General features: G+C 47.8%; 1 protein-coding gene and 1 long non-coding RNA gene across 3 annotated transcripts; one reads left to right on the top strand and one right to left on the bottom strand.

Annotated features, from left to right (window-relative positions):
- Positions 1 to 24,713: 24,713 nt before the first annotated feature.
- LOC148005776 (uncharacterized) lies at positions 24,714 to 27,599 on the top strand. Its single transcript, XR_015620204.1, has 2 exons — positions 24,714 to 25,752; positions 25,816 to 27,599. It is a non-coding gene; the product is annotated as an uncharacterized LOC148005776 (long non-coding RNA).
- Positions 27,600 to 30,015: 2,416 nt separating this feature from the next.
- On the bottom strand, positions 30,016 to 58,940 carry Galnt12 (polypeptide N-acetylgalactosaminyltransferase 12). Of its 2 annotated transcripts, XM_087548934.1 has the most exons (11): positions 58,557 to 58,940; positions 48,851 to 49,020; positions 45,845 to 45,974; positions 45,168 to 45,357; positions 41,699 to 41,884; positions 40,899 to 41,016; positions 39,445 to 39,621; positions 35,356 to 35,487; positions 33,586 to 33,699; positions 32,718 to 32,864; positions 30,019 to 30,644 (listed from the first exon to the last, which is right to left on the bottom strand). In XM_087548934.1, exons 3-11 carry the CDS (start codon positions 45,930 to 45,932, stop codon positions 30,504 to 30,506), a joined length of 1,293 nt encoding a protein of 430 aa, XP_087405060.1. In that variant the 5' UTR covers positions 45,933 to 45,974; positions 48,851 to 49,020; positions 58,557 to 58,940; the 3' UTR covers positions 30,019 to 30,503.
- Positions 58,941 to 71,568: the final 12,628 nt, after the last annotated feature.

Genomic DNA, 71,568 nt, shown 5'->3' with positions numbered 1-71,568 from the left:
GCCATCCTCTATTACATATGTGGCTGGAGTCATGGATCCATCCATGTTACTCAGTGGTTAGTGGTTTAGTCCCTGGGAACTCTGGGGTGTCTGGTTGTTGTTCTTCCTGTGGGGTTGAAAACCCCTTCAGCTCCTTCAGTCCTTTCTCTAACTCCTCCATTGGGGTCCCCATCCTCAGTTCAATGGTTGGTTACAAGCACCTCAGGAGACAGCTATATTAGGCTCCTGTCAGCATGCACTTCTTGGCATCCACAATACTATCTGGGTTTGGTGACACTACATGGGATGGATCCCCAGGTAGGGCCGTCTCTGGATGACCTTTCCCTCAGTCTCTACTCCACACTTTGTCTTTGTATTTCCTCCTATGAAAATTTTGTTCTCCCTTCTAAGAAGGACAGAAGCATCCACTCTTTGGTCTTCCAACTTCTTGAGCTTCATGTGGTCTGTGGATTGTATTTTGGGTATTCTGAGCTTTTGGGCTAATATCCACTTATCAGTGAGTGCAGACCATGTGTGTTCTTTTGTGATTATGTTACCTCACTCATATTTTCTACTTCCATCCATTTGCCTAAGAATTTCATAAAGCCGTTGTTTTTGATAGCTGAGTAATATTCCATTGTGTAGATGTACCACATTTTCTGTATCCATTCCTCTGTTGAAGGGCATCTGGGTTCTTTCCAGCTTCTGGCTATTATAAATAAGGCTGTGATGAACATAGTGGAACATGTGTCCTTGGTATATGTTGGAGCACCTTTTGGGTATATGCCCAAGAGAGGTATAGCTGGGTCCTCAGGTAGTTCAATGTCCAATTTTCTGAGGAACCTCCAGACTGATTTCCAGAATGGTTGTACCAGTCTGCAATCCCACCAACAATGGAGGAGTGTTCCTCTTTCTCCACATCCTCGCCAGCATCTGTTGTCCCCTGAGTTTTTGATCTTAGCCATTCTCACTGGTGTGAGGTGAAATCTCAGGGTTGTTTTCATTTGCATTTCCTAATGACTAAGGATATTGGACATTTCTTTAGGTACCTCTTGGCCATTCAATATTCTTTAGTTGAGAATTCTTTGTTTAGCTCTGTAGCCCATTTTTTATTAGGGTTATTTGATTCTCTGGAATCTAACTTGAGTTCCTTGAATATATTAGATATTAATCCTCTATCAGATGTAGAATTGGTAAAAGTCTTTTCCCAATCTGTTGGTTGCCATTTTGTCCTATTGACAATGTCCTTTGCCTTACAGAAACTTTGCAATTTTATGAGGTCCCATGTATTAATTCTTGATCTTAGAGCATATGCCATTGCTGTTCTGTTCAGAAACTTTTTCCCTGTGCCCATGTGTTCAAGGCTCACTCTCTCTTCTACTAGTTTCAATGTATCTGGTTTTATGTGGAGGTCCTTGATCTACTTGGACTTGAGCTTTGTACAAGGGGATAACAATGGATTGATCTGCATTCTTCTACATTCTGACTGCCAGTTGAACCAGCACCACTTGTTGAAAATGCTGTCTTTTTTCCATTGGATGGTTTTAGCTCCTTTGCCAAAGATCAAATGACCATAGGTGTGTGGGTTCATTTCTGGGTCTTCAATTCTATTCCTTTGATCTATCTGCCTGTCTCTGTATCAATACCATATAGTTTTGTTTTGTTTTGTTTTGTTTTATCACTACTGCTCTGTAATATAGCTTGATGTAGGGGATTGTGATTCCCCCAGCAGCTCTTTTATTGTTGAGAATAGTTTAGCTATCCTGGATTTTTTGTTATTCCAAATGAATTTGCAAATTACTCTTTCCAACTTTATAAAGAATTGAGTTGGAATTTTGATAGAGATCGCATTGAATCTGTAGATTGCTTTAGGCAAAGTGGCCATTTTTACTATATTAATCCTGCCAATCCATGAGCATGGGAGATCTTTCTGTCATCTGATATCGTCTTCTATTTCTTTCTTCAGAGACTTGAAATTCTTGTCATACAAATCTTTCACTTGCTTGGTTAGGGAAGACTAAGGTATTTTATGTTATTTGTGACTATTGTGAAGGGTGCCATTTCTTTAATTTCCTTCTCAGCCTGTTTATCCTTTGAGTAGAGGAAGGCTACTGATTTGTTTGAGTTAAGTTTATACCCAGCCACTTTGCTGAAGTTGTTTATCAACTGTGTGAGTTCTCTGGTGTAATTTTTGGGGTCACTTAAGTATACTATCATAGCATCTGCAAATAGTGATATTTTGGCTTCTCCCTTTCCAATTTGTATCGCTTTGACCTCTTTTTGTAATCTAAGTGTTCTGGCTAGGACTTTGAGTACTATATTAAATAGGTAGGGAGAGAGTGGGCAGCCTTGTCTAGTCCCTGATTTTAGTGGGATTGCTTCAAGTTTCTCTCCATTTAGTTTTATGTTGGCTACTGGTTTGCTGTATATTGCTTTTAAACTATGTTCAGGTATGGACCTTGGATTCCTGATCTTTCCAGGACTTTTATCATAAAGTGGTGTTGAACTTTGTCAAATGTTTTCTCAGCATCTAATAAGATGATCATGTGGGTTTTTTTTTCCTTTGAGTTTGTTTAGATAGCGGATTATGTTGATGGATTTCCGTATATTGAACCATCCCTGCATCCCTGGGATGAAGCCTACTTGATCATGATGGATGATCGTTTTGATGTATTCTTGGATTCAGTTTATGAGAATTTATTGAGTATTTTTGCATCAATATTCATAAGGGAGATTGGTCTGAAGTTCTTTTTCTTTGTTGGATCTTTGTGTGGTTTAGGTATAAGCGTAATTGTGGCTTCATAGAACGAATTGGATAATGTTCCTTCAGTTTCTATTTTGTTGAATAGAATGGTCTTAAAGAAGCATTTCTGTCTTTTTTTTTTTTTTTTGGTTCTTTTTTTCGGAGCTGGGGACCGAACCCAGGGCTTTGCGCTTCCTAGGTAAGCGCTCTACCACTGAGCTAAATCCCCAGCCCCGCATTTCTGTCTTAATAGCTAAGCATACCCTTGGGAATTGGGATCACTAGAGAAAAAAGGTTGTGAAACCCTGATGTTCCTGTTGCCTCCCTCCTCCTGTTTAAGAAGTGTCCACTGACCAACACAGGGCACTGGGTTCCAGGGCCCTAGAACCTGCCATTCTGCCTGAGGGAACCATGTTCTATTGTGGGCACCAGCGTGGGTACCAGCTTGTCCTTGCACTAGGCCTGGGTGAGAGTGCTTGTCTCCCTACCTCCTTTTTGACCCCCTGACCTTATTTGAGGGCATCTCTTTGGTTTTGGTCTTGTTTTCATTTTTTCAATGAGATAGGGTCTCACGTAGCCTCAACGTCACTGTGGAACATGGTCAAACTTGACCTCCCAGTTCAAAACACTCCCCAGTTCTTTCTGTCTCTCCCTCACAGGTGCCTGGATCACTGCTGTGTGCCACCACACCCTGCTGACAATGATATTTTTATAAAAAATAAATCTCAGCAACTCAATCATTTTTTTAAAATATCCTTTCACTGTTGTTTTAATTTGCTGTTCACTGATACCCTTTCCCAAGGGTTAGGAATTCTGCCCCTCTGTCTCTGTCTCTGTCTCTCTGTCTCTCTGTCTCTGTCTCTGTCTCTCTGTCTCTCTGTCTCTGTCTCTCTCTGTCTCTGTCTCTCTCTGTCTCTGTCTCTCTGTCTCTGTCTCTGTCTCTCTCTGTCTCTCTGTCTCTGTCTCTGTCTCTCTCTGTCTCTGTCTCTCTGTCTCTCTCTGTCTCTGTCTCTCTGTCTCTCTCTGTCTCTGTCTCTGTCTCTCTGTCTCTGTCTCTGTCTCTCTGTCTCTGTCTCTGTCTCTCTCTCTCTCTCTCTCATGCGTGTTATGTGTGAGATTTGTCTGCTCCTGTGTTTTTTATTTTGAGACAGGGTCTCCCTATGTAGGTCCGGCTGACCTGTGCTATGTAAACAAGATTGGCCTTAAGTTTACAAAATTCCATGCCACCTCTACCTCCCAAGTGCTGGAATTGAAAGCATGGGCTTTCAATAATTAAAAAATTATTGAGATGTTTACTTATTCTTGTTTGCAAAGGCTTTTTAATGTAGTCTAGATACTAAGTTACCACCTGGTGTATTTTTTAGATTAATTATTTTTATTTTATGGGTACCAGTGTTTTGCCTGTTTGTGTGTGCATCACATGAATGTATTGCTCTTAGAGCTGCCAGGAGATGTCAAATCCCCTGACACTGGAGTTACAGATGGTTGTGAGCTCCCATGTAGGTGCTGGGAACTGAACCCCAGTCCTCTGCAAGAGCATCTGGTGTTCTTAACCACTGAGCCATCCCTCCAGCCCCTCTGCTTGGCATAGTTTACAAACGTTTTCCATTTGTGTTTTTTTTTCGGGGGGGGTCTATGCTGCTTTCTGTCTTAGTTTCATTTTCTGTTGCTGTGATAAAATATCCTGGGGAGAGGAACTTGGGGGAGAAAGTATTTACTCAGTTTCCAGTTCCAGGTTCAGTCTATCATTGTGGAGAAGCCAAGGCAGCCATGGGAACTTGAAGCAGGTAGTCCATCACATCCACAGTCAGGAACAGAGAGGAAAACATTTGATATTGGGTGAATAGCATACCCTGAGATCCCATTAGATATCTTTGAGCATACATATATCCTCTTCCATCAGCCCAGATTTGTTAACGTAGAAACAACATTCCTCCCCCCCAAAAAATGAAGGTATCTCCGGGTTCAGATAAAATAAAATCCCTACTTAGGCTCAGGTTCCCTCCTCCACTCTCACACAGTTCAAAATCCCCCACCTAGAGAATGGGGCTACCCACCGTGGTCAGGTCTTCCTCCTCCAGCTAATGAAACCCAGATACTCCCTTACAGATGAACCCACAGGTCAGCACAATCCAGACAATCCCTCATAGAGACCCTCTTCCTCGGTGATGATTCTCTAAATAATGTCAAGTAGATATTAAAACAAACCATCACAGACATTAACTGTCCCCCCTTTTAGCCATCAGTAGCTTGTATCAGACCTGACAGTGTAGCAGTGAACAGAAACAGACATGATCCCACACAGCATTGTTGGTCACTTAGGAACTCAAGTGAGCAGACATTCCCAAAGGGGTGGTGAAGCCTGGGGAAATGGAAGGTAAAGACGTGGGAAGGTCTCTTTGTAGCTAGAAGTAAATACAGCATGCGTCCTAGGTACAGCTTCTGAGAAATACAAGAAGGGACAAGCCTCCAGGGTTGCAGAAGGAAGAGAAGAAGGTTATACAAGCATGTGGTCTCCTAGAAAGACTGTCCCCAGGGGCAGTTGGGCCCAGATCAAAAAACTGCATAGTTCTGTGTGACCCTGCCTGTCCCTGGGAATCCTTGGCCCAGGTGGTCCATGAGGGCAATGAGAGCAGAGACGATGGATGGGATGTGGGGAGGGGGTTCTGGAAGCCCTGTGAGTGACAACACCAGGACCAGCTCTGGGGAGACAGATCAAGGGTGATTCAAGGCTTATATAATTTGGGAGACAGGGTTTAGAATATACCAGACAGATGGGCAAAGGTCATTGGCTGAAGGCTTAAGGTATGGAAGTGCCTCATTAGCATTTCAGGAATCTCAGGTGCTGGTTGACCCAGTTCTTATCTACAGAGTGGAAAGGAAGTTGAACTTGTAATCTAACTAAGCCTGTGTGACATCCTGCAGGTATATATGGAGGGGTAGGGGTTGAACTCCCCAGATAAAGTCAGCGGAGAAGCCGCCCTTCTCTTATGCACTGAAAGCTTCTGAAGGCTGTCGGGTCAATGATAGAATATGACCTTAATTAACAGTTTTCCCACATCTCCCCCTGGTTTATTTTATAATGGTGAGGTATCATCGGACCCCTATGCTGGGGAAGGCTTGTACTGAACCAGACCTCGATTAGCAGTGATTTTTTGCAATACTGTCTGTCTGTAATTTTAAAAATTGTATGAGGCAGGGTGTCAGGAGGAGCAGGTCTCTCATGGCCAATACAGGGCCAAGAAGTGGGGGAAGCCAAGCCACCAAAGGGTTTGAGTAGCAGGGAGTTGGAATATTAGGTGAATAGCGTGCTTTGAGATCCCTTTGGGTATCTTTGAGCATACATATATCCTGCTCCATCAGTCCAGATTCGTTAACACAGAAACAACATCCCTCCCCCAACAAAATGAAAGTCTCCCCCTGTTCGGCAGCAGTTAAGCCCAGAACCTTCTAGTTCTGGAGCACACTCCCGCTAAGGAGGTTACCTGCCTTTGAAGAGACTTGAGACTGTTGCTGGTGGAGCCCATCACTTGGTCAAGCTTGTCCTGGAAGTTGCTGGCCAGATGGTGTGTTTGGGCCAGGGCTGGACCTGACCCTGTGAGTAGAGGGATGAAGATCTCTCGTTTCCTTGGTCGCTTCCCAGCTGTAAATCAATTTCCTTAGGCTTATAGAGTAAACCTGGGGAACAATTATCAAGGGGGTGCAGCAACCTTGAAAAGGAGGTTTAATGCAGGAACCGGTAATGTTTGCACATCAAAGAAGTGAGGGGTGGCATGGGGGTGGGGTGGGGTGGGTAAGTAGCACATATTGGCTTAGTGACAATGATGTTACAGAAACATGTAGGGTGGGATCTTGACAAGGACCCTTCAAGGCAAAGGGGGAAGGGGAGGTTGAAGAGAGAAATGTTTTTGTAACTTCTGTGTAGGTAATGACCCATGGGGTTCATGAAGAGAGACACTAATGGGAACAGCTGACAATAATGGCTGGGAGAGGGGAGCACAGAAGAAGCATTGGAGGAGTTAGGGTGGGTGGTCAGAGGAAGGAGGAGGGCTGTATATCGCTCATCCAGGGGTCATTGATGAAAAGCTGAGAGTGAATTCTAAGGTTGGCAAACATGGTGCCACCGAGGCTAGTGGATTCAATTCTGCAACTCCGATCTGCAGCCTCCATAGTGGAGGCCTCCTGGAGGCACTCACCTGGGTTTCGGGAAGGAAAGCAGAGGAAAGGACTGGGCTACAGTAGTGATAGATTCGGAGCGTAGGGGAATTTCGATCCTGGTCTGACATCTTCCCAGTGGGCAGTCAAGGGTTCCTATAATTTTGTTGTGTTCTTTGTAGGTCTCCCTAGCAAAGACTCTCTAGAGGTGGGTACTGGGAGAGGCTGAGCAGCAGGAGAGTTAGAATGAAGGATTACAAAGACAGCCATAAGAACAGAGGAAAGAGAAGCCTGTGGGGGGCACACATCCTGGGCAGCTGCCACTGGGTAATGGACATCCTTCCAGGAGATCTTGTTGTTTGGACTGGGGTCCGTCTCTTCTGTGTTTTTCTGTCTTTGATCCATTAGCTAGTGTCGGGTCATCTTCTTGGTTGGTATGGTGTTCGACATTCCTGACAGGGACCCAAATAGGCCCAGGCTGATCCTGTGGAAAAGTACAGGCAAAGCCCCTTCCCATTGTTAGGAGGGGATCAGGCCCATCCAACACCCATCTAGTGGGTTCTTGCACCTGACCAAGATAGGTGGTATATGTGTTAGCCGTCTCCAGTGACAGACAACGGGAGGTTCATCTTGGGTAGCAGAGACATTTGATATACTGAGTGTGAATTATGCCAGATGTAATTGTATATTTGGTGATAGGGAGCCTTGTGCTTGTTTGATTAATTGTTTTTTAAGTGTTCTTTCAATGACGGCTTGACCCTGGGGACTTGGGGAGATACCAATATAGTGGACCATCTTCCAAGTTTCACAGAAACTTTGGCAACTGGTGCAACTTTTGAAAGCTGGTCCATTATCAGTTTTGATTTGGAGAGGGACCCCCATGATGGCGAAAGTGAACAGTTTACAGGCAAATGGGGAGGAGGGAGCAGCTATGAACCCAGCTGAGACAGCCACTGGTTGCAAGATGCTTTTAGAGCTGAGGAGGTCAGGGCTCCCTAATGAGGTGGACTTCCCAATGTGGGGACTGACAGTATCAGCAGCTGACACTGTTGTGACTGGACATGGGGCAAAAGCCAGATAAGGGAACTGTAGAGATGACAGGACACAAGGAGGAGGTGTGTCCTAGGACATGACAAAGGGATGGAAGACAGTGGCAGAGCTGTGCAGGGAGCAGAGGCAGGATGGGTATCTATTCAATAGAGGTTTGTGGGGCTTGGAGATCGGACGAGAGGGGAGCAAGTCCAGGTCTCTCTTGGATGTCACAAACAACTCCCTACAGTGACAAGTCTCCCTGAGCAGCTCAAGTGGCCCTGAGATACCCTGCGGTATAGAAATTAGTCAAAATCTGCTCAGATCCACACTGACCAAGAACTGAGAGGTGAAAAAGAACAGAAATGAGCATCACAGCCAGAGGAGGAGTCAACTCAGGGACAGATGGAGAGCCCTGGAGGTCAGGGGTCCAGGACCGCAGACAAGTGGGTGTGTTGAAGCATACTCAGGGTTTAGGACTCACTGGGTTTAGGACTCACTGGTTTACTGGAAGATTGGCCGTGGAGTAGGAGGAAAATGTAGAAGGACTTGGTCTGAGGTCGGATGGGAGGTCATGGGGAGAACCATGCATGTGGAAATCTGCTATGCTACTCTTTTTCTGTCTTGTTTATTGAGATAGGGTCTCATAGCTCAGGCTAGCCTTGAGTTCATTACACAGTCAAGGAAGACCCTGAACCCCTGATCTACTTCTTCCACCTCCCAAGTGGTGGCACTGCAGAAGTGCCGCTATGGCCAGCTTCCTTCATATTCAAATTAATAAATGACAGCAAACACGGAGCCGGAGAATGGATCCTGAGCTAAGGACGTGGACTCTCCCGTGACTCACAGGTCTGAGATGGTTCCAATGTTATGTGTGCACATAATACATTCTGATAATATCTAATCTACTCTTCCTTCCTCTCTCCTAGCCCCCTCCTTCCTCCTGGAACCTGTCTCACACGCTCTGCTCCTACATTCAGGTCTTTCAATTTAAATACCCTACTGTGTGTAATCAGGGCTGCTTGAGTGGATGAACCTGGGCATGGGTTGTTATTTACTGAATGAACATGGGCCCCTTACCAGTGGCTACACCCTTAAAGGAGAATGACTCCCCGACCCCGTCAGCCATGAAGCCCCTCACCCAGCCATGCTGGACTGCTCACTGGCTTGATGCTGTGCAGGGATCCACAGCCGCTGTGGGTTCAAGAGTGCTACAGGCACACCAGGGCCAGCGGCAGTTTCTCAGCATCTCCCTCTCCCCCATCTTCTAATTCCCTGGCTTTCATCCGACAATTTAAGAACTCTGGTTTCTATCAGTTTATTTTATTAAAATGTCAGTGGTGCGTGGTATTTAGACTAGAACTTACAGCCCCATTTTTTAGGTGAAGAAACTAAGGCACAGCATCAAGCCAGTGAGCATGGCTGGGTGAGGGGCTTCATGGCTGACGGGGTCGGGGAGTCATTCTCCTTTAAGGGTGTAGCCACTGGTAAGGGGCCCATGTTCATTCAGTAAATAACAACCCATGCCCAGGTTCATCCACTCAAGCAGCCCTGATTACACACAGTAGGGTATTTAAAACTGAAATTGAAAGACCTGAATGTAGAAACAGAGGGTGTGAGACAGGTTCCAGGAGGAAGGAGGGGGATGGAGGGTCTAGGAGAGAGGAAGGAAGAGTAGATTAGATATTATCAGAATGTATTATGTGTGCACATAACATTGTCCAATATAGATTATTTATCCTATGAAATGCTTGCATTCTGTCTGAGCCTCTTGTATGGAGAGAGAGAAGACACACACACATACACACACACACACACACACACACACACACACACACAGAGAGAGAGAGAGAGAGAGAGACAGAGACAGAGACAGAGACAGAGACAGAGACAGAGACAGAGAGCGATTGATTATTACCACAAGAATCAAGAAGCATGGGAATGGAATGGGGAAGGCCCCTTAGGCATAGCTTCCCAAGCGACCAGTCAAAGCCAGACAGGAAGGAAACAGACCCAGAGACACAAATTTAGAGGGCGCCTGTGCTGTGAAACTAATTGCCACCCACAGATGCACTTGCAAGGATCCCAACCATACATTTTTCAAGCAGGACATTTATATTTTTGTCATTAATTTGTCTCCATCTTCCCTCTCATCCTTAGTCAGTCGGGACAGTCACCTGGGGCCACTCCACCCCATCAGAGATGGTTTGCAAGAGAAGGGTCCAACAGGGTAGGTGCCCTTGCCTCTCTTCGGCTGAGGTCTCCTGGACAGGTCAGAGCCCAGGGAAGGTGCTCAAAGCAGCAAGCCTGTCACCAAAGAATGAATGCCAAATGGTTCCCCTAACCATCAGACCCAAGAGACAGAGAGCAGAACAGACTGGGGGGGGGGGTGGAGGGACGGAGCAGGGAGCTGCTATCTGGTGAGTTCAAAGCTTCGATCTTACAAGATTACTACGAGTTCTGGAGATGAAAGTCAATGATGTTGGTACAACCTAGGCATGCCTGGATGCTTAGCGCTGCCCAACTGTCCAATTAGAAGTGATTAAGAATGGATTGAACAGGTAGCTTAGTCAGTGAAGTGCTGGCCGTGCAAACACAGGGAGCCAAGTATTCTCCCCAGAACCTATGTAAGGGAACACAGAACAACAGCAACAACAACAACAAGAAGAGGCCGGCACTGGCATGTGCTTGTCTCCCAGGGCTGGGGACACAGCGAGGATCAGATCCATGAGACTCACTGGCCAGCCAGCCTCGCCTATTTCGTGGGCTCCAGGCCAATAAGAGACTATCACATAGAATGCAGATGGCTCCTGAGGAACAATACCTAAGGTTGTCTCTGGCCTCCATAGAGCACACTCATGCAGTGCACCAGCCCACATGAACACGCATACACAGACAAGCACACATGAGCACACACAGAGAGACCAGCACACATGAGCACACACACACACAGAGAAAGTCAAGAAGGCAAATCCTTCATGCGTTTCACGTTAGTAACAATAAAAACTGCAGTCAGTACTAAGGAGGCTCAACTCAGGGGCTTTAACCTGGTGCCTTGGAAATCCCTCATGGACGGCGTCTGCTATGCACATACACACAGACACACACAGAGAGACATACAGACACACACACACAGAGACATACAGACACAGACACACACAGAGACACACACACACCAGCCTTCTCCATCGGTTTCCCAAGCATAACTGAGCCCTGTCATCTGGGCCAATCTGGGGTTTATCCTGGAGCTTTAAATACTCAAAGGCACCTTTGTTTCCTGGCAAAACCGTTTCTCATTCATTTTGCTGTTACATAAGCCACAGCTTTGGTTCTGATATATAAGGAAAAACCCACTACCCATTTTATTCATTGTGAATAAACTAAAAATAAATAAGATGCTTTCCATTTCATGCAGCCAGTAAAGTCTTCAGGAAGAACAAAGGGAAGAATAAAATGGGAAAAGAGCCCTGGGCTGGACACACAGGAGCCTGAGTTCTAGAATGACTGCTTCATTGGCTGTGTGACCTTGGGTGAGTCCCTCCCTTCTGGGGCCTCAGGCACCTCATCCAGTGAAAGAGAGAAGTGTGTCAGAATCCCCTCAGCTCTGACATCCTACTTCCCAGTGACCAGCAAGACAAGGAACTGACAGTCTTATAAATGAATTGGTTTTTATTATTCGGAAACATTTCCAAATTAATCTTGATGTGATCCTGCTCTGGCAGAAACAGCTACCGCCATCTCTCCTCTCAGATGCCTTCAGAAGCACCACTAGACTCACAGGCACCACCTCCTGCACTCCCGTCCACTCCCTTGCAGCATGGTCTCTTCCCCATATCCAGGCCTTTGAAATGGTTCTGTCAAGGTCACCATAACTTCCCGAGACAGAGAGCAACACACACTTCCGTCCTTCTCTTTCTTGGCCTCTCAAACAGTTCTGCCATGGAGTGTGCTCTTTTGAAGACGCTATTCTAGCCTTCGGGGTGTGAGGTGGAACCTAGGGGAAATGCCTTGAGTGTCTGGATGGACCTGGACCCCCACAACACTGGCCAGAGCCTCTGCACCACACATGCCTTGTGGTGACTCCTCTTCCTGTTGTGATCCTTTTGCTTCCAAATTCTAGATTCCCAGGTGAGACATTCATTTAAAGACTCAACAATTATTTGTTGAGAGCCAACAAATTCCCAAGCTTGGTGCCAGACAACAGAAATGTGGCCGGGATGAGCAGGGCTTCTGCACTGCTCCCATTCATAGCTCACTGCCTACGTCGGATGTCCGTGAAATGGGGGGCGTACAAGATGCAGATACAAACCAAGGAGCCGGAAGCTGTCCATTCACAGAGCAGCAGGACCCTGATGCTCACAGAGGCCTGGCTATGAAAGTGAGGAGAGTCAGTGGAGGGCTGGGGGGAACTGCCTCTAGGCAGAACTGCAGGATGGTGGACCTCTCCAAAGGGGCGCCCAGTAACCTAGCACCGTCCTTTCTCTAGAGAGAGAACCTGGGCAATCCAGACTGGAATCCTGCCTATACCTCCCACCCCTCCACATCAGCCCGTCACTCCTGGGGTAGAGGGTGGAGCATATGTGTGGCGGGCTGGCAGAGTTCTACAGTGGTACACACTAGCGGTCACACCAGTCAGTCATCAGCCATGCTCTAGAGGTATTCTGTGACTTCCATAGACTCACCCAGGGTCTGCGCAGGCCCATGTCACAGCAGGTGGTGAGACCTTTGTGCTAACTTAGTTCTTAAATGGATAGATAGATAGATTTAAGGTTGTTTTGTCCCAGAGAAGAAAACGAGCCCCTGGGGAGGACTTGTCTGTATGACTTCAGTGTTCACAGCTCTCCCCTGCAACACCTCAGAGACCCACTGGGGCTGTATTTCAGCAGGTGAAGAGAGGCTCAGAAAGAGGGAGATCCCCAGAGACCCACTCCCTTTATCAGCTCTATGCTATGCCGTTCCCTGAGTCACGGAAGAGAAAGTGACCCCCCATTCCCCCATCCAGAGCAAATAAGTTGGTTGTGCAGCTGCAAACTAATGAGAGTGGGCTGAGACCAGTGTCTCAGGACCGTGTGAGGAAAGCAGCCTCGGCAGGCCAGGGCAGCTGCTGGAATACTAAAGCACTTGCTGACCACGCCCTCTGGAAGAACATGACCCTCAGCAGCACTGCAGAGCTGGGCAGGGCCCACGGGAACAAGCCCTCACTAGCTCCCTCCCCCACCCGCTGCTGGTCTCCCTCCTGGGGAAGCCCTTCTGAACATCTGTATCCTGCCAAGAGCTGGCATGGGGACGCTGCTGTCACCTAGGGTCAATCAGCATAAGTCCACTGATCCTGAGACTGTCACCTCTGACCTCACAGAGACCCTCCTTCTCTGACCCTGGAAATCTGGAGTGAGTTTGGGGGGAATTTAGACGGATGTTGCTCTTGCCAGTTTTCCTGTGGAAATTAAGTGAAGCCAGGCGGGAGACTCATTCAGAAGAGAGGCAAGAGACTCAAGGACAGCAGGGAACATGAAGGCAGGAGGTGTGTGTCTGCAAAGTTGTTGGTCCTGCTTTACTGAGTCCTTTTCGGGAGGAAGAAGACCACTGGCAAGTCTTGTCAAGTAAAGCAAGTCCCTGTCCAGCCAGGCTTCCATTCCTCAGCCCCACCCTGGACTCTCCCAGTGCCCATGGCTCTGAGCCCACAGATCTCCGCACTAGGGACTCTTGCAGGCTTCTGAGCCCAACACAAGCTGCTTCCTCTGCTTGGAAGAGCCTTCCTTGCATCTGTGTTTGGAAAACCTCTACGCGACTCTCAGTGTGTCTCCTCTATCCTTGCTAGCTCTGTAATCACCTCGATATCTACCATTCCAGAAGCTGGGGGAAACAAGAGGCAGGATCTGGGTTGGACATTATCCTGATGCCCAGTATGAAACTGTCAAAGAATTAAAAAAAAAAAAGGCATTCGAAAAGATAAAGGAAGAAATGAAGTCAATAACTGAAAGAAGGGAAGGGAAAAAACAAAGGAAAGAGGAGGTATGGTGTGTCTGAGAACTCGCAGATACTGCTTGTCACTGTCGATGTACCCCCCTCTCTGAATGGAAGCCTACAGATTGAACTGCTACAGAGGTGAACTGAGCAACACATATAATTTCAGTGGAAACACCGGAAGCCATACTGAACTAGGAAAGGTTGCCCCAAGTCAGTCAAGAGGCCACCAGCTCCTTCTGGCGTGTTGCTCTGCCATCCAGCAGGGCTATGTTCATCCTGTGCCCCAGTGCGTCATCCATATTGCTGTGTCTATACTGTAGCCACAGGCAGGCACAGGGGAAGAGAGGGAAAATTGTTCCCCTCATGGATACAACTGGAACTTGGGATCAGATGGCTTTGCCTTGCTGCCTGGCCACAGCTCCTAGACAAAACGCTGACAAGTGTGCCACCCTCGCCTCTTTCCTGTCTTCTTCCCCATGCCTTGATGACAAGGTACCAGCCCCCTCTACAGCTAAAGGGTCCCAGGACCCAGGGCTGAGCACTTTGTAAGATTTGTGACATAAATAAATATGCATGAGCCCCCTCTTCCTCAGGACAGATGTGTGTAGGCAGAGTGAAAAAGAGCAAGGCCTTGTGCACGCATCCTGGATATAGTTGTACTTGAAGCTCTTGACTGGGCCTAAGTATGGAAGTAGTTGAAGATGCAGCCTGTTCCTCATAGGTATGAACTTGAATTTGAGCGCCTTGAAGAAAGCCACCCATGGGCCTTGTCCCCTGCCTCTCGGGTTTGTGGGATTTGAAGCTGAATGCACTTGTCACTGAGTAACACGGTGACAGCTCATCTCAAGTCACACTTGGGATGAGCTAGGACCTAAAGGTCCAAAGAGGGTCCAATGGGATCCTGGGAAATGAGACTGAAGAATAAAGGTAGGATCCCTGTACAACTGATGGGGAGGAAACCTTGGGCAACAGGGTCTCCATGGCAGCTGTGAGGAAAAGGAACTAAAGCAGAGAAGCAACAAAGCCATACAGAGCAAAGGGGTGTGGGAACAGGAGGAAGAAAAGTTTTCAAGGGCTCCAGCCAATGAAAGGCCCATGACCTTGGTGGGAAGGCCGAGTGCAGGGTTGGGGACAGAAGCCAAGCCACACAGTATGATCAAATCCCAGCTTTGTGCAGCTCTCTGAGGGAGGACTGGGACACACATGCTCAGGGAAGGATGACGCAATGCAGAAAGAGCTCTGCAACCAGCTGTGGCCGTGCTCCCTTGCAAGTGCTCCTCCCCACCCCTGGTGAACTTTCAGCTCATCTGGCACAAGGCATGGCCCTGACACAGATGCGGCTTCCTCAGTAGTCCATCCCGTGATTCAGAAGCTCACTGTACGTTACGGCCTATCCACAGGCCTTTCCTGGTAGCCCAGTACATCCTAATCTGTCAAGAGCCAGACCATACCTTCCTCCAGTCTCCTCTTTTAACTATGCCTCGTCACCCAGTGACCCAATGTCATCCTGTGTCTATACTGCAGTCACAGGGCAAGGGAGGGACACCTCTCGCCTCAAGGAAACAACTAGAACTTGGGATCAGATGGCCTTGACTCGCTCCTCAGCCATGGCTCCTAGACAAAATGCTGCCTCGGTGTGCCACCCTCGCCTGGAATTATGGTCTGGAATCATAATTGGCGGGGTCCCCAGGATGGGATCAGTGTTAGCACTTGTGTTCCCATGGGGCAGAGCTCTGGTACATTTAAGAGTGTCAAAAGCTGTGGTGAGTTCCTGGGAGACTGCGCGGACCTCTCTTGGGTTCTGCCAGGCCCTTTCATTCCTCAGAGTTGGCCTCAGATGTTCAGGGAGGAAGCAGAAGGCTGAGCAGCCTGTGGTGCACCATCCCCACCCTGCTTGCTGCAAGGCCTCCCCTGAAGACAGCTGCTCCCTTTCACTCTTTTTTAGAACCAGAAGACACAGTTATGACCAAATTTAGCAAACAGCCGAAAATGAAAATCCAACCCATATTTTAAAGTGTGCTTCTGCAACTCCACCCTCCGGAAGGGAAGTCTCCTCTGAGCCATGTGGGGGAAGAGGCAGAGCCATGCTGTGTCATGATTCTGAGGGCAGTGGGCATGGGAGGGGACTCCTCGCCAACCACAGACAGCTGGCAAGAGAAGGGCCAGATGGGGGTCTGAGGGGCCTATAAGAAGCCATCTCTTGACTATAGCTGGGGAGAAAAGATGCTTCTACACGCCACGTCAGACACGTACCATGGCAGGATGCCCCCTCAGATGGGCTCTACTTTTAGCACACTGTTCTACAGTGCTTACTGAGCAGCACAGGGAAAGCCAGGCACCCGTGTAGCCTGCCTATACTATCCTAGCAGCCAGGCATTAGGGGCTGCACACAACAGGCACAGTAGACAGGAGGATTGAAAACTATTGTTTCCAGGAATTCCAAATGAATCCAGCTGTCTCTGAGAGATTTTTCATAAGGGGAATAGGTGCCTGGAAGCCAGAAGGAGTGGGGCAGGTATGCTGGACACAGGTGCCAAGGCTTGCTCCTCAGAGTACAGCATTCGAGAGCTAGGCCTGACGAGGCTATACCTTGAGAGACACTGTTTCTTCTGGCTAAATTAATAGACCATCATAGATGAGGCTATAATCTCACTGGACTCAGTACCCCTCAGTCCAGGTGGGACCCAATATCACACAGACTCTGTTTCTCCTCCTAAAATTTACAGCTAGAAAAACACCACAGGACCGGCAAGATGGCTCTGTAGGAAAAGGGTGCCAAGCTTGATGGCATGGCTTTCATTCCCAAGACCTGCATGGTAGAAGGAAAGAACTCCTACAAGTTGTCCTATGGCCTATATACATTTTTCTCTCTGTGTTCTTGCCTCTCTCTCTCTCTCTCTCTCTCTCTCTCTCTCTCTCTCTCTCTCTGTGTGTGTGTGTGTGTGTGTGTGTGTGTGTGTCTCAAATTAAATGATGAAAGCAGACATCTATAATGTAAAACACTTCTGTTGTGAGGTTTGTCATGAAAATTCAACAAACTCATGTATGAAAACCAGTCATCCTGGTGTCTCACATGAGTACACACAGTAAACGGTGTTCATCATTCTAACTGTGAGAGCCTCTAGCATGTAGAGCAAAGGTTGACAGCCGAGTGTAGTGACACCCCCTGTAATCACGACCCTCAGGAGGTAGAGGCTAGAGGATCAGGAATTTGTGGCCAGCTGGGGTTACTTGAGACCCTATCTCAAGAACAAAAACCAAAAACAAAGAACAACAACAAAAGCAAAAAAAGTAAAAACCAAGCAAGCAAGCAAGCAAGAGACGGATAAGATCAAAGCAAAGTTGAGGGTTTCTCCCAGGAAGGGGCAGGATGACTTGATGCACATAAACCCAGGATCCTAATTCTGCATCCCGAGGGATGGACTGTTTACTGGGCAGGAGGGTTTTCTTTGTTTTGCTTGATTTGGGTTTGTTTTTTGTTTGTTTGTTTGTTTGTTTGTTTTGAGACTGGGTCTTTCTACATAGTCCTCACTCCTAGAACTCACTATGTAGACCAGGCTGGCCTTGAATTCACAGAAATCTACCTACCTCTGCGTCTGGAGTGCTGGGATCACCCAGACGGGCAGCCAAATGAAAGGAGCTGTGGTCAAGAAAAGACTGGTAGAATCCACTCTGATTTGGCCTCAGCACACTTGGGCACACATACCTGAAAGTCTCCGGTCCTCATCACAGATGCTTGCACATCCATGACTACCGCAGCACCACTGACTGCAGTCAAAGTATGGAACCAGTCTAGATTGCCTGCAACAGATACATGTCTAAAGAAACTGTGGACATATTCAGGATGGCATTTTACTCAGCTGTGAAGAAGAATGGCATTTTCATCTGCAGGAAAATGAGTGAGTTGAAGAGTATCAGGTCAAACAAAATCAATCAGTCAGAAAGACAAATGTTTCTCTCACATAGAATCTAGATTATGTACACAATCTATCCATCCATCCATCTATCTATCTATCTATCTATCTATCTATCTATCTATCTATCTCCTCTATCCATAATCTATTATCTATCATCTATCTATCCATAATCTATTATCTATTTAATCTATCATTTATGTATTATTGTATTATCTATCTATAATCTATCTGTAATCTATCTACCTATTGTCTATCTATAATCTATTTTATCAATCATCTATTATCTATCTATCTATTTATCTATCTATCTATGAATATGACATAAAATTAGAAAGGCAATACTTGAAGGCAAGAAAAAGACCAGTGAGGCATGAGAAGAGAATAAGGGTACTTTTTAAGTTAAGACATTTATTCCCTCTGTCTCTTTTTCCTTTGTGTCTTTGTCTGTCTGTGTGTGTCTCTCTCTGTCTCTCTCTCATCCATGTATACACACGTGCACACACACACACACACACAGACACACACACACACTAAATGGAATGGCTTTAGCTCAATGGCTCCTTCAACAATTAAGCAGAAAATAAAAATAAACAGAAGGCTAGAGGGAAATATTTCAGTGGTGCTGTCTCTGGTCACAGAATGAGTGGTTTCTTGATAATATGTTTTTGTAGTGTCATATTTTTCAGCAACGAGCTTACATTTTTTACTCTTATTATTTTTTATTTTATTGTTTAAAAACTTGGAAATAAAAACATCACACACTAAAATTAACTAAATTCAAAGATTATGCAGCTTAATGAAATTACGTTCTGTTAGAATTGGCTTATTTTTCGTAATAATACGGAGAAAATAAAGTGTTAAAGACAGCTGTACACACCTCAGGAGCCAGCCTTGTATGAGACTCCATCAGGTGTGGTTTTAGTTCCCAAGCTCCCAAGCCAAAATCTATTTCTATCAGAGATTCACCGCAAGTGTTCTGACCCCAGTATCAGAGCTGCCCCCTTTGTCCTTGGAAGAGCAACCAGAAACCCTGAACGAGAACCCGGGAGGACAGTTCCAGGGGAATGGGGTCACTGAGGGCCTAGGAGCTCATGTGGCATGGTGGAGATGGGGTTACTTCACTTAGCTCTAGGGACAGCAAGGCTCCAGGTCAACAGCAGGATGGCTCTTTACAACAGAACTAGCCTTCCCTCATCCCCACCCCCATCTGCAATGGTTAGTGTTTATTACCAACATGACTCAATTTATATCACCCAGGAGCTAAGCCTTGTCTGTGGGGGATGATCTTAAGTTCACTGATGTAGGCACCCATCTTACATGCGGGTGGAGCCACTCCCTGGGCAGGGCCATCTGTATTGTATAAAACAAAGGAAGACAGAGGACTGATAAACATTCACCCCTGTAGTGACAACTTTGGCATTTTGGTTGGTTTCTTTGAAAGAGACAGAAACATTCGAAGAATGTGTTTTCATTTTCAATACCCAGCTGCTTCAGATGGTCCACAGCAGCTGACTATGATTTGCCTCCTGCTCTAGCAGGGGCGTGATTTTTCCAGCAGCAGGTAGCTTCTGTGATTGTGTGACATTTGGAATCCTGGGGACTTTTCAGAGGGCCCCGAAAGATTGGGGGGGGTTGTTGGTTATTTGCCGTTGGTTGGTGGTGGTCAAGGTTTATGCAGTCATGCACAAAGAAAGAATAAACTAGATATCCTGATGGCAAAAATCAATTGCCCAAGAAACTCAACACCCCTGATCAACAGAACTAGTCTAATGGCAGCGTCACCCCCTTTCCCCTCTATCTAGTGTTGGGGGTTGAAAGTGTGGAAACAAAGGGATGGAACAGGGTGGAAGAAAGACCCCACAAAGTCGCCAAAGACTGGCTGCACGCCCCTCTCCGTTTCTTGGCTGTGCATACTGCTTCAGTCTCTTCCCCCTTGACCCCTCCCACAACGGACTGTGCACTAAAATGAACCCTTTCTCCCTTAAGTTGTTTTTGTCAGAGTATTGTTAACACAGCGACAGGATAAGAACCGATGGTGCCATCAGAGTCAAGCCTGCTCTACTTTTAATCAAAGACACAATGGAACTGGGACAGACACTGGGCCGGCATCAGGGAATGAGAGTTCTGGTGCTGCGTGACACTGGCCGGATACTTCCCTCTCTGGGCCTCTGGTTCTCCATCTGTAGCTGGTGGAGTCGGACAGAGTGAGTTCTCACTGGCTTTCCGGCTTGAAGAAAGCGGCTGACACCATAGACCCCTGCCCACCCTGTCTTCATGACCCAATAGCCGGAGGACGCCTTTGGGCCCCATTGTTCTAGGCCTGCCTTTAATGAGGCCACATCTGGAGTGTATCTCCGCTGGGCCCTGTTGTATGCCGTTCCTCACAGCTGGGTCCCCATAAATCAATTTGTTCTATGGACAAGTTCCCAGAACCATCCAGATTCTGACCCAGTTTTATTTCCCTGCAGTTTCTGGCTCCAGGGGCAGTGAAATGAACCCCACTTACATTGGGACAAGCGCTCAGCTCCTCTGAATTCCAGCCCAGAGGATTTCAGAGGAGCCACGTGTCTTTTGGCAGGAAGCGTGAACCAACCCCTTCCGGTTCCTTTGAGGGGCAGGAGTGGCGTCCCAACTTCACAGTGAAAAGACTTGGTAGAAATGACCCCACCAAATGCCTATGCCTCTCAGGTACTTATTCTCCACAGAGATCTTAGTTATGGAGAAGAGGAGTCAAAAACTTCACCTCTGTGGAGGGTGGGATGCCTGTGCCTCTTAGCTCAGCAAGGCAGTCTCCTGGCTGCTCCCGACACTGTTCTGTGCCCAGCTCTCCCTAGGTCTAAGACTTTGAAGTCTGCCTGTGAAGACTCTGCACCCCGCCCGCAGTGCATGCTCCCTGAACACCACCAAACTGGCCTGGGGTTGGGAGGAGCAGCATTTTCCCCTAACTCACATAAAGCTCATGCTCCCTCCTGCCCCGGACCCTACTCTTTCTATACTTGGGGGTGAGTGGTTCATCAGGAAGGTGGTTTGCCCAGAGTCCAAGCAGCCAAACGGAACGTAGCACCAGTCCCAGCCACAGCAACTCCTGACTTTACCTCCTGCTGACCCAAGTCCAACCTTGGTTCTTGGTTGTCTCTCTAGCGATAGGGTTTGGAATCTGACCCCACTTAGAGGTGTTCTTTAAAAAATTGTTTTCTGCCTAGCAAGCGCAACGCCCTGAGTTCGGTCCCCAGCTCTGAAAAAAAAAAGAAAAAAGAAAAAAATTGTTTTCTTTGTTTTGTCTATGTGTACATTTGCTTATGTTATTTGTTATTCTTATGTATTGAACTTACTCTACAGACAAGGCTGGCCTCAAACTCTTGGCATCATGGCAATCCTCCCGCCCCAGCCTCCCAAATGCTTTGATTACAGGTATGCACCGCCACACCTGGCTGAAAGAGTTTTCATCAGCAGGAATCCAAGTGTGAAGGCAAAGAACTCAGGAGGCTTCCGAGAAACGGCAGCCCCCAGTCCGACCACTCCTTGCCCCTGGACTGAAATGACCCCAGACTTCTTGAAACTCTTGGATTCTAGTTTTTTTCCCAGAGAACTAAAGTAATTATGGGTGAGAAAAACTGAAAAATTAAAATCCCTGTGGAGTAGTACAGTTGAGGCTTGGCCAGCTCTGAAGATCTGTGCTTTTGTGTTCTGCCCGTAGTAGACATCACAGGACACTGGTGAAGAGCAACAGGAATTCTCTTCTCTGGCACACCGTCCCTAGCTATCTCTGGGAACAAGCCAGAGCAAGAGTCCCATTGCTTGCTCTATGCTCCCTGCACACACACACACCACACACACCCGCCCCCTGTGAATGCTCCCACTCCAGACTGAGAACCCGCCCTCAGTGCTTTCATACTTCTTCCTGGATTTGTGTCCATATGTCAAATAACATACTGCCCAGCTTTTTCATGATGCTTCAATCTTTATTATTATTATTATTATTATTATTATTATTATTATTATTATTATTATTGACTTCCTGGATCTTTCCACCTTTGTGGGTACAGGTTCTTATATAGCCCAGGCTCCTTTCATCCTCCCATCTCCACCTCCTGAGTGCTGGGATTCCAGGTAGGTTCCACCATGACCAGCAGGCCTTTCCTTCTTGTTCCCTGTCCACTCCACAGCCTCGCAACATCACTTGCATCACTTCTGAGGTATCTGAGGTCAGCCTGGCCTAGTCAGCTGTGGATCAGAAGGGAGCCCAAACCGCCAATTAAAATGTAGATTTAATGCTGGTACTTGCTTCTCTCCTTCCTGCAAACCCATGAAAAAACCACACCCCAGCAGAATGGTGGAGGCACAAGGCTGGCGGGCTATCCTGGGGTTAGAGGACACTCCAGGACATCTGCTCTCTTAAGGACCTTCCAGGGGCTAAGAGCAAACACACTGGGTGGCCTCTGAGGAGATCTAGAGCAAGAATGGAAGCTCCAGGGAGACCCATGTCAGCACCACCAGGATGTGTCATGTGAGGACTCCTGCTCAGAGGCAGGAGATAGACTAAGGCAGGCCACGTGTGCTGGAGACACAGATGAGCGATTTCTGCAAGGCCGGAGAGGCAAGCATTTGACTCCTGTTGTCCCTGTAGGGCCCACAACAGTCACTTGCTTCCTCAGTTCAGTTGTCTGTGAGAATCCAGTGGTGATCTGCAGTCCTTCTTGATTGACTACACCAGAGCTGTACCAACGGGCACACACATCTGGTAAAACTCTTCTCGGGTGCTAAAATCTCTCTTAAGGCTCCCATGAGCAATCTCTCTCACTGACCCCTGCCTTATAAAAAGTTCAAGATGATTCAGACATTTCATGATTCAGCAGTTGGGGCAGAAGCCTCCGTTCCGCAGGGACTGAGTACTGGAAGGTGGTGAAGGGCTAGATGGAGCAATCCCAGCTGATGTGGGCTCTGGCCTCTCCAGCAGGGCAGCAGGGATCTAACGAGGCAAGACTGAGGAAATACCTCCCCAGCCCCTGCCCTGTGAGGGTGGAGGGTGAAGTCACAGATCACAAAGGAGTGGCAGTCTGGCCCCTAAGTGGCTCCACTGTGGGGCACGGTCCCTGGCTTCTTCTTGACTTGCAACTCTCTACGCAAATGTAAATCAGCCACAAATCTCCTGTGCTCTCCAAGGGGACAGACTCATTCATTCAAGCTGTCAGTAGCCATTGTGTAAGTGGGCTAAGAGTTGAACGGATGGCCCTACATCAGGATGTGGGAGCTGTGAGACCCATGGGGACCTGTGAGTCACCTCTCCTCCCCTCTGAGAAGCAAGAGAGCAGCAATCACTGAACTCTGGAGTAAGTCCAGGGTGCGTTATGAACTAAGACCATCTCTGCCCTCTCCAGTGTTTCTATCTAAAACAGGGCCAGCCAGGGTTTGTGTGGGCTAGCACCTTGGCAGGTATTTTGAGAATCCAACGAGCTCACTAGTAGGACGTGCTTAGAGCAGTGCTTTCGTTGAGGTAATTATCACCATCCTGAATAAAAGCTGCACATGGGAAGCCACAGTGCCCCCCTCAGCCAACCTGACAAGATCAGACAGTGTAACCTACGTAGAGAGCAAGTCTCTAGAGCCACTGATAAAGATATTGAGGATATAGCTTGTTCTTTTAATTTTATGCAATGTGTATGAATGTTTTACCTGCATGTATGTCTGTGATGTGTATCTGTGTGTGCTGCATTCATGCCTGGTAGCTGAGGGGTCTAGAAGAAAGAGTTGGAGCTCTTGGAACTGGAGTGAGCTGCCATGTGGGTTCTGGGAGTCAAATTCAGGTCCTCCGGAAAAGCAGTTACTGCTCTTAACCACTGAGCCGTCTCCCCAGCCCACTAGGAAACAGGCCAGTATTCCCAGTCATGCTTACCGAGTAAATACTGCAGCTGTGACATGGAACTTTATAGTCTGATATGGCACAGCCAGTCTGTGAAGGATCAATCTTAAAAAGAGATCCACTGACACTTGCGAGCACTTCAGCCGAGCCAAATTCAGAAGACAGTTATAAAACAGAGTGTGAAGCACCAACGTGAGAATTCAGCTCTGGTTGCTTTGTCTGCAAACACACCCTTTCCTCGACAGTCCCATTTCCCCCAACAACCACACTTGGCACGGGGTGACCTCTGGGTGCCTCCCAGGTATCCACCCATCCCAAGGATCTCAGATTTACATGAGTTTCGAAACCATCGTCTTGTCTACCGCAGAAGCACTGCCCTATTTCCGAGCTGACACCACCACCTAGTGTGTCACTCAGGAAGGCACGCCTGTGGAGGTGGGGGCTGGCTGGAGCCTCCTTCTGCCTCTCTTTCTCTTCATGTAGGATCTCACCGAAGCCCTGCTTCCTTCTTCTTACTCTCACTTGTTAAGGTCGTGCCGTTGGACATGCAGCCCATTCACCACACAGTGGCACATACCTGTAAATCCAGCACCTGGGAGACTGAGGCAGCCTGGACTACAGAGAGGATTCATGGCCAGACTGGGGGACATCATGAGATGAAAGAGAGTGGAGGGGGAGGAGAGGGGGGATTGCTGGTTGTGAGGAAAAGGGGAAGAGATGAGGAAACTGGGAAGAATGAATAAAAAAGAAATGCAAGAAGAAAATAGGTGCTGGAAACTTACACCCCAGAAGTAATGGCGTCCCCTAAGACTTAGGCACACAGACCCTCAGCCCCGCCCTAGAACTGCTAAGCACAAATGCAGCCACTCTCTAAGTGGCAGACGATTCCCTCAGTGCAGGGGAATGTGTGAAGAGCTGTTCTAACAGGAGGGGAGAGGGAAGCTGCTAGGACAGAACACTTCAGCCAAGCAAACTCCTCAGTCCATAAACAATACACAAAATATTATATATAATTATATATAAAATAAAACACAGTAAAATCTTGTAAGTAAAACAAATCTTTCCTGAGCAATATTTGTCATGTGAGGACATTTTATTTCATGGGAATTTTTAAATCAGTCTAAAACAATGGAATCTTCTAGACTGACCCGTAGGAGTAATAGGCAGAGGGTCCCTGGTACTCCAATCTTACTGTACATACAATATCTGTGTTCCTATGGACCGACGAAAACCACTGATGCGTCTCTGATCCTAGTCACTCAATCTGAACTTGGCTCCTAAAGGCCATCTTGGGATCTAGCCACACTACAACATGGCGGCTTGCTTCTTCAAAGCCAGCAGCAGGTTCTCAGCAGTGACCTCCAAGAGCTGAGCTTCGGTCCAACCACTGCAAAGTCTGATTCCTGCTATCAGTGAGCTGGAGTGCACAGCTCATGTCTCAGAGAATGCAGCAGTAGGACACAGCACCCTTCCATTCGAGACCCAGAGCTGAAAGGCAAGTAAAGGTGAGCACACCCTGCCCTTTGACCTACAAGGGACGATGAGGAAGGGGGTGATTGCTAACTTTGCCTGCTAACTTCTTGGCTACAGTAGGAAAACTCAGGGACACCCAGAACAAAGCACGGAGGAAATCCTGAGGAGCCTAATAGAGAACGTCTGTGGTTCCTTAAATAGACCCTCAGCAAGGACAAGTATGCTGGAGCTGCTGGCGGTAAGAGCACAGAAGGGAGGGCTGCAGAGTGGAAACCGGAGAATGCGCCACTTCCTCAGAGCAGAAAGTTCTGCAAAACTGATTGTGAAGTTATGCGGGCCTCAGTCCCGGAATAAACAACCAGACACACCAAGGACGGTCCTATACCCAGCTAAACTACCTCACGAATATGGAAGGAAGGCTTGAAAAATTCCCAAATAAGTGAAACCGGCCTGATGCAAATGAATCCACCCTTCAGAGAAGCACCAACGTCCTTACAATTCAGCAAACACTATGTGGAACCTCAGAGCATAAAGTACAGGAAACTGAAGGACCATGTGAGAGACAGAGACAGAGACAGAGAGAGAGAGAGAGAGAGAGAGAGAGAGAGAGAGAGAGAGAGAGAGAGAGTGTGTGTGAGAGAGAGAGAGAGAGAGAGAGAGAGAGAGAGAGAGAGAGAGAGAGAGAGAGAGAGATCACCAGAAGACATACCTAGGCCATCATCCAGATGGGCAATAGATCCATAATGGATCTCATCATTTCTTGAGAACCATTATCCAAGTTAGGCGATGACTTATGTGCACTGTCAGCCTCCAGTGGCCATAGGGCTCACTTGCTCACAGCAGAGATAGGTGAGGACGTCCTCAGCATCACTTCCAGCTCTCCTCCCCATCTCTAGTTCCTCAGTGTGAATTATACACCCATCTCCTGGTGGCCACTCTCCTACAAGCCTCACTCCACTGATCCCCACACCCAGTGTAGACAGAGGATCTGCCTTGAGGACCACCTGTCTCACTGAGGACCACCTGTCTCACTGAGGACCACCTGTCTCACTGAGGACCACCTGTCTCACTGAGGACTACCTGTCTCACTGTGGACCACCTGTCTCAATGTGGCTTTGCAGGAGAGGCTCAACTCTGAACATACCTGTTCAAACCCTGCAGGGATAGTGCTAAGATAGCACCCTGAGCAAAGGCTTTGGTCACCTGTGCCCCAACACCACCATTCTTTTCTTGGTTGACTGTTCATATCCCAGACAGCTCACTCTTCCTGCTGGTCTCTTGGGGCCTATGGTGGCTGAGAGACCAGATCCACACCATCTTGGCTTCAGATTCTGTCTTAGGAGAACCTGACCTAAGGCTGACCCACCAAGCCTGCACCTAGCACTAGTCTCAGGTCACTCCCTAACCACTGCCAATCAGGAGGAAAGCAGAAGTTAAGAGTTGTACCTAGAGATATTTACCTATCAGAGTTTATGGTATGGCTCCCAGCACCAGCCAATCATTCTAAAGGGCAACAAATTCCATAAATAGCCTCCCATCCAGATGTGTGCCAGGCTGGATACCCCCTTGCTTGTTTGCTTGGCGCTATAAATGCTTGCTTGAAACTGGGCCGGGGGTTCACACTCCCACCCTGCTGTATCAGTGACAATGGTACAGCCCGGGCTCGAGCTTGAATAAAGACCCTAATGCGATTCCATTGAATCAGCTCCTTGGTAGCCTTTTGGGATTTGCAAAATGGGCACAGCAGTGGCTATTCTTAGTTGTCACTTGATGACATCAGGAAGTAACAAGTACCTGGGCATACCTGTGAGAGGGTTTTGCTTAATTTGATAATTTGAAGGTGGAAGACCCACTTTTAATCCAGATCTTTTGTGGAAAGATCCATTCTTACCCTGGGCCATGCTGTTGGCTGATGGTCTAAGGACACGGAAGACATGAGTCTGCTTGCTCTGCCTGCCGGCTCTCACTCTCGCTGGCAGGCCAACCCCTTCACGTGCACTAGAGCCCACTTCCTAAAGATCCCAGTGCATAATGAAACCCAGTGGAGACATCCACCCTCGTGGACTGAGCAGCTGCTGTGTTCTTGGACCTTCCAGTTGTGCACAGCCATTGTTGGACTAGCTGGACCACAGCCTGTAAGCCATTCTTATAGATCCCCTTTCCGTATGTATCTATCTATCTATCTATCTATCTATCTATCTATCTATCTATCTATTTATCTATCTATCTATTTCATTATCCATCCACATATCATAAATCCCTTCTCTCTCTATCCATCTATTATCCGTCATCTATCTACCCATCATTTATTTATCTATCATCTGTCCATCGTCTATTACTTATCTATGTAAGCCATTCTAATATATCCCCCTTCTCTGTCTGTCTGTCTGTCTGTCTTTCTGCCTATCTATCTATCATCTATCCATCATTAATTTATCTATCATCTATCTGCCCATCATCTACCTATCACCTATAATCTATGTAATTCTAATAAATCCCCCTTCTCTATCATCTATCCATCCATCCATCCATCCATCCATCCATCCATCCATCCATCCATCCACACTTATTCACTTATCAGTTCTGTTCCCCTAGAGAACCTGCCTAACATAAGCCCTGTCTCACTCTTCTCTGGATCTGTGATACACTGCTTCTTGCTTTCATGTGATTTTCTTTCCCATGGCGTACTTGCTAACACTCCTAACCCTAACTTGTTTCTTTCCAGGTCAGGGCTCTCCAGAGAATGGTGATCCTGACAGGTTCTATTAGACCTAAGGAACAGCGACAGCCACCTGCCAGTATAAACAAATCCTGTGAGAGGAACACATATCCACAGGTCGGACACTTGGGTCTCAGGCTCTCCAGGATATAGAAGTCAACCACATAAAACATACAATAACATCTACCATCAAACACCCAGGTCTCCTGCGAGGCAGAGTAGGACGGATGCTCTCCTGAGAGCCCCAACAGTAAAGCAGAACGGAACCCTGGGAACCAAACCCATCTGCCTCAGGCACTTTGCACACCAGCACTGCATCCACACCCTGGAGACAGGGGAACACACAGGCCAGACAGCTGGAGGCACCTTCTCACACCCATGCAGCCTTTTTACACCCTTCACCCATCACGGAAGGGAAAGCCGCCTCAAATATAACATCTCCAATACTAAAAGAATATTGTTTTCATGATCGTCCCACACCCTGAAGTTTACTGCGCCTGGCGGAAGAAATCAGTGAAGAGTTCTCGAGCCGAGCCAATTGGCTGCCATGCCTCTGAGGCGCACACACACAGGTGCAGCCTCCCACACTCCGGGTGCAGTCTGGGACATCGACTGCATGTCTGGCCCACCCAGGCTGTTTTCCTCTGTTTGGGGAGGGGCTCACTGCCACACCAGGCCCACCTAACCCTGCAGTACAGAAGGCAGGGGGAAGCAGAACAGCGGTCCTTCCCCTGACCCACAAGTCTCCCCAGCAGGACAAGGGGAAAGGCCAGATCCAGCCTGCCTCAGCAAGAAAGCTGAGTCTGGCAGAAACTGCCCCACCCTCAGTCCCACCTCCTGAAGAGCAGCCTAATTTCAGCGTGAGAGCTGAGCTGTGCAGAAGCCACCACACACTGACCTGAGGAGGGGCTGCCTATTCCACAGAGAGAAATGCATTATTTTGTATTTGCTTCTGGATAAACACCTGCTGACATGCACCGTGCTGTGCACTTTACACAGGGGTTTTATGAGAATGTAAAGGGGTGGGATGGCTCAGTGGATAAGGTGCTTGCCTTCAACGAGTAAGGATCGGAGGATGGGTTCCCAGCACCCATGGAAAACCTGGCAGACGTGGAGGACTGCAGAGAAGGATCAAGGAAGACATCTTAATTAAAACTCTCACCTCAACACACATGTGCTTCAGATATGTAAGCACATATACACACGCTACATACACATAAAAAAAAGGTGGCAGGGGACGACATCAGAGGTAACATCTCATTCCTCACATGCCCCAAACCAGGCTAAGCCCTACCTGCTCCTGCCCTCAAACTCGGTTTCACCGTCTCCATCTCACACATACAAACTAAGTACCAGCCCGTGGATCCAGGCAGAGCAGACCTGTTTCTGAGGAGCTGTTTGCATCACTCCAGAGGGATAGATGCCCTCAGGATACAGTGTCGGAGAGAAGAGCTGGAGAAATGCAGTGACGCTTTTAATCAATCACTTGTGTTTTCACAATTGACCGGGACAAAAGTAAGATCCGCAGTCTACCTTCTGACTGATGTCTTCCCGAGACAGGGTCTCATGTAGCCCAACCTAACCTCAAACTCTCTGTGTAGCCAGTGATAACTCAGTGATTCTCGTGCCTCCACTTCCCCAGTGCAGGCAGGGATTAGGGGTGTGCCGACAAGTTGATTTTTGTAAATGGGGTTCTGGGAACTTAACCAGGGCTCCATGCGTGGTAGGCAGGCACTCTAGCCAGGGACTCATGGCCTCAGTCCACTGTAGCTCTTGGAGCTGATCTGGAGCCACCCAGACATCAGGATTATCCAGCAATGTGCACAGCGGCTGCTTCATCAGAAACTCAATAATCAAACACTATTATAAATAATAATATTAAATCATCAAATACTATTTAAGGAAAAACTTAAAAGTTGAGTTTCATGTAGAACATTCCGTTTCTCCCTGGAACTGTCCTGTGATTAAAAACTAGAAGGGATATAAATGTGTCTTACAGTCACAGTAGTCAAGTCCTCCTAAGTCACCAGACACCCTCCCATTAGACACTGCTGGAAATGCACACTCTCAAGTCTGTAGGACCTTGGCAAACCATATTCTTTCTTTGAGCTTTCAGATTTGGTTAGCCTGTTTGGGTCAGTATGAACATTATGATAGAGTTTTGATGATCGGCACATAAGCAAAAAGCATTCTTTATTGTATAAATCTAGACTATCCCACCCACTCACACCAAATGAAATCAAGACAGGATTTCTAGTGTCCGTCTCACCCCCCTGAGAGAACTCTAACTTGATGACATTGAGGTATTACCAGTCGACATTTGAGGTATTACCAGTTTGTGTAAATTATACTAAACACCCGGGAAGCTTTGTAAGTAACAAAATAAAATATTTACCCTTTCTGCGAATAAGAATAAAAAGCACCATGGGTAAAATGCACATCGTGCATTAAGTTTCCCAAACACCAAAGGCAACATCTTAGGATTGCCCTTAGAAAACGGGACACTGGGAGACATTTTTAAAGTTTTCCAAATCTGTACAAAGATGATTCACATTGCTGTGGAGTCCAACACATTCACAGATGACAACCATGTGCTTTGTCCATCTCACCGGGCACACAGCCCATGGCAGCGGTGGGCTCCTTCCCTGGCGAGGCGGTGTGCTATGACATGCGCTCCTTGAAGAGCCACCTCTGGTTGTCTGAGCTGCTACAATCCCGCAAGTGCGGAGCAAAGGAAGTGTCGAACTCCTTCTCCGTGGCCTCCACACATTTCCCGCTCTGCTTGTGGACTAACGTGCCGTCCTACAAATGACAACAGACACTGTGTGTTCAAGATGATTTCAGTGACTTCTCAGAAAAGCCCAGTTCCCTTCAGGCAGGTTCTGAAGACCCCAGGGAGGGACTGTTAGCATTTCAGAACTGGGAGCTGTGCAAAACAGCGCCACCTGCTGGCTACTCAAGAGGACGGGTCAGAGCCTCTAGCTCTCTGTTCTCTCTAGCCACTCTGTTCTCCTTCAGGGAAGTCACAGCCAAGATCCTTTATTTACCTCCCCCTCATGTCTCTTCATCATCTAACTCCAACCCTATGACTTCCTCCTCCTGAGCAGTTTAACAGAGCCACGTGACCTGGCCATACTCCTAAATGTGGCAGCAGCACACCCAGGTGAGGGACCTGAGTTCCCAGGTCACCTGTTCTCAGCCTGGATGAAAGCCCACTACTGGGGTCTCTGGTTCCAGTCTCAGACCCCAGGGTATGGTAATCTTTAACGGGGCCCGCTTGCTTCCCAACACTTGCTGAGGGCATGGAGAGTCTCTCTTTGCTGTGTATCTTGTCCCTCTCTCCTCTGTTAGCTGTACTTATTCTGAGGAACTTATCAAGGGGCCAGCAGCCAACAGTGAGAATGCATAGCCTCTTGATTCTGAGGGAGAGGCCTTGCAAGCGGCTAGATGTTGTTAACCCTGACCCTTCCATGGCCCTCCAAGTTCCCTCCTGAGGAAGCTAAAAGTGGGTGACTGGTTGCAGTATCTCTCCGCCCAGACTTCTTCTACACATGCTCACTTCTCCAAAGTGATCCCTGAATTTTAAGATAAAATCTGTGTGTGTGTGGGTTCATACACATGTGCGTGTACACATACATGTATGTGTGTGTACACATACGTGTATGTGCGTGCAGAGACCAGAAGATGACACAGTATTCCCTCCACCTTCTTTGCTTGAGACAGGGTCTTTTCCGACTCTCGAGTTTACCGATTTAGCTGGCCAGCTTGTCCCGGGGATCCCTCTCTGTTTGCTAAGCACTGCCTCCCAGGCCCTTGTCAGGTCTTTGTGAGGGTGCTGGAACTACGAGTTCCCTTCCTCCTGCCTATACGCCAACAGCTTCATCCAGAGGCATCCCTCCAGCCCTGCAGAGGAATTCTTAAGGCAGCACATGATCACTCTTGTTTCTACATCATACTAGTGATCTCTGGGGGGGGGGGGTTAGAAGACAAATGCAAAATGGGCAACAGACTGTGGGGTGTGTGGACTACTTTTCCTAAACTATTTTAATTTTAAGACAGGTCTTGCTGCCCTGGAACTCACAATCTTCCTGCCTCAGGCTCCTGAGTATTGGGATTAGAGGCGTGCACTACCATGCCCAGCTCTTACTCTCTTCTCTCAAGCAGGCAACACTCTGGGGCTCAGCTCTTCCAGGGAGCCTGCAAACTCCACTGCTTTTATTATTACACTCTTCTACAGGAAAATATATTTCAACTCTGAATGGGATTTCGGACTAACCCATCTGTGAGCAGTGCAGGAGAATCTCTGCCCATCCGAGATGCTAGCACCGAGTGATGAGTGAAAGAGAACTCATTTTCCTTTGGAGTCACTTCCTCCAGAGATTTATGAAGTCTTGTGACAGGCCTGCTGCAAGTGGGCCAGGGGCCTGTGCCTTCTAGGTGTGCCACGACACCAAATTGTCCATCAAAAGTGACTCTAGAGGGCCTCACGACTTCCATAGGAAGTCCTGGGAATCTCTAAGTCCTTCCTGGAGCAGAACAAGGCTGCTAGTAACAAGCATGTTTCATAGCAAGGGCAAAGTGAGGCTCAGAGAAGCAGAGTGGTTTATGCTTGGGTCTAACCTCATGCTTTGGCACTCGGATAGCCCATCTCACCCCTATACATCAGCAGCAAACTTACTTTCTATTACAACCCACAGCAGCTCATAGTGTAAAGGACTGAGAGAGAAGAAAGCCCCACTGTCACCAGGAGCCACAGACTCTGACCCTATAGTCACCTCCCAGGGTCGAAGTGAAGTTTCCAGTGTCTGAGACTGGGAGCAGGCTAAGAGTAAACCTGGCTTCCGCAGTCGTACAGAAAGCTGCAGATTCACTGACCTCCTGTAGGACGAACTCCTGATTCTCCGGAACGGTATCTTTGCAGAGATCCATGATAAGGACGTCCTTCCCTTCCTCCACTGCTATGCAGGCCTCGGGCTGGCGGGTGTTATATCGTATTTCTTGCCGGGATGTATACTCGAAAAACTAACAAGAGCGTGACCAACATGTGTCAGATTATCTAGGGCAAGAATTTCTCAGCTTGCATCTCAGACATCCACATCACAGGAGCAAAATCAGTTACAAAGTACTTATAAAGCAATGATCACAACATTACGGTTGGAGGTCCCCACAACGTGAGTGACTGTATTAAAAGGTTTCAGCATTAGGAAGGTTAAGAACTATTTCTCTAGGGGAAATAAGTGGAGGTGGGATGGAGCAACACCACACCACCCCACCCTACCCCACCCCACTGCTGCCATGACCCTGTGTTAGGGCTCCAGGTATCTTGGGCCACTAAGCTGGCCTCTTATTTTGAGCCCAGATAAGTCCTTACTCTCCTGGATTTTTCTGTCTTGCCAAAGTAACAGACACCGTGAGCCCCACATGCTGGGCTAGGGCTCTGCCGCTGAGTCCCACTCATGTGCAGAGGGCTGGTGAGATCGACAGGTAAAGGCTCTGGTGACCTGACCTGAGTTCTGTCTCTGGGACCCACATGGTGGGAGGAGAGAACTGACCCCTGCTGTCCTGGCTTACACATGCACACTTGAGTACACACACACACACACACACACACACACACACACACGGGCATATACACGCACACGGGCATATACACGCACATGGGCAAATAAGTAAATACAATAAAAAGTATTTTAAAAAGAAGAGCAACAAAGCCTGCCCCCTCCCCATCCAAGCCCACACCTACCTGGTTCTGACCCATCCCGTGGCAGAGGTACAAAAGGACCTGGTGGCCTTCCACATTGTTTTCACTGGGAGGGTTATAATCCAGGCAGTACCCCCTTAGTCCTCTGTTCTCGAGCTAAACAAGACACAGAGGTGTCACCTCAGTCTAGATTTCTACACACCCATGGAACTCCACACAATGTTCGGTGGGGAGAACACAATGAGGACGAGGCCCCAGGGACCACCCCAGAGAGAGGAGCCCTGCCCCTTGTCCAGCCCTCTCTAGTCATATAATGTTTTCCTATGCTGATGACAGGTGGGAACTTGGACCCACTTTAAGATGACAAACCTGGCCTAAAAGCTTGCACCTCTATCTCTCCATCACAGCCTTACTGCTGCCCTGGCTCAAACATCTCAGTTGTGGCCTCACTTTCATAGTTAAGAAATACAGAGGAGAGAGGTGGAGCTTACAGACAGAGCCACGAGTGACATAGTTCCCACACAACCAATCTGCATTTCTTCTCAACGTGGTAAAAACAGTCATGGAAGAGAAAATGTGGAGGCATGGCTCGGGCTAAAAGACCCTTCCAAAGCAAGCTGCGACAGACACAGTGTGTGGATCCCCACTAGAATCTGCAACCATCTACAGAGCAACCTGAGAAAAGGGGGAGTGTGCCCCGAATGGTACAGTAAACAGCAACAAGGCTTTGTGGTTATGTGGTGAGCTTCATGGTTATGTGGAGGGCTTCATGGTTATATGGAGGGCTTAGTGGCTATGTGGAGGGCTTCATGGTTATGTGGAGGGCTTAGTGATTATATGGTGGGCTTCATGGCTATGTGGAGGGCTTCATGGTTATGTGGAGGGCTTAGTGATTATATGGTGGGCTTCATGGTTATATGGAGGACTTCGTGGTTATGTGGTGGGTTGCGCACACTTGAGTATTTAGAAGGAAATCACAGGACACCAACAGCACCAAGGTAGGGCAGGGAAGAAGGAATTAGAGGAAAAGAATCTTGACTATTTTAGAGTCACAGACACAGGACTCATTACACTATTCCCTGTGTTTCGGTGCATTTGGCCACTTTTACCTTGAAAACATGATTCGACACTGATCCCTGGCTTTGTAGTTATCCAAAATGGGACAGCGGCATCACCTCAGAGAGGCAACAGTTAGCCCACGGGGAGATGGTCTATCTCCCAGCAAAAGCAAGACTCTGGTCTCGGTTGGCCTCTTTTTATTTTTAAGGTTTTCTGGATGACTAGAAGTGAGTCTCGGCCTCTGGTGCTGCTTTTGTTGTTTCTAAGTGCCGAGAATCACTAACTGGTCAGGCCATTAAGGCCAAAGTAATCGGAAAATACTAGCAAAAACTAAGACACGGAAACAGCACCTAAGCCCCACTCTCTACAATTAATTGACTGGTGAGATGCTCAATGGGCGTAAGCACGTCCACACAGGTCTAATGACCAGAGTTTGATCTCCGGGTCCCACAGAGTGACAGAAGAGAATCCGCTCCTGAGAACGGTTCTCTGATCTCCACATGCACCGTGACACCCCAGTTAACTAAACAGCCAACGGTAGCTCACCCTTGACAATTTCCAGGTGCCTTCCTGTCTGGACACTGTGGACCCAGGGCCCAGATGCCCAGGAGAGAGGAGAGGACAGTAAGGACACGATCAGACCAGAGGGGTGAAAATGGGCGAGGTCTGAGGGGCTCAGAAACGGGGGCTTTCCTCCCCAGGACTGTTGTTCAGACCCAAGGCAACATCTGTTCCTCATGGCCCACCGCTTACCATCCCGAAGAAACCAGGCCTGTCCTCTGGCACATGCAGTTCTGGGTACACTGTATCCAGGAACCACTTGAAGTCTTTACACTGGAGCTTGGCCCGAAGCTTCTTTCTCTCTGTCACGTCCCCAAAGGGTTCCTGAGAAAACAACAGAATGCTGAGTCCCTACAGGCTGCCTGTCCACACCTGCCCTCGATGACGTCACGCTACTGTGCAATCCACGCTCTTACAGAGGACAATTCCAACTGTCCTCTGACCTCCATATGCACCTCACTGGCACGATCACACAGTCGCATAAAACAAATCAAATGGGATTTAGTTTCAAAAGGAAAAACTGGAGAATAGAAATCTAAAGTGGGGCTGGAGAGATGGCTCAGTGGTTAAGAGCACTGACTGCTCTTTCAGAGGTCCTGAGTTCAAATCCCAGCAACCACATGGTGGCTCACAACCATCTGTAATGGGATCTGATGCCTTCTTCTGGTGTGTCTGAAGACAAATACAGTGTACTTATATATAATAAATAAATAAATCTTAAAAAAAAAAGAAACCTAAAGTGACCAGATACTTACTTACTTGTCCTTTTTAGGGGGTTACTTCTCAGTCTTCAACAGTAGGGACAGTCACATCATAGGCAATAAACAGGAGACTGTGACACTGGCAGAGCTAGGGGGTTAGGAGACAAGGCATCTGCAGACAGAGCCTGGTAGACAAACTCAAAACCCCGCATCAGCTTCCTGGACCTGCGTGCCCTTGTGGACTCTGGGACCACAGGCCATTCTCGAGTCTAACCAGAGGAATGGGATGACTTGGGCTGTATCCTTCTTACTATACTCACTCTCAAACACAAGCAAGTGTCCTAGACATTATCATGGGTGACCGGCATGTTCAATAGTGAAGTACAAGCGTATGCTGAATGTTTAACTCACTAATGTGAGCTCAAGGCTGCGGTAGGCAAGCTGGAAGTTTGACTTCACAGGCAAACACTCCTCTACGCCTCCCCAATGAGAACGTCTGAGTAAGGAAACAGCCTGCTACCAGACAGCACAGCAAACGCTCACCCGAGGACTAGGCTATGATGTGCTCTGCCGCTGAAGACTGAGGAGGAACACCAAGAGACGGCCATACCTAAATGTCTGGGTGTCACTTCTATCACAATGCTAAGTGTGGCCCTCAAGACCTGGAGTCGGTGCATCCTATGTGGCCTCACCTCCAAATTATTTCCAATTGGTAAATAAAGATGCTGACAGCCAAGAGCCAGGCACAAGGGACATAGGTGGGGTTTAGGATTCCCAGGCCTGGGTTCAGAAGAGAACCATGAGAAGAAGATGGAGGAGGGTTAGGAGTCAAGAAAGCACAGCTCTAAGGGCTGGGCAGCTGGAGCCCGGATGAGACACGTAAGTGGTAACTCAGGGTTATTGAGAGGAAAGTAGAGACTAACAGCACGGAGGGTAGATATCTGCCCAGCTCTCGTGCTGTTTGAGGCTTCCTGTAAATAAGTTGTATCTTTTCTCCAGGAATTGACAAGGTGGGGTAGAAAACCCCGGGTCAGGATTAAAAAACTTCTACAACGTTCCCCAGTACTTTTCTTTAATAACTTTTTTTTTTTGTCAATGTGTGTGCACATGGGGAAACTAGATGACAAGTTGTGATACTTGGTTCACTCCTTCTATCATGTGGATCCTCAGGATGGAACTCCGGTCTTCTGACTTGGTGGCAAGTCCCTTCATGAGCCACCTCATTGGCCCCACAAGTCCTTTCTTTAACAAGTCACTGTGGCCAGCTTTGACCAAAGCCCATCTTCAAACAAAGCCAACAAGCACTGAGCATGCAAGTACATTCAACACTGTGGTCACATGTTCTGGGGGGAGGGGGTGCACTTTGAGAATAGCAGCCCAGAGTTCCAGGCTGGGTGGCAGTGAGGAGCAGGTATTTTAGCCTGCTGCTCTAGGCAAGACAGAAAAAGCCAAGGCAGATGACATGGAGCCTCTAAGATACAAGGCCATGCAGCAGATCAGGTTGACGGCTCCTGGGTTCAGCCGAACTGAGAAAAGCACCCTGGCACGAAGGCCCCAGGCCTGCTGATACCTCCCCTGAGCTAACAGGCCTTAGGTAGGCTCCTTCAGTTCCTCAGTCTTCTTACCTCCTCCTCCCCCTTCCCCTTCCCCTCTCCGCTCCTCCTCCTCTTCCTCCCCTGCCCTCTTGTATGTCAGGCTTCGAATCTATAAAATGAGAATTTGGTAGCTACCCTGAAGGGCTACTAGGAAGGCCTTGGGAGAATTTTCCATCCAGGGCCAGGGCATTTGTCTTGGGGACCTCCTGCGTTAGCAAGTAGTCCTCAGGTATGCAGAGCTGGCTTCTGATATACAAAGATTGGTGGTATATAGAGGCCATGGGCCCAAAGCCTTGTGGTAGGGGCTGAGGTTGGGCAGATCCATAGGTCCCTACTACAGCAAGGACAGAATGAGGTTCTGAGGCATAAACAGCCCCTGAGCTATGGTCCTGAGGAGAGATGCTCGCTTGCTCTCATAGGGCCTCATTCCCCACATGGTTTATGGGCTCAGTTCCGTGTATGGCTGGATTCCAAGGACATAGGGATCTAGCCGTTGAAGGATAAGGCTGCAGGTTCGTGAACCATTCCGGAGAGCGTAGGATGAAGCCTCTGAAAGGACACAAGCAGGCTAAGAAGGCAGGTGTGCTCTGAGCGGTAACTTCAGACAACAAACTATGTTAAACTTCCACCCTGAGCACGTGGACTCGACCAAGCTCATTACAAAGAGAGAAGCCGAGACCCCTGCCCCAGTGCCAACAGGTGACACTGAACAGCCCAGAGTGACTGTGCCGGCACAGACAAACCCGGCTGTTCTCTAGTTCTGTACCTCCATGTTCAGTCGCACTGTCATGGACGTCCACAAACAATACCTCCAAGTTATTCAACACATGTGCTCCCAGGAAGGACTAACAAGGCCATGCCCTGCCCTCCTGATTTGCACTCACACCGTAAGTGTGTCTTTTACACAACCTATGAGGGCCTTGCATTTCACATCGTGCTTCTGATTTTACCAGCTTGGTAGTGTGAATTTGCTTGGACCAGAGAGTGGCATTATTTGGAGGCATGGCCTTGCTAGAGGAAGCATGTCACTGTGGGCGTGGGCTTTGAAACCTTACCCCTAGCTTCCTGGAAATTAACCTTCTCCTAGCTGCCTTTGGAACAAGAGGTAGAATTCTCAGCTCCTCCTGCACCAGGCCTGCCTGGACACTGCCATGTTCCTGCCTTGATGATAATGGACTGAACCCCTGAACCTGTAAGCCAGCCCCAATTAAATGTTGTCCTTATAAGAGTTGCCCTGGTCATGGTGTCTGTTCACAGAAAAAAAAAAAAAAAAAACCCTGAGACACAAACCATCTAAAGTCACCGCCAGTCATTGCTTCTCGAGTTCCTAAATGTTAGAAAAGTGACACAGGGCCAACGAGATGGTTCAGCTGGTGAGGGCACTTTGCCACAAAGCCTGACAACATGAGTGTGATTCCTGGAACCTTTGTGGAAGTAAGAGAGAAACAATTTCCCCCAAAGTTGCCCTCTGACCACAACACATGTGCCACAACATAAATATTATGTTGTACCTAAGCGTAAAAACACACACACACCGATAAATAAATGGAAGAAACAGAAGGCTGTGATGTGCCTCACAGAAAATTACCTGTAGGTAACTGTTCAGACATAGGTTACACTGCCTTTGGCCATGAGGTCAGCGCTGATGGGCCAACAATAAATAAATAAAGAATGCATGTATGTCCTGATACCCGTAACAACAGTCCCGACTGGCTGTCCGAGCCTCACGGGAAGCTAATAATGCGAGAAGCAATGGCATGACAATCACTCACTCAGTATTTGCAGTGGCTTTGTAAACGTGGCTCTGCGGAGAGTGAGAATCACATAGTACTCATACCCATGCGTGGAAGAACAGGCTTTCCCAGGCTGTGTCAGAAAGACAGTTTGCTCCCTGTTCTTAGAACCGGATCTACTTTGCTGGGGGAGCCAGACTTCGGGGCTCGGTTCCCATGAGGCTGACGGTGTACACGTTGCGTGAGACTCACCAGGCGGGCCTGGGGATTTCTGTGGTAGTAGAGTTCTTTAAAGTCATCCATCCACACTTCTGCAGCGCGGACACTGTTGGCTAGAGCCTTGCTGCGAGAATAGGGAGCTTGCTTAGGGAAGACGTGGCCCACGTGGGAGCAAGGGTGTGTTTCCAGAGTGCCACCGCACTGCCAGATCTGCAATGGAGGAGGAGAGGAGAGGCCACACAGTGAGCAAGGAACGGCTGCTGGTCCACGGGGAGTGCAGTCAGGAGGTGGTACCCTCTGAGGCTCTCATCCTCCGATGTGGGGATAGAGGCCACTTACCAGCATGCACCTAGCACAAAGGGAGAGAGTGAGAAAGCAGCCCTGAGACGGACACGACACAGGAGCCAGGAACCCCAAGCCCAAGCGATACAGATAGCTCATGCACTTGACTGGGGTGGGCCTAGAGACCTCTCCAGCAACCCACTTCCTCAGCGGCCAGACCGGCCTTCATTACCTGATGCCACAGAAGGGAAGAAAGCAGCAAGGAAGAAGAGAGGTTTGAAAGGTAGAGAGGAAGCTTCTAGAAGAGGCAGAGTATCCTGACACCTAGAGAAGAGGCAGAAACACTGTTAGAATCACACCCAAAACTCAGGTCACTTGGGGCCTCATTTTCCCAAAGGCGTTCTGAACGAGCCTTGCATCTGGTGTTTATAACGCAGGGTGTGAATACTTTGGGGCAGGAGGGAGGTCAGATTCTTCTCAGTTAACTGTTTTTAAGAGGGTAGGACAACAGACAAAACGTTGCTAAAAAATTTAAGTTTTGATTCTTAAACATGTAAGATTCGGAAATCACCGAGACGCTAAGGCTTTGCGGAGGGGCTCCCAGGGCAGCAGCAAGGCCTGCCACAGAGGGCAAGTTCCGGACCGCAGGCTAAATTGGTAACATCTGACTTTGTACAGGGAACCCCACAGTTATCAGCTGTGCTGCATGCAGAGGCCCCTCCTAAGCAGGTGGTCAGAAAGCAGACCTAAGAGGTGGGCCCAGGACTCTGGTCTGAGTGAGTCACATCCCCACTCCTAGCCTCATTTCCTCCAGCATTAGAGCAAGAGAGAAACTAGGAGACTTGCCATGCTGTTTCCAGCCCAAGTCTGACATAAATGTAAAAGCAACAACCCCTTCCCCACCTAGACATCAAGCCTGTTGATAAGATGTGCTTGTCACTGTCTTACAGGGTAACTGGATATACCTCCAACGCTGAAGAGGGAGGGACGTCAGGAGAGAGAGGGGGAGGGAGATATGACAGAGAGAGAGAGAGAGAGAGAGAGAGAGAGAGAGAGAGACAGAGAGACAGAGAGACAGAGAGAGAGAGACAGAGAGAGAGAGAGACAGAGACAGAGAGAGACAGAGAGAGAGAGAGACAGAGAGAGAGAGAGAGAGAGAGAGAGAGAATAGAACACAAAATGAGTCAAAACAGAAGACTACTCACCCTAAAGGAGAATTCAAGGTTTTCTCCTCCCCAGACTTCCATTCCTGTATCATAAGACCCCAGATATTCAAAATATCTCTTACTCACAGCAAACAGTCCCCCAGCCATAGTTGGAGACCTAGAAAAAAGTGGTACCTACATTTCAATGAAAGAGGCAAACGCCTTCCCGAACAGCCAAACTACTCGCCCCTGGAGTCTCTGTCCGTGAAGGCCATTCATCCAGCCAGAAGCACACTGAGCTGACACTCTGCCGTGCAACAGGAGAGCCTGGAGGCTCAGACACACCCCACAGTCTGAGGGAGCTGAGCAGGCCAGTCCTCTGCGTGTGACACATGTCAACAAAGGCCACTCAGAACCTTCTAAGGCAGTGGTAAGGGTGGGGAGGGGCAAACCAGGCTTCCCGAGGAGGCCAGGTCTGTGGGAAGAAGTGAGCTGAAGCAGAGGAAGGGAATGCCCGCTCCTCCTCCCCTCACGACATGAACAGGGCCAGGAGCAGGAGAAACCCATGTGCTTTTTAGAACATTAGAAGTCAGAGGCTGAGAAGCCAGCCCTTGCCTGCAGAATTGACCTACAGCACAACCAGGGGGAAATGCAAATTTTAGCTGGTGCATGTTTCCCTCCTATTAAAACTTTTAATTAGTTAGTTAAAACATACCAATATAAAGTCTATCTGTGCAGCAAAGATATCTGATAAGATAAACGCTCTGGGGAAACACCGAGGTAGAGAATGGAAGTCGACAGCCAGCCATCCCTCCCTTAGGACAGGCTCTGAGGTGAGGGGCCAGGAAGGCTAGCCTGACCTGATAACGTCAATAGGAGACCGCATCAACTTCCGCTCTCGCTGGGGGACCACATGCCACGTGAATACCAGCCGCCAGTCAAAGCCTCCAATCTGGGGCTCTCCGGAGTTGCCCAGGTACTCAAAGGTGTTCCAGTCAATGACATCGATAACGGGGCACACCACAGCCGACTCCTTCTCATGGATCCTGCAAATACCCAGCACATCCATCTCACCTGTCTGCTGCAGACTGCAAGGGGAGCAGCAGGAGTTCCAGAGTGACTGTCCCTCTTCCAGCAAGAAAGAAGCACTCCTGGGTGAGAAGACCCACCTCCCTCACTCAGGGTTCTTGGTCATGTTTGGGGGACCACCATGGAGCATGGTGAGAAGGGGGAGAAGAGTTCAAACAGGAGCACCCCACAACTCTATCTTCTCTAATCCTGTCTGTGGACATTCTGGCTAAATCTGACTCCCTTTCAAAGAGTCAAGGTATATGAATATCAAAGGTGATTTAAAAAAAAAAAAAGCACGTGCTCAATTTCTCAGGAGTGCAAAAAGTTCCACTATAATGAAACATCCTAACTTCAAGAAATAATTATCTCTGGCCAGCAAGATGGCTCAGTGGATAAAGGAGCTTGTAGCCAAGCCTGATGGCCAGAGTTCAATCCCTGGGACCCACATGGTGGAAAAAGAGACTAACTCCTCCAAAGTGTCCTCTGACTACCACACATTCAGCGTGAGGTGCCCACGCATGCTCCCTCTCACGCTTTCTCAAAAGGTGATGTAAGTAATTTCTTTTTAATAAGAAGAATTTTCTTAAGAACAGAAGATGTACCAGGCATGCCTTTAATCTCAACACTAGGGAGACAAGATGGATCTTTGAGAGTATGAAGTCAGCCTGGTCTACACGGTGAAATCCAGGACAGCTAGAGAGAGGAACTGTGTCAAAAAAAAAAAAAAAAAAAAAAGGAAGAGGAGAAGAAGAAGAAGAGGAGGAGGAAGAGGAGGAGGAGGAGGAAGAGAAGGAAGAAGAAGAGGAAAAAGAAGCGGAGGAAGAAAAGAGAAGGAAGAAGAAGAGAAGGAAGAGGAGGAAGAGGAAGAAGAGAAGGAGGAAGAGGAGAAGGAAGAGGAGGAGGGGGTAGCCTGAGGTCAGGCTTATAGTCAGACCTCATGTCTAAGGATTTGAACCCTGCTCTTTATTTGCTATATTGTTATCAGCCAAGTCACCTGAAGTCTCAGAAGCATTGCCTCTATGATAACAAGATGGAGCTCTGTCCTCAGAGGACTAAAATGAGGATTTGTAAGCTCAGGGACTGAGAACCTGGAACCACTGCTTTTCTCTCCTGTTACTGGGAAGTGCGCGGTGAAACAAAACGTGCTAACGTGTGTCTGTGTGTCTGCACACATCGGCCTGTGTGTGTGTTGGCTTCGCTATCCACGAACACCATCCAAACTCAACTTTTCACCAGCATGCCCCTCCTCAGTGACGCCATTGCCTCTGACAACCACACAAACGAAGGGAAAGGGAACTTCCTCTGGGGGAGGTAGGGCACTCATTTCCTTGGCTTACGGTGGGGAGGGAGGCTATCTCGAACGTTTCCAACCTAAGAGTTGCAGCATGGGGGACAACTGAAACAGAGAAGCAGACCTGAGCCATCCCTGCCCTTGATCAATGGGAGAAAGTCAGAGAGACGCCAAACTGAGGTGAGACCGGCAAAGGTCAGGTCGGCCAGGTTAGATACAGGGTCAAACCTGGGAGCTGACTAAAATGAAGAGTCTGCAGATGGTGCGTCTGTCAACACCACCTCTTCAAACAGAGGTTAGAAAGGTGGAGCAGGGGTTGGGGATTTAGCTCAGTGGTAGAGCGCTTGCCTAGGAAGCGCAAGGCCCTGGGTTCGGTCCCCAGCTCCGAAAAAGAGAACCAAAAAAAAAAAAAAAAAGAAAGGTGGAGCAGACCAAGAGCAGACCTGCTTGGCTGTTGGCCTTTACCAAGGCCCAAGTCCCACAGGAACTCATGACTTGTCATTCAGCCGTCAGAAACCACAGAGAGCCCAACTTCAGACAAAGGGGAACCCGAGGAAATGCTGTACTGATACGTGGGTGCAGACTCTGCCTTGGGGGGCTAGAAGCTGCATTCGTGGGGAAGTTTCCAGCATTAGGAGCAGAACCCTCAATTTGCACAACATTGATTACTCAGCACACCTGCAGCACACCAAGAACAGTCTTTGACACGACAACCCAGACACATATTTCCAGAGGCGCCTGGAGGCAAAGGGCAATGATACAGCTAAGACTGCCAGGCACAGTCTGCAGTCGTCTGCAGCCTTATGGGTCTAATTCCAGTGTGTGCCCAAGTCCTAGTGAGCTTTTGATACATCCAGAAGCCCAGTGAAACCCTAAGAGTCAGATGCAAATGTCCCCTGGGTATTTCCAATGGACTTGCAGGGTGGAGAGTTCCTCACTGAGGGTGGCCTTGCTGACAGGAAGGAGTTGCCCTGATATTCTAAGATTCTGTCATTCTGATATTGTTAGCTCACTAGCTCAGGAGGAAGGATGGCGTCCTCAGACTTCACACTAGCCAAGGGTAGCCATCTATGAGCACATTGCGGGAGAGAGACAGGGGAGCCTGTTGGCAAGATTCCAGATAGCACACTATACACCCCAACCTCAGCCTCTAGCTCAGCCCTAGAGAAACCACAAGGCTGGCTAATGACACCTTTGACCTTTTATCGGCCTACAGAGGGGACCCTGGACAGAACTCCATCTGGGGGAACTCCTGGCTTGCTAGCCAACTCCTGCCTTCCACAGTAGACACTGGGGAGACTGGGAGAGGGAGAAACAGAAAACCACAGTGTAGACACGCCTAGAAGATGTGTGTGTGTGTGTGTGTGTGTGTGTGTGTGTGTGTGTTTATATGTGTATTACTAAAAAGTTTACTTTACAACTAAACTAGCATAAAGGTGAAAATACAGGCTAAGTTCTTTCTGCTCATGTGTACTTGCATGACATTTAAAAAAATTAGTATTTTTTAAAAATTGCAGGCTTTAGGGATATGCCTCACATACATAAACCTCTTAGCACAACTTCTAGTACTATACACAAATACTTTTAAACACACACACACCCCTCTTTTAGGGTCTCTGAGTTTCAAGGACCCCAAGTGTTGTACTTAATGAATGCTGGGTAACTCCAGTATCCACAGCTAAGTGAGCCCTGCTTGAAACAGAGTCCAAGGGCTTATCCCCATGAAGTGTTAGTCCACAACGACTTTGTAAGCCTGGGGCTGATGACACTCCATAGGTCTGCTCTGAGAAGCTGGCAGTGTAGCAGACCCCCACAAGCTGCCATGTCCAAGCACCTCTCACATGCCACCTCCTTTACCATTGTACCAGCACAGAGACTTCGCTGAAGGGCACTGGACACGCCCAGCAGCCAAGATGAATGTCCCTGCTCCCACCCAGGCACCCCTACCCCGTGGGTGTCCCACACACCTCTGCAGCAGAGGCTCCAGCCACCCCTCATGACATTCACAGTGACAGTCCAGAAATGTCAGCACTTCGCCCCTGGCCGCGGAGGCTCCCAGGAGCCGGGCTCGCACCAGGCCCTCTCTCTTGCTAGCACGGATCAGGCGCACCTTGGGCAGCTGTGACAGCTCGTTGGCCAGGGGCTCCTTCAGGTGCTCTGTGGACACAAACAGAACAGAGGTCATTGCCCCACATCTTTGGCAGAGCATGCATCCCAGCCCCCACCACCCAGTGCCTCCCCGATCCCCTCAGACGGCAAGGATAGAAGTCTCCTTTTCTTTGTCACCCAGGACGCCCAGAGCGAAAGTCAGGCTGGAAGAGACCTGACTGCAGATACACTCAATCATGCGCTTCAGGTGAGTGAGCGCTATGGTACCTGAATATGTCTCAATAAAATGGATGCTAAAAAGTCTTTCATAAGGGACTACAGGAAGGGCTCAGTTGTTAAAAATATGAGGTCCCCTTCCTGAGGACAGGATCTGAATTCCCAGTACCCATGTCAGGCCGCTCATAACCGTCTGGAACTCCCAATCCCAGGGGATCTAGCACTCGTCCAAGGGCATCACACACATGATGCACATACACTCACACGCACATGCACAAACACTGATTTGTACTGCTATGTGCATGGATGTCTGGCCTACCTGTATATTCATGCTTCATGTGCATGTTTGTTGCCTGCAGAGGCCAAAATAGGGGGTCAGATCCCCTGGAACTGTAGTGACAGACCATTGTGAGCCATCAGATAGGTGCTGGGAACCGAACCCAGGTCCTCTGGTAGAACACAAGTGACTGCTATTAACCACTGAGCCCAGTCTCCAGTCGCCAAATAAACCTTTACTTAAAAGTCCTTCATAGGCTGACTTGTGCACATTTAAAACTGAAACCCATTGACTATGGTCCCTTGCCTCTATGGACACACTGAGATTAAGTTTCATCATCGGGACAGTGCTTGTTGGGAGCTGGTGGAACATTTGGAGGTGGGACTTATGGGGAGGCCCTGAGGCTGCTGTGAGAATGCATTCCAGGGGGACACAGGACTCCTGTCACCCCCTCTGCTCCCAGCCCCAGGCAGGCTTCTGCATAACTTCCCACCAACAGCCTTCCACCATAAAGCTGAGAAACTGAACTCCCCAAACTGTAAGCCAAAGAAACCTCTTTTCCCTCCTAAGTGGCCTGCATCAGCTATCTTGTCATAGTAACGGAAAGCTGCCTAAGACATAATTACGGCAGTAGACATTTTCTTTATTTGGAATCAGCACTCTTTAGAGTAGCAGCGACCACAGCTTGTCAAGGGGATGTGCACAACTTGGTCTGCAGAAGAGGTTATATATGGAGATGACAGGACACAACTAGCCTCTGGGTTTCCTAATTCCAGGACAAGGAGTCACACCCTAGAGGGTCGAGGGAGGGGGATGGGAATCCACTTGGACCACAGAAAGGGAAGAAAGACCGTTTCCCTCTTCTCCCAAAGTTCTCCCCCATCAGAGAATGTTCTACTTCACTTCGGAATTAATGAAAACATTTCTCTAAATGTGCTCAACGCTTATAAACATTTCTCTCTGGCTTTCTCTTTAAGCTCTAAATGACTGCCTGTGAGCGGAGAGCAGAAATGAAGAGGGTGCCCTTACAAGCCACGCCATGCCAGTAAACCACAGGGGTGATGCGCACACACCAAGACACAGGTGCGGCTGCCTAAGCTCGGGTGGGTTTTCCAGAACTGACGTTGGGCGGACCTGCGCTGCCTCCTGAACTGAAGAGCCAACCCCCAACACCCTGCCCCTACCCTACAATCACTTCTGATAAGCAAAGAGAAGGCAAGCAGGGCTGCCAACAGCCTCCCAGGCCTTTCGGCTCTTCCCTTGTTCTCTGTGTAGCCATGATGAGAAGGACAGTGGTGGCTCAACGCTCCCCACTGTGAAGGAGGGTACACTGTACTTCTATCAGCTCGGGAATGGTCTAATTCCGAACAGGTTAAAGTAAGCAATCTGATATTTGCCTTTTGGTCCTGGTGTTGGTGTTGGTCCATCTGGTCAATAAACGGTGCTGGTGTGGTGGACAAGAGCTAAGTTTACAATTAAGACATTTCATACAAACAGAAGTTACCATCTAACAAGGAGGCTTGAGTATTCTCCAGGCACTAACACCACACATATCCCTAGCCTCGTCTCATTTAATCCTCACAGTGAGTGATCTTACACTGTAGACATTATTATTACTTCCTTTATAGAGGCTGAACTCATTAAAGGCCAGAGCTCCAAGCTGGAAGTCCCTGGGTTGGCGTGGGATCCAAGCCCTCAGTGTGATATATGAACGGGCTGCACGTGACCTCATTTATTTTTCAATGTCATTCCCTGACAGAGGTGTGGATAAATCCATTCTCAGATAAGAAACTGAGGTTTGGGGTTGGGGATTTAGCTCAGTGGTAGAGCGCTTGTCTAGCAAGCGCAAGGCCCTGGGTTCGGTCCCCAGCTCCGAAAAAAAGATAAAAGAAAAAAAAAAAAAAAGAAACTGAGGTTTGAAGAATATGAGTGACTTCCCAAGGCACCGTGATGGTGTGGTCAGTCTATGGTAGAGCTTGCCTCAGACCCAGGGCTCCTCCACCTGGAGTTCAGGGGTCCCAGGCTGCCCTCAGCACCAAACTCCAGCCTGACTTGCAAGGACACCATTGCTTGTTCCTCAGTCTCCTTCCTGCAGGAGATTCTAGCTGAGCTCACCGCCACCAAGATAAAGACTGTAATTTCTAGTTTTCCTAGCAGCTAGGCGTGGCTGTTGTCTGATGTTCTGCCTGATGGAAGAAGGTTGGAAACTTGCAACCTTTTAACTTTTCTGGCAGACCAGAATGAGTGGGATGTGAGATGCTAGCCCAAGCCAGGCAGACTGGAGCTATAGAATCCCCCAGGGGAAGACATGCGTTAGATGAGGACAAGTCCAGCCATCATCTTGACCTACTATACCAAACTCGTGTCACCCCGGGTGAATCTCTGTGATTCAGAACGTCTGTGAGAATAGCCCAACACACACGCAGGTCTGAGCACGCTCTCTGTCCTGCAGTCAGACAGCCCAGAACACAGCCCACAGGTAGCAGCTGCTGAGTGCACAATGGCCCAGGATGATAACACGGTTTTACACTGTAATGCCCCTCAGTTATCTCTAGACCCCACTTTAGCCAGTCATCCAAGATCACTCCATGGATACACTAGTCCCAGCTAAGCCAAGACTGTCCTGTGATTGCCCTCCCTTCCCTTCCCCATTCTTGGCCATTCCTCACATAACACATTGACCTCTTTTTTTTTCCTTTTCTTTTCTTTTTTTTTTTTTTTTTTTTTTTTTTCCGGAGCTAGGGACCGAACCCAGGGCCTTGCGCTTGCTAGGCAAGCGCTCTACCACTGAGCTAAATCCCCAACCCCACACATTGACCTCTTGATGACCCACCTGTCCCTCTAAAGCTCTCTGGGTGGCTCCTACCAGACTTTTAAAATCTCAATACCTTATGGTGACCTCCGAGGCCCTCCCTAACTTGGCTGAGCTCCCCATACAGCCTCCCCTCCACTGGCCAATAGCTGACCCTAGAGTATGCCCCAAATATCACTGGGCATACCTAGCCCGTCTTGTCTTCTGTCACCCTTTCATCCTGATACAGGGCTTACCTCTGTCACTGTAGTCATCTACCAGAATGACCTCCTCCAGCAGGATGTCAGGGGAAGTCTCGAGAACACTGTAAACTGTCCGAAGGAGTGTGGACCAGGCTTCATTATAAAATGCTATGACAACAGATGTCTTGGGCAGGTTATCATAATCATATTTCACCTCTCTGCACCTGTAAACAGAATGAAACTTCAACAACAGAAAAGCCAGAGGGATTACAGCACTGGGCACGGAGTGATGATGGGGACACGGGTCCTGGTCTTTAGGCTTCTCCTGGGAAATAATCTACCAGAGGATCTTCCGCAAGAAAGGCTGTAACCATAACAACATGTGCTAATGGGAGGGTGGTTTTAAATTGTAAAGCAATATCAAGCCTTGGGCAACACAAACTAGTCGGGACCCAAGGGAGGGAGACCATCACTCACTCAGGCCTTAGCAATCCTATCTGTCTCCCCATTCTAATGGGGATCTGGCTCAGACTGCTCCCTCCTCCTGGCAGTTCCTGCTTCTTCCTCCCATCTCTACTTGGAAAATTCCCCATGCTCTCCAAGAGCAGCTCAGCCCTGATCTCCTCTAGGAAGGTAAACCTCCAGCATCAGGTCTCCTCCATTTGAACAGGTGCAGTTCACACGATTCCTGTCACCCAGGGACTGTGCCCACCTTCCCCAGCATCCAGAAGTCACGGCACCTCATAAAGGTGGGAAGCTGAGCACGTAAGTTAGATACACGACTACGATATTAGGGAACAGCTTCTGGGGGTGAAACTGAGCCCACCTAGCCCTAGGAGTAGGGCTTGTCTAGGGCTCCTGGGAGTCAATGATCTCCCTGCTTCTTCAGGAGTTTGTGTCACCGAGCACTGAAGGCTCCTGGTCCATACAACAATCTATCCTCAGAGCCACCTCAGGGCCGTGGCACTCACTACGGGGCAAGGCCTAGAAATTACTAGGAAGTGATGATGGCAAGATGGAGTGATGTCATAAGCACAGATTTTAGACCCTGGGACCGTGCCACGGGATGAGCTGGCTACACGGGAGAAAATAAGCCACGATACCAGTTTCCCAGCCTCCAAGAGAAGGCCTCAAAGGACAGGTAAGCGACAGACTGGAGAGACACAGAGCTACTCAGAGCAGCAGAGCTCACAGCTGCTCACCGACTAGCAATGCTTGGGTGGCCCACCTCAGGCAGTCACCAAGTACTTCCTGATTGCCTGCCATGCGCCAAATAGGCCAGGGCTTTTATCCATGGACCTTACATTCTGGGGGAGTGATCATGCAAGCAAATCAATCATGACAAAAATGACCCATGTAATAAAGAAAATCAAGGAGGGTAGTGGACGAGAATCCTCCTTGGTGGGACGGGTGGAGGAGAGGGACGGGAGTGACCAGAGTTAGTGAGGTAGTGGGCCCTCTGCAGAGGTGACCTTCATGTGCTTGTCTAACACGCACAAACCCCTGGATTTGACCCCAGTACCACATAAACCAGGACGGGCAATACAGGCTTATGGTCTTGGGACATAAAGAGAGGCAGATCAGAAGTTCAAGGTCATCTTCACCGGCCTGGTTTACATGAAACCCTGACTCAGGAAAAAACAAAATAAAAAATAAACAAGCAAACAAACAAACAAAAACCCAGGTAGACACCTACGCCCCTCAAAACAAAGTGGGGGCGCTTTGCAGGTGTGACTGATCTCTGGCACTGTTCCCATTTTACTCCACTTTGAAGTTTTTCAAACATAAAAGGCAGAAGGATCAGATGATTCCACTGACTCAGGCCCAGCATCAACAGTTGTCAGCACACAGCCCACGGTCACTACCCATCTCCCACCATCCTCATCTCAGGCTGTTTTAAAAGAAAATCCTGCATACCACAGCATCCATAGCTACTTTGATATGTATCCCTACAAGATAAAGATTTGTTCCTTAATAAATTTGCTTCTGCCATACCCTAGAAATGGAATGACGGCTGGAGGCTACCCTAGCTCCAGGCTGCAGTAATTCATCAAAGCTAAGCAGATTGGTAACACAGTTTCATGAACCAGAAAGGTAAATGTTGCCAATTGAATGGTACAGAACATGTTCATTTCAGAGATGTCAAAATGGGGTTCCAGGGTGGAAAGAATGTGGGACCCTCTTACATAAAATTCAGCATTGAAGTCTTTGAGACCACTTCCTGGGCAGAAGAGACAGTTCTGTGGTTAAAGGTGCTGTTTGCTCTTGCAGATGACCCAGTTTGATTCCCAGCACCCATAATAGAAGGCTCACAACTCCTGAATTCTAACTCCAGGGGATCCAACATCTCTGGGCCTGCCAGCACACACATATATACAATTAAAAATAAAAAACATGTATCCCATGCCAGCTTCACGGGTTTGGTTTCAAAGACGAGACTCAGAGATGTCAAACAGCATGCTCAGCTCACAGAGAACAAGGCTGGGAACACACCACCGGATGTCTACATCCAATGGTCTTCTTGGGAGGCCCTGGCTCGTTCTTTGCATCCAATAGGAGGCATCCTATATGGCACTCCTTCCTACCAAACAATTTTCCCTTCTCCTCCCAGGGTCTTCTAGTAGATTCCAAGTCCCCAGGAAAAATGCCAAAACCGATTCTGCAGTGAGCCCTGAGACTCCATGGCCATAGCCTGGCTCTAGAATCATTGTAATGGCTTCTCTAGAAGCACTGTAATGGCTTCTCTAGAATTCCCTTAATAGCTTCTCTAGAATCACTGTAATGGCTTCTCTAGAATCACCGTAATGGCTTCTCCAGAATCATCGTAATGGCTTCTCCAGAATCACCATAATGGCCTCTCCAGAATCGCCATAATGACTTCTCTAGAATCGCCGTAATGACTTCTCTAGAATCACTGTAATGGCTTCTCTAGAATCACTGTAATGGCTTCTCTAGAATCACTGTAATGGCTTCTCTAGAATCACTGTAATGGCTTCTCTAGAATCACTGTAATGGCTTCTCTAGAATCACAAATGGCCTCTTGAGAGACTCTGTGTGAGGCAGGGGGCTGCTCTTCTCAGCCGGCTCCACATTATCATCCCGCTGCATCCCAGGGTCCTGCTCAGGTACTCAAGGAAAATTCAGCTGCAGCAGCATGGACTGTTGTGAAGCCAGGCTGGAGCGATACCCTCAGACCACAGGCTGTAATTCATAGACACAAGAGCACCAACATCAGGAAAATCTAGTAAGTCATACAGGGGTCTGGCCGATATTCAAGGCGAGAATCCAATCCAGCCTCAGAGGGAGTAACATCAGAGAATTTGTGGATATATTTCAAACTGCCATACAAGAAGAGAAGACATGAGGAGGAGGAGGAGGAAGAGGAAGAGGAAGAGGAGGAGGAGGAGGAAGGGGAGGAAGAAGAAGAAGAGGAGGAGGAGGGGGAGGAAGAGGAGGAGGAGGAAGAGGAAGAGGAAGAGGAGGAAGAGGAAGAAGAGGAGGAGGGGGAGGAAGAGGAGGAGGAGGAAGAAGAGGAGGAGGAAGAGGAGAAGGAGGAGGAGGAAGAGGAGGAAGAGGAGGAGGGGGAGGAGGAAGAGGAGGAGGGGGAGGAAGAGGGGGAGGAAGAAGAGGAGGAGGAAGAGGAGGAGGAAGAAGAGGAGGAAGAGGGGGAGTAAGAGGGGGAGGAAGAGGGGGAGGAAGAAGAGGAGGAGGAAGAGGAGGAGGAAGAAGAGGAGGAAGAGGGGGAGTAAGAGGGGGAGGAAGAGGGGGAGGAAGAGGAGGAAGAGGAAGAAGAGGGGGAGGAAGAGGGGAGGAAGAGGAGGAAGAGGAGGAAGAGGAGAAGGGGGAGGAAGAGGAGGAAGAGGAGGAGGAGGAAGAGGAGGAGGAGGAAGAGGAGGAGGAGGAGGAGGAGGAGGAAGAGGAGGAGGGGGGGGAAGAGAAGAAGGAGGAGGAGAGAGAAGGTGGTGACATTTCCTCCACATTACAGTGTAATGCAGCAGAGGAAAGGCCGCTGCCATGTTGTGAGAATACTCAAGCAGCCGCATGGAGAGAGGCTGCTAACAGCCAGGTAAGTACGCCATCTCGGGGTCACAATCTCTAGCCCCGTCATGTGTTCAGATGACCAAGACCCAGGCATCATGTGGCTTTCTGAGACTCTGAGCCAGACCCACCCAGTATTGCTAAACCCCTAACCATAGAAATGTGAAATAATAGAACGGCCATTGTTATTTAAACTGTGACATTTTGTAGCAATCCATCCTTCAAAATAAACCACCAGGAAGACCAAGCTGAGAGATCCTTAAACCAACATCACTGTATTCAGCAAAAACGTCAGTGGCCTGAGACAGGCAGAGGCTGAGACAGGACACCTAGTGAGTGCTGGCCTATGATCCAAACTCTGGAGAAGTAGAGGCATGGGGACCAGGAGTTCAATGCCATCGTCAGCCGTACAGGATGCTCCAGGCCACCCAGACCTACACAGTGAGGCCCCGTCTCAAAAAACAAAAGAACAAAAATATTCTAACAAGCCAGGTGTGGTGTGTCACACCTGTAATCCCAGCATTCGAGAGGCCAAGGTAGGGGGACAGTGAGTTCCAGGGCAGCCTGAGATACAGAGAAACCCTGTGTTGTAAAATTAAAACAAATGAGCAAGTAACAAAAGACAAGAACATAACAGATAGAAAATAGAACATAAAATGGCATAATCGAATCCAAAGGTATCAGTGAGTGCAATAAATATAAATGGTACAAGAATTTGCTTAAAAGTTAGTGACACTGTGTGTGTGTGTGTGTGTGTGTGTGTGTGTGTGTGTCCTCGAATATGAGAGATGGGGGGGGGTGAGAATATATCAGGACCTTGCTATGTCACCTAGGCCAGTCTTGAACTGGAGATTCTCCTTGTCCCAAATACCCCCTCCTTATTGGGCACTACAAACAGACCAAAGTTTGATTTCATCAAAGTCCAACTTGTTGAACATTAAATTAGTTGGGTTTACTTACAGAACATAGGTGAGGGATGACTTAAGGAGCCACACCACCAGAGAGTCTCACCAAAGCATAAAGGATGACTTCCCCATAGCTGCCCAGTTGGAGTCTCCCCTTAAGTCAACCTTCCCTGTACCAAACACTCTAGCACCTCTGGAGACCAAGCAGCCACATGCTACCAGGGCAGAATTATATACAGTCTGGAAGGTGCATTATATATAGAATCTCAGGTGAGGGTCCATTGATCCTGCTTACCCCCTCCTCTCCTTTGAGGGAATGCCATCAATTAACAGCCCTTAGCTTAAGGGTCTCTTACAAGTTCCCAGATATCTACAGTTAGAGTCAGTCGACACAGCTCTCTACTCCACAGGCATGCACCAGTGGTGGTTTTAGGCCCCATAGGCTTATATTTGAATGCTTAGTCCTGCGTTGGTGGAAGTGTTTGGGAAAGGATTAGAGGGTGTGGCCTTGATGGAGGGAGGAGGTGTGCCACTGGGGATAGGCTCTGAGGTTTCAAAAGTCCACTCCAGGCCCAGTCTTTTACACACACACACACACACACACACACACACACACACACACACACCCTCTGTCTCCGATTTTCAGATATGATGTCTCAGCTACTACTCCAGTGCCAGGCCTGCCTGCCAGCCCCCACGCTCCCCACCATGATGGTCATGGACTCACCCTCTGAAACTGTAAGTTTCTTTTGTAAGTGTCTCGGCCATGCCGTGTCTTCACAGCAACAGGACAGTAACTAAGACACATGAGGATGCCTAACATTTGTTTATGTGAATGTTCAAACTCAGATCCTTATCTTGTGTGGCAGGCACTTTATTAACTGAGCCATCTTCCCAGCCCCATTTTTTTAATGACACATAAAATGCTAGTTGGCGACACACCTAAAACACACAGGTCCAGAATGAGTGGGGGAAAAAAAAAAGAGCAGGAAGATGAATCCAGAGCTAAGGAGGTTCTGTGGATCTGAACTGCTGGCTAAAGGCCATGGATCTAGGTCTGATAAGAAAATATTCTACACTTTACAGTCCTTTTTGGAAAGCAAAAGAAATACTAGTTTAATATCCACTTGATATGGGACGCTTTACAAAGGTAATTTGCAAGAGCAGATAAGCTCTCTCTCTCTCTTGCAAGAGGAGATAAGCTCTCTACAAAAGAGAGATCTCACCAGCTTCCTGCTGCCAGCTCAGCAGGGCACTTTTGGTCTTGGGGATAACCACCTGGAGTTATTCTGAGACTCTGAGACCCTTTGACATCCCTGATCCCTGAGCCTAGACACACACCTAGCGATAAGCAGTCAAGAAACACAAACAAGGTCTCACTCCTCCAGCCAGCAGCAGCTATCTCCAGATATGGGTCAGGGAACCACCACACAGTCACTCCACTTTCTCTCCTGCTAACTAGGTCAGAATGTGAGCGACAATCATGTTTCAGTAATCATCTCGTTACCATATTCAATGAACACTTGTGTGTGTGTGTGTGTGTGTGTGTGTGTGTGTGTGTGTGTGTGTGTGTGTGTGATGTTAGCAACTCTCAGCCTGTGACATACAACCTTGCTAGTTTCGATGCACTCATCATTAACTACTTCCTCTAATTTCTGCCATACCATGACTCCTCCGAGCCACAGTCCACAGCAACTAGGACAGCAGTTTCCAGCATGGTCACATCTCAGAGCCACAGAAACTCTGATTTCATTGTTCTAGAGGAAGTCCCTGGCACTGAGAGTTTTTAAGAACTCCCTAAGACTGCAGAACCCAGCTCTAGGGCTCCCCACTTTGGCCTGCTCTCTAGGAGTAAACTCTAGTGGTCCTCACTATCATCAGATAGGGACCGTGAACTGTGAAACCACGGATTTACTATGCTTCTATCCAGAGCCTCGCTCACTCGCTATCCAAGGGCACCCATGTCCTCAAGTCAGCGCTAACAAAGCAAAGCTGTGCCTGCAGCTATCAGACCCCCCACCATGTCTGCAAACCAACACCCCAAAAGTCCCTTTACTCATTTGACCTTGCCAGGCCCTGCACTTGCCAGCAAGAGCCAAAGCAGAGTCCCTGGGTTGGCTGGTGCTTTGCGTCCTGTGGCATGTATACGAAGGGCAATAGGATGACAGCAGAAACGTGGGCATTTACATGTGCACTCATGCTCTCTCTCACCCACACGTCTGTGTATATATTTTCTGAAGTCTGTTTCTATACTTGGAAAAAGTCTAGACAGATACACAGCAAAATGTTAATAACAGTTTTCCGGGGGTTGTAAGCTGACTTTTTTTTTTCTTTTACTCTTTTGAGTCTTGCTATGTAGCTCTGTCTGGGCTGGTAGCGGACAAGCACCACCACGCCTGGTTTAACACTCTCTTGTTGGCATTTTTGAGTTTTGGGGGGCTTTTGTTTTTCCTATGGTAACATTTCTAAAGCCCAAGTGTCTTCTTTTATAGTAAAAACAAACAGGTAAACAACGGTCGACACCTAAAAAGGAAAATAAGAGTATTTCTATCTACCCAGTCCTTCCCTGTGACCTGGTACATGGTTTGTCTTTGGTTTGTCTGGAAGTTCTCTTACAGGCTCTCCTTCCTTGACAGTTAAGGACCTTGAGTACCTCTCTGCTGATTAACTGGACTCCTGAGGACCCTACATTGTGAGCACAGAATAATATCAAGATTCTGATTAACTCATGATTGCTGCAGAAACCCCATCTTGTGTGTGGGTTCACATTCTGGTAGCTTTGGTTATTCAATCAATCTTATTCCAAAACTATTAAGTGGAAAATTCCAGAAACAAATAAATTACAAAGGTTAAGACTGTTTACCTCCTCAAATACTGCAATAAACGCTAGCCCTTTCTCCGATATGAATCCTCCACACGGTGAGAATTCAGACATCTATTAGGATCTGGAAGCTTCTCCCTGAGAATCAAGAGGGCAGACTATGCAAGGCCGGGGCACTACTGACTATATATATATATATATATATATATATATATATATATGTGTGTGTGTGTGTGTGTGTGTGTGTGTGTGTGTGTGTATATGTATATATATATATGTATATATATGTATATATATATATATATATATATATATATATATATATATATATGGAGGCTGTGTCTCAGAGACTATCCTGGCCCAGACTGACACAGTCCAGCTCACCTTTCTCTCAGGCTAGTCAAAAATAATGGGGACAGGCTCTGTGGCCAGAGTCAGAGGCTAGGCCCGTCCTGCTGGGTTGGATTAATTCCCAGGGTCAATGGCACAGCAGGATCTAGTCTCAAATCCCGATAGGACACAAGCCAGCTGCATCACCATGGAGACAGGAAACTATAAGCCCCACAGGTCATCTAAAGCGTTTCAAAGAGATATTCACGACTTCTAACAATAAAGGAAATTGGATACGGAGAAGAAAAAACTTTATGACCAAATGCAGAGGGCACGAAGAGCAGCAGCAGAGTATACATACCCAGGGCAGCAGAGGAAGAGGAAATAAGCAGCTCGGCGCTCCCAGGTGTGCCTGGATTATTCAGTCTGAGGCTGCATTCTTTCTGCCCACTTACACAGAGTGTACCGGCTAACCCTCGCCATCGTTTGCAAACGAGGAAACTGAGGCTAAATCAACTAAAGGCTGAACCCACTCACTGCCTGAGATCGCAGACTCGGGGGTTTTAGAACATTGGGCTTTCAAAGAGCTAAACCGCCCTGAGGCATTTGGTAGAAGTGGAGAATCCTTGCCAATCCCAGCAAATTTTACTCAGAAAAGATAGTGAAAAAGGGCCTCGGGCAGAGAGTCAGGGTAGGCGTGAGCAAATCAAGGTACCGCGTGAATGAAGTCAAGTCTGTTAAACTCTCCCTGAGATGGGGGAGGGGGCACAGCAGATCGCCAATTTCATCTTCTGGAAGCTTCGTGTTACCTATGCCCTCTGAGTCCGTTTTCAAACTGAAAAAAAGCTGACATGGCATGGGGCGTAGGTGACAAGTGCCTGACGGTCACAGCAGGCTAGCCCTGTGGCTCTAACCGGGATCCCTTTCTGAGTTCTGTTTCCCAGGAAATCTACCGAGCTCATGTGGGAACTAAAAATTCTCTTAACAAATTTAAAGGGTGGAGGAGTCTGGGAGGCCCAGGGTCAAAGGTGGCAACAGCTGCAGCGGCTGTTTGTTTCCGTGTCCCTCACCTGTTGAAAAGCCAGCAGCTCCAACAGGAACTAGGCTCTGACTACACGGAATCTGCCCTGCACCACCTACAAGAATGAGCTGGGCTGGGCTACAAAGCCACAAAGCGCCCTTCCCACCAACCTCTCCTTCCCACCGCCCTCCACCCAAAAGCTAGGATCCAACAGCCAGAGAGAAAGGAAGGCGGCTCCGGGCCTCGGATACGGCCATTGGGCATCTCTATGGCTCTGCTCTATCCCTGGGCAACAGCACACCCACACCAATCAATGGAGCCAGCCCTATGCTAGTCGCCGTCAGCTCCCCAGGAGTCACAGCCACACCCGCACAGTCCTAACTGACCCACAGGCACGGACGGGGGCGGGGGGGTCTCTTCGGTCTGCTTAACTCGAATCTCACCCTCTCCAGACAGAATGGCAACTTTGAGGTGTCAGATTCAAGGGACCACCCAGTTACCAGCTCGACTTTCTTAGGTTCCTTCTGATTTTTTTTTTTTTTAACTTTCCCGCCTCCTCGCCCTCTAGATAACCCCCTCCCTCTGCACCGCCTCCTCCCGAGGACGATGGAGCGTCCCACGCGCCGGGGCTCCGCGACCACTCACAGAGGGTTCCAGCGCTCGGGCAGGCGGCGGTGCAGCGAGATTCGGTCGCTCAGATAGATGTTGATCTGGTGCCGCTGCACACTCTCCTCCTGCAGCCGCAGCTCCTCGCCCTGCAGCTGCAGCCGCACGGCCTCCCCCTTCGCTCCCAGAGCATCGGCGGGCAGCGGAGGCCTGGGCAGCACCGGCTCGTGACGCCCGGGGTGAGGAGTCCGAGTGGGTACCGGGTCCACCGTCCCCGACCTACTTCGAGCCCGCAGCACGGCGCCCAGCCCAGCCAGGGCCAGCAGTGCCAGCAACGCCTCCCGGCCGCGCCGCAGCCCCCGCGGGCAGCGCCTCCTCACCGCACGCCCCCACATGCACCCTCTAGCTGCGCCCCGCGGCCTCGGGCCGAGGCTGGACCCGGATCCCGGAACCACGCTCGCCCCGCCCCCGGTCCGCCTCGCCCCACCTGCGTCCCGCCCCCTTCCTGGCTGCAGCCTCCCGCGCCCACCTGCTGGAGCCCACGTGGGCGAGCCCTGAGCCTGGCGACCCCCGCGGCGCGAGTGTGGGCTGAGCACTCCGCTGTGGACGCTGTGGGCGCTGTGGAGCCACTTCCTTGAACTTACGTGACCCTAGCACTGTCGCAGATAGATGGTTCCCTAACCTTAGCCACTGCGTGCGTGTTCAGGATGTGCTGGCTGAGACGCATGAATGCTGCAAGCGGCCCTGTGCCGGTATTCAGTGGCGCCTAGAATAACTTTCTTCTAGAGTCCATGGGTTTCCAAGCTGTTTTTCAGTCTTAATTTTGGGGACATCTACACTCTGCAGGCCCATCACACACACACACACACGCATACGCGCGCGCGCACACACCTTTCCTGTGATATATCTCAGGTCTTGACTTGGGGCTTTCTTATAGGAGAAAAAGGACCCCTGCTTCAAAGCTTGAAGGACAAGAGTTCCATCCATCATCTCCATTCAGTCAAAGAACGACTCCCTCCAACCTCCATGTGTGATACAGACAATTGTGCATACATACATCCATGTAAAAATTTAAAACGGGGACAAGTAGCAGAAATAAGGGTACCACTAGAATGTTAGAAATAATTTGTTGATGCGTTAGAGTCAGAGTCTCAAGTTACCCAGGCTGTTCTCCAACTCCTGATCCTCCTGCCTGTGGCACCAAGACTCCCTAAATGGTGTCTCCATCCCCACTCCCTACCCCAGCCCCTGATGTTTACTGAAATGAAGTCTTACTCTGTCCTAGTTGACTCTGAATTTTAACATAGCCAGGCTGGCTTCTAACTGTAGGAATAAAATGTTACGTAAACTGCAACTTTTACCTTCAGCTGTAGAGGATGAAGGAGCCAGGTTAGGCTACTGCCTGGTTGGTGCCTTTGCAAATGCTGTTCCTGTCCTCCACTCCCCTGCCTCACCTTACCAACTCTTTATGAATCCTCCAGCAACTGCAGCGTTTTCAGGAGGGCTTCTTTATTATTATTATTATTATTATTATTATTATTATTATTATTATTATTATGCCACCAATGATGCCTTTTCACTGGAGAAGTTTCTGGATGTGTATGTATATAAATCAAATATTTACTCATGGTAACTCATTTTAAAACAAACTTTAAAAATACATATAATTTGGGGTTGGGGATTTAGCTCAGTGGTAGAGCGCTTGCCTAGCAAGCGCAAGGCCCTGGGTTCGTCCCCAGCTCCGAAAAAAAAGAAAAGAAAAAAAATACATATAATTTTACTATTTATTCGAGAAGAAAGCAGTTTACACTCTGAGATGGATAGGCTTGCTTATTTTAAACTAGGGCTAAACATTTACTACTACAGGGCACAAAGCATCTTATAATTTTCAGAGTTGACTGATAATTTCATTTTAAAAATCCCCAGTGCTGAGAGTGCCATTTCACATAAAGAGGTGGTGCCAGGTGGAAGAATGATATTTTGGATCGATTTTTGAAATTCTGTCCCAGTCCCAAGAAAATTTGTTTTTAAAGATTTATGTGGCCGCTGAAGAGGTAACTCGGCCATTAAGAGTACTGGCTGCTATTCCAGAGGACCCAGCTTCAATTCCCAGCACCTACTTTGCAGCTCACAACTGTCTGTAACTCCAGTCCCTGGACATCTGACACCATCTTCTGGATTCCCCAGGCAGTGTATACACATATGTGTGTGTATGTATGTATGTATGTATGTATACATATATATGGCATATGTATGTCTCATATGTGTGTGTCTTATATATGACAGACACGCATACACATAAAATAGAAAAATAAAATCTCCAATTTTTAAAAAATGTATGTGTGTATGTGTGTGTGTGAGTGTGTGTGTGAGTATGTGTGAGTGTGTGTGTGTGTGTACACATATGTGGAAGTGCCAGTGGAAGAGAGCATTGGATCGGCTGGAACTGGAGTTGCAGATAGTTGTGTGTGTGAGTGTGTGTGTGTGAGTGTGTGTGTGTGAGTGTGTGTGTGTGAGTGTGTGTGTGTGAGTGAGTGTGTACACATATGTGGGAGTGTCAGTGCATGCCAGAAGAGAGCATTGGATCAGCTGGAACTGGAGTTGCAGATGGTTGTGTGTGTGAGTGTGTGTGTGTGTGTGTGAGTGTGTGTGAGTGTGTGTGAGTGTGTGTGAGTGTGTGTGAGTGTATGTGTGAGTGTGTGTGAGTGTGTGTGAGTGTATATGTGAGTGTGTGTGTGAGTGTGTATACATATGTAGGAGTGCCAGTGCATGCCAGAAGAGAGCATTGGATTGGCTGGAACTGGAGTTGCAGATGGTTGTGTATGTGAGTGTGTGTGTGAGTGTGTGTGTGTGTGTGAGTGTGCACACATATGTAGGAATGCCAGTGCAGACCAGAAGAGAGCATTGGATCGACTGGAACTGGAGTTGCAGATGGTTGTGTATGTGAGTGTGTGTGTGAGTGTGTGTGTGTGTATGTGGAGTGTGTACACATATGTAGGAGTGTCAGTGCAGGCCAGAAGAGAGCATTGGATCGGCTGGAACTGGAGTTGCAGATGGTTGTGACCTGCCCCACGCAGGTGCTGGGAACTCAACTGTAGTCCTCTGCAAGAGCAACAACTACTGTGGGCTACTGAGCCGTCTCTCCAGTCTCCCAAGCCAACATCTATGTAATGATCTTTTTTTTCCCTATGAGTCAAAATTCAAACAGCTATTTTTAAAATCAAACGCCTAACACAGTATTAAGTGGATCCACTTAATACTTCCACACTGAGGGACAGAGGTAAGGGACTTTGTTTCCCATAGAAACTTTTTTTTTCCATACAGTTTACAGCTGTAAAAGTGAAAAGTATGTGTTCAGCAAAACAAAAACCCAACAAACAAATAAACAAAAGAACACTGTAGTTCGCATCATACAGTAGCCTCAGATCTGAGCTGAGGTGGTTCAGTCAGCACCACCAGCATTGCAAGTTACGACGGCTCACAGCACAGAGCGCGCACAAGGAGTGTTCAGAATGGAGGCTGCAGTAAAGTCACTTGATATAACTTGTGGAATTCCTTACCCTTTATTTTGAATGCATGTTTGGTTTTTGCTTTTTACTATTGCTAAATTTTTCTTGGTTCCCTACACAGTTAGGCACCCCGAATGGGATGCAGACCCACACTTTAGTAGCTGAGTTCTAGGCAGTTGTATTTCATAGCAGCATGAAACAGGCAGGGAGAGAGAGACTAAGTTATTGACTATAAGAAAGGACAGACTGTGGTAGGTGCTGGCTGGTCAATCTGAAATCCACAAGGTGAGCCCTCCAGGTAGACTGGACTGCTGGCAAGTTCTGACTGGTTCAGGCTCACCCAGATGACCTCCACACATCTTGGCAGTTTTACCAGAACAGTTGTACAGAGAGACAGGTTGCAGAGAGAGAACAAGCTAGACACAGGTGAAGACAGAGCAAGCCAGAAAGTGAGAAGGAGCCAGAAGACTAGAACAGTTTGCCAAAGTTAGTATGAGGCCAAACAGAGTACATCCAGGCATTTAAAGAAGCCAGTTCGAATCAGCATGGAGAGGAGTTTTGAGCCAGAACAGTTGAGTTGATCTGCCAGCCAGAGTTCAGAAAGCACTAGAAAGGGTGAGCTTATCCAGTCATAAGCCTCAGAAGCTGAAAACATTTTAGGTCTAGTAAAAGTATATGGAGGTTAGAGGCTTCCAAGACCAGGCCTTGATTACTAGAAGATGAAGGCAGTAAGCCTCAGAGACAACAGTTACATCAGACAAATAGAAGATACTCTTTCTTCTTATCAATAGGTCCTTTAAAAATTTTTTTTAAATATATTGTTTCACTCTTTGACCTAAGCTGGCCTCAGACTTGAGACCCACCTCCAGAGTTATGATTACCGGCATGTGACCTCATGTCCTTCAGAACCTTTCCTTGCTAATTTGTTTATTTATTTGTTTCTCTGAAAAGACTAGAGAGTAGGTTTTCCCGCTTCTCTTGCAGCTAGGTCTATCCATGTGGCCATCCATGCAATCCAGGGGTAACAAGAGTTAGTGTCTATGCAACTCCTGAATACAGTAAGCCAACCTCCAGGTCTTCTTTCTCCTGTGGTTATCAACAGTTTGGAAATATTAAATGAATTTTCAAGACAGAGATAAAAAATTCATAATTTTCAAACTGCAAACCTTTTGTTGGGATCCAGGAATTGCCTCACAGACCTTCCCCTCTCCCCCGAGCACTGATCTCAGGCAGACAGGGACAGTTTATTGAGCATATGTATGCCCCAGGACTGGTCAGCCAGTGCCAGATTCCAGAACTGAACCTCAGTTAATTAAGATCCTACAGGGTTTTAAAGTTCAAAATACACAAGCATCTGTGCCAAGTTATTTCACTATCAAGATTTAGGTATAGGGGATTTCCTTGAGAACATGTCTTTGTTGTACATTTAGCCTGCTCCCATTGGTTGGGGTATTCAACTGTGGCAGGGGACTTGCCTTGTCTAATATTCATGTTCTAACTTGTCTCCCAGGATAGGACTTATCTAACATTCGTGTCTTAACTTGCCAACCAGGATGTCAGTTACTCACATGCATGTCTCTTTCTGCCGAGTAGGATGTCAGTTCCCAGGGAGGTCTTAGTAACTTAAATTTTACTGGACCACTACTCAAAATGGAAGTCTCATTCCAAATAGTTTCTTATATTGGTGTTAAGTGTCTCTCTTATGTTGGGGTCCACCCCAGGGGCAGCTTATAAAGGCAAATACCATAAAAGCTTATACATGGGTGGAGGAAGTGCTGTTGGGCGATTGGTTCAGATCCATGCTTATTGTGGGTAACTAACTATACAAAACAGGTCTACTGACTTCTATCGTGATTGGTTTCTAAGGCACAGAATATAACAGAATATGTAATCAATCTTGGCACTAAAAAGTTTCCTAGCGGGGCTGGAGAGGTGGCTCAGAGGTTAAGAGTACTAACTGCTCTTCCAGAGTCCTGAGTTCAACTCCCAGCAACCACATGGTGGCTCACAACCATCTGTAATGAGATCTGGTGCTCTCTTCTGGTGTGACTAAAGACAGCTACAGTGTACTAATATTAAATAAATAAATTTTTTTAAAAAAAAGTTTCCTAGGAACAGCAGAAACATATGGGAAAGTTTCCTTATAATGTCAGGCTAGTCAAGTAACAGTCACCTAGGCCTTAACATTCCATTTAGGCCTCAACATTTCACCTAGGCCTTAACATTCCATTTAGGCCTCAACATTTCACCTAGGCCTTAACATTCCATTTAGGTCTTAATATTTTACCTAGGTCCTAACACCTTTCTGAGTAAAATGGTGAGACTGTTTTCCTCTGTTCTGCCTGGAACATGAATCATCTTCTTGTCTAGAGAGTTCCTATTGTATATGCTACCCACATGTAACTAATCTTTACCTGTCTTGCTTACTGGACCAATAGCTCTGGTACTGAGTGCTGCTGCTGGTGATTGGGTCATTCTAGTGCACTTAATGATGGCACCAAGCACAGAGTCAGTGATGCTGCAGTTCGGGGAGATCCAGGAGACATCTTAGAGTGATTCTTACATTTCAGTTCTCAACTAAATCCACGAAAGAATAAGAGATAAGGTTGCTGTGAAATACAACGGAATAAAATATTTTGAAAGACAGAGACCACACGTATTTAACGTATGCTCATATAATTGTTCTACTTGCTAGTATTTATTTTGACTACTACTAGTCTCAAGTTAAACTCTATCATAAATAATAGACACGAAAAATATAGCATATACATATACTATTCACTACTGTGGTGGTGACTCTTCACGGTCAACGTGACTGGCTCTAGAGTCACGTAGGAGACATGCTTCTGGATGTGTCGGTGAGCATGTCTGTGAGAGAAGTCTGAGTGAGGGGGAAAGACCTGCCCTGAATGTGGGTGGCAGCATCCCACAGGCTGTGGTCCTAGACTGAGTGTAAAGGCATGAGGGAGAAAGCTAGCTGAGTGCTGCCTCTCTGCTGCCCGCCTAGGGGTGCAGTGTAATCTGCCGAGTCACATTGTACTGCTATGCCTTCCTGCCACGGTGCACTGTGAATTGTGAGCCAAAAGAAACCCTTGCTCCCTTACTTTGCTTTCTCACGGCTATGAGAATGGTAACTAAAATTATTACTAGCGAAGGTTTCCAGAATCCACTGGAGATCGCCAACTGTATACCGCTAATAATGCGGTAATGGCAGTGCCCTTTCTTTTTTTTTTTTTTTTTTTTTTTTTGGTTCTTTTTTTTCGGAGCTGGGGACCGAACCCAGGGCCTTGCGCTTCCTAGGTAAGCGCTCTACCACTGAGCTAAATCCCCAGCCCCGGCAGTGTCCTTTCTTAAAAATAGTAACTATGATTTATTTCATGTTCGTGATTACAGACCATATAACACAGTATCGATAAGCAAAGTCAGCAAGTGCCTTTCCTTCATTTAACCAGATGCAGCCCAGATGCAGATTGATTTAATCAGCTGACTTGAGCTGGAAGCTGGCCACAGAGACTCTTTTAGTCTTCCTTACATTCTTCCACGAGGATCCTCACTGTCTGCCAGGAGCCCCAAAGTGGCCTCAGTCAACCCTTGAAGCTTGTTAATCCAGTCACTCTCCTTTAGGGCTGTCTTCTTTTTTTGCAGACCCAGCCACTAGCAATCAAAAGTGTTAGATAAAGATAGAACTGTCCCCCAAACAGTGATTGAAACCCTTCACCCTGCATTGCTTTTCACGGAATAGACTCCTTGAGGCAGTAGAGAAAGGTAGGGAAACATGAAAAAGGAAAAGGAACCCTGTGGTAGTTTAAATGAGAAAGGCCCCCACAGGTTCATCTATTTGAATGCTTGGTCTGTAGTTGGTGGAATTGTTTTGAGAAGGATTTGGTGGGTGTGGCTTCATTGGAGAAAGTGTCACTTAGAATGGGCTTCAAGGTTTCAAAAGTCTACACCAGGCCTAGTCTCACACACACTCTCTGCCTCCAACTTTCGGATAAGATGTAAGCTCTCGGCTACTGCTCCAGTGCCATGCCTGCCTGCCTGCCTGCCGCCATGCGCCCTGCCATGATGATCATGGACTAACACTTTCAAATTGTAAGCCAGCCCTTGATTAAATGCCCTCCTAAGTTGCCTTGATTTTTTTTTTTTTTTTTTTTTTTTGGTGTCTCTTCATAGCAATAGGACAGTAGCTAAGACAGAAGTTGGTACCAGGGACTGGGATATATCTCTGTCAGACCTGACAATGCTGTTTGTTGGAGAAATATAGAATCTCTTGGGACTTTGGACAAGAAAATTGGTTGAACATTGCAAGCAGGTTTGACCAGCCATCCAGGTAGGAGCTTGGGAGACAGCAGTGTTCAGAGCCATGTGGACTGCAGAGGCCCAGTTAGAAAGGTTTTAGAGGGAACAGCATTAACAAGGCTAGAAGCCATTCTTGTAATATTTTGGCAAATAGACTGTTTTCTGCTCTTGACCTAAAGGCCTGCCCTAGGCTAAATCGAAGACTTCGAGACGAATGTCTTTGGCAGAGATTCCAAGGCAGCCCAGTACTGACCCTGTCAGTGGTCATCAGTGATCACTCTTATGCAGATCTACAATGACGAAGCACAGTAGAGAAAAATGAAATACAAAGTGTACAATTGGAGGAGAAAATCAGCACTGAGGAAAGTAATGTCAGACTCAAGGTTTGAGCTCAAAGAGATGAGAAGTTTAAAGAAAGGCCTGATGAGAAATGAAATAAAGGGATGGTTACCCTCAGGGCAAGACCACGCTTACCCAGCTAGGCTTCCAACTTAAGAAATGAAAATGTCTGACTTTCCTCCTAAAGGGAAGCTTATTCAACAACAGCAACAACAAAGCATCCAGCCAATGCTTATGAAAACAGAATTCAAGGAGGGATCCGGCTTCCAGACCAAGCTAGCAGAACTTGACTTCTTTAGCTATGTGGTTCTGGCTCAAGAGTCAAAAAGGATACAGGACAATGGGGTTGACAAATCTTTCTCTATGGCTAAGAAAAGCTGCCAGTGTGGGTCATGTGGCAGAGGCGACTCTACATGGAGGCTTGGAGAGGCCGTTTCATGAAGGCGGAGCCTGGATCGTACTGGACAGTCCAAGATGTTGGAGATGTCAGAGCCATGGGATGTTTGCCAGGGCAAGTGCACACAGAGAGTAGAACCAGCCCGAGAAAAAGGAGTGTGTTTCAATCAACAGTGCTGGAAGGAGTGAAAGATCTAAAGAACCATTTAAGTCCTTTGATATCAGACATAGAATTACAGGACTTGGAGTTTTGCCCTTATTTTGGTCCAGTATTTCCTCCCTATGCTCCTAATCCTCCTTTTTGAAATGGTCATGTGTGTGTGTGTGTGTGTGTGTGTGTGTGTGTGTGTGTGTGTTGTTTTGTTTTTTTGTCATTGTATCTTGGAAGTATGTAGTTATCTTGTTCGTTTTGATTTCACAGAAGGTTACAGTTAAGTCTCTGAAGAGACTTTGGACTTTAAACAGCCTTGACGCTGTAAAGGGCTCTAGGGACTTTCGAAATTGAATTAAATTAAGTTTACACTATGATGTAGCTACAAACCCTTGGGGGCAGGGAATAGAATGTAGTGGTTAGAATGAGAATGCCCTCCAGAGGCTCATATGTTTGAATTACTGGTGCCTAGTTGGTGGAACTGTTTTGGGAAGGATTAAGAGGTGTGGCTTGTTGGAGGAGGCATGTTACTTGGGATGGATGGGCCATGAGGTTTCAAAAGCCTTTCCTAGTCCTAGTCTTTGTTTCTGTCTCCAACTTCAGATAAAATGAAAGCATTCAGATACTGCCCAGTGCCATGTCAGCCATTCTCTTACTATGCTGGTCAGGGACTCACCCCCGAAACTGAAAGCAAGCCCACAATTAAATGCTTCCTTCCTTCCTTCTTTCCTTCCTTCCTTCCTTCCTTCCTTCCTTTCTTTTCTTTTTCTTTCTTTATTTTTCTTTTTTGATTTTTGATTTTTTGTTTCTCTTGAGGCGGGGTTTTCTGTGTAGCCCTCCCTAGCTTAGCGTCTTAGAACTAATTCACTCTGTAGACCAAGCCGGCCTCAAACTCAGAGATTGGCCTGCTTTTGCTTCCCAAGTACTGGTATTAAATGCATGCGCCACCATCACTTGGCTAAATGCCTTGGTCATGATGTCTTGCCACAGCAATAGAACAGTAACTAAAACAAAACTCTTAAATCCGGTTGACTGCCCTCTCTAGAGAAGAAACTCGAATCCCAACATAGCTTCTGCTGCCCATGGCTTTTCTCCCTCCCCAGCTGTAAGCCTGCGATTCTCTAGGGCTTTCACCAAAAACCTCATTACAGAGAAAAGACAGGCCTTAAACCCTTTGGGCAACCCTAGTGGCTGCTGGTTTTACCTTATGAGTGTTAGAGTTGGGCTGAGGGCTAACAGATCTCATTTGCCTGCAGTCTTGCAGACACTAACAGGCACCTGTGTGGAGGAAGTCTGTGACAGGCTCCCAGCTTATGGAAGAAAATGCTAAAGTCCAGAAGTGAGGCAACTGTCTATCAGCCAGTCCACATAGTTCACTCTGGGTTCCCTGATGCTACAGGGGAAAGGAAACAGCCTGTCTGAATTTGTAGGGCAAACTCCCTACAGGGTACCAGGACTGGAAGCGAAGGCAGGCACATCGTGAATTACAGACCTCAAGTATCAAAGGGCCAAGTCATGCCCCACCCACCCCACGAAGACACCTAGAATGTCATTCCTCCACTTCTCCCTCATTTTCTCTAGACTCCTTTCTCTCTTCCCCACAGATCAAAGCCCCCCTCTCCCAGCCTCTCCTAAGCTTTAAAGTATGTTTTCTAGTCAGAAAGTTCCCTCTCCATTCAGACCCTGCCATGTTCTGTTACTAGACTAACCTGGGGGTGGGGTGGGGAGGAGCCAACCTCGTATGTGTCCTCCAACAGATTTTGATTCTACCCATCTGGAGTCAGCCTCTTATCTCACCAATAGAAAAAAGGAGGGGGGCACATCAGAATGGCATGTATGACTAATGTTAACACATTTAATTGTGACTCTCTTTTGGTTTGCCCATACCTATGATTGGAAATACGTTTGATTCTTTCCCTGGGAGCCATTTTGCTCACAAGTCCCATGTTTCAGATATGTGCCAAAAAATCGTTTGACAAATTATAAACCCATTCTTGTTCCTGCTGCCAAGAATACTTCTATATTTTTCTTTGAATGTCTTTCTTTCCATTTTTAATAAAATCACAGCTTTGGCCTGCAGAGTGGTACACGCCTTCATTCCCAGAATTTGGGAGGCAGAGACAGGTGGATTTCTGTGAGTTTGGGGACAGCCTGATCTACACAGCAAATTCCAGGCTAGCCAGGGCTACACAGTGAGGCCCTGTCTCAAAGAAACAAAACAAAAGATCTCTGCTTCATCTGGGTTCATCATCGGGAAACTTTTTCAGCATTGAAGACAAGGATCTGGGTTTGACATGCATCCAGGTCCCTAAAAGATTAAGGGACCTCCCGGCTGCTGAGGGTGACAAGAGTGTTTCTATCTTCTCATCTCTCACAGTTCTACCTGACAGCTCTTGTGACCTGCAACCCCTGTACATGGAACCTAATGTCTGTCACCAAAAGTGGGAGGCCAGGCAACCCATACCCTCCTGAGTAATACATTTATATAACATATGGTTACAAATAATGAAATAAATATTATTTATCAGCAAGGTGTAGTCAGTGCTGATTCTATTTCAAGTGTCACAAACGCAACCCCAATAAATTGTTCCAGTTTTGCACACTGAGTTTCTGTAGCATACAGAACAAGGGAGAAAGCCTCTTATAGCAGCGCTGGTGGGTCCTCTCCATTACATGGAGATGAGAAAACCAACAATGGAAACAGACTCCTCCCCACCCAAGCTCCTCCAGCCCCAAGGCTCTCTCTCCTCATGGCTAGACTGAAGAGCTTTCCTGAGGTAAGGTGACTCTTAAGCTTTCCTGTGTGAAGGCCCAAGACAAAGAGCCTGCCTTTCATCGGGGGTCTCTTTTCTGAACACACCACTGGTAGCATTTGAAGAGGTTGGTGTGGGGATCCACACAGCCACACACTTTGAGGGACTTCTGGGTTAAGACAGCCTAGTCATACTTCTCTCTTCAGAGAGATGGCCTGCAATGTTCGTTGACTGCTTTCCTCCTGCTGGAAAAGGCTGGAGAACGGGAGCTCAAGGAACTACCTTGAATCATCCATGAGAATGGTGAACCAGTTCCGACTTTCTTCTCCAGGCCTCCGTTAAGTGGTGGAGAAGAGAGTGCCCAGTTTGTTTGAGTCACTGTGAATCTGTTGTCTGTCCCATGCAGATACATCAGGTTGTTGCTGAAACAGCTGTGATGGGGTCTTCCCCCTTCCCCCAAATCTGGCTCTGGCAGTGTGGTGGCTTAGAAAGAAAGTTTCAGATTCTTGACCACTTCCTCCTTTGAGCCAGCAGACTCCTCGTTGCTTCAGTCAATAGAATGTTGTAGATGACAATGACGCTAAGCTCTGCATGTTCCAAGGCTGCTCATGAAAGGCAGGGAACCCAGGCAAACCTTCCAACTGTTGACACTACCATGCTGGAGAGGCTGAGCCAGGCCTACAGGCCCCAGAAGGAGACCCCAGGCCTTCAGGCACCAGGCAAGCATGTGAAGCATCTTTCGTAGACATGGTTCCTCCCTTCTCTTAGCTCGGAAGTCTCTCCAGCTCCCAAGTCATCTCAGCTATAGCCAGGAGTCAGGAGTTCCAACAGAACACCAGCAGGTCCCAAGCAAGGGAGGAGTGGTGGAGAAACAGGAAAGGAACTGATTTCAGTGAAGCCAGTGCCAAAGCCCTCTGTGTGTGTGTGTGTGTGTATGTGTGTGTGTGTGTGTGTGTGTGTGTGTGTCTGTGTGTGTGTGTGTGTGTGTGTGTAACACTGTGTTTCTTTCTCAGTTTCTCTCCACCTTAGATAGGATCTCTCATTGAATCTGAAGATTACCAATTAGCTAGGTTGAGTTTGGCCCATAGGCCCAACAACCCCCAGGGCTGGGGTAATAGACCTGTGCTACTCTTGTCCAGTTTTAAATTTTTAAATTACTTTTGTTATAGGGAGCCCACTGGGGATAGCTACCCAAACAAATCCCCCACTGGTTTTATTGGCATGAATCAAAACATTGGCTCATCCTGTTCTGGGGGGATAATTGGTTCTAAGCACAAGTAGTTTAGTTGGCCATGTAGTTGAGGATACAGAGTCTCACTGTCAATTAGATTAAGAACCAATGATCTGGTTAATGCTAACAGTAAGATGACCATGGAGACCAGGTAAACTGACACTGATACAGAGATTGATAACCATTATCTGATGAGTCTCCTTTCTTTCTTTCTTTTAGCTTTTCTATGGTCAAGGCAATGCTTTCCCTAATTAGCACTGATTGATTGGCATAGAAACAGCAAGTTTCTCTGAAGGCCATGCAAAGTCCTCTCTGTTTCTCAAAGAGCGGTCCAGCCTCCTTCAGTTCCGTAGGACTACCTCTGCGAAGGATC

The sequence above is a fragment of the Rattus norvegicus genome, chromosome 5 (genome assembly GCF_021556685.1).
Source record: "Rattus norvegicus strain SHRSP/BbbUtx chromosome 5, alternate assembly SHRSP_T2T, whole genome shotgun sequence".
NCBI lineage: Eukaryota > Metazoa > Chordata > Mammalia > Rodentia > Muridae > Rattus > Rattus norvegicus.
Note: the sequence above shows the minus strand (reverse complement) of the source record. Positions and strands in the feature narration are given on the sequence as shown.

Excerpts from the sequence above, each read along its gene's own strand:
- Galnt12 (XM_087548934.1), bottom strand. The coding sequence starts at position 45,932 with ATGGTCTGTCACTACAGTTCCAGGGGATCTGACCCCCTATTTTGGCCT. Across the intron at positions 41,885-45,167 it reads CTGGAGCCTCTGCTGCAGAG|GATCCATGAGAAGGAGTCGG; the intron begins GTGTGTGGGACA and ends GGGTATTTGCAG. Across the intron at positions 30,645-32,717 it reads AGGAGTTCGTCCTACAGGAG|GACGGCACGTTAGTCCACAA; the intron begins GTCAGTGAATCT and ends TGTCATTTGTAG.